Source organism: Stenella coeruleoalba (assembly GCF_951394435.1).
Source record: "Stenella coeruleoalba genome assembly, chromosome: 14".
NCBI classification, from domain to species: Eukaryota; Metazoa; Chordata; class Mammalia; order Artiodactyla; family Delphinidae; genus Stenella; species Stenella coeruleoalba.
Genome location: NC_137160.1, coordinates 32,254,384 through 32,326,472, shown reverse-complemented (window position 1 = coordinate 32,326,472; position 72,089 = coordinate 32,254,384). Strand labels below are relative to the sequence as shown.

At 37.5% G+C, this 72,089-nt stretch overlaps 1 pseudogene across 1 annotated transcript; it reads right to left on the bottom strand.

The window, feature by feature from the left end:
• Positions 1 to 47,922: 47,922 nt before the first annotated feature.
• On the bottom strand, positions 47,923 to 48,883 carry LOC307197305 (protein FAM136A-like; annotated as a pseudogene). The gene has a single exon. The product of its transcript is annotated as a protein FAM136A-like (transcript).
• Positions 48,884 to 72,089: the final 23,206 nt, after the last annotated feature.

The window sequence follows — 72,089 nt, the reverse complement described above, 5'->3', positions numbered from 1 at the left end:
CTGGGACCAGTATTGTAGCAGTGGAGTTAGAAAGAAGTGGACAGATTTGGGATATGTATTGGAGATACTCAATAGAATGTGCCGAATGATTGTGATATAGGAAAAAGGGAACAAAAAGATTCACTAGAATGCATAGATTTTTGGTTTGAGCAATTGAATGTATAGTGTTGCCATCTATTATGATGTGAAAGGCTAGGGGACTGGCAGGTAAGAGCAGAGGATAGATGAGGAAATCAAGATTTCTGTTTTGGCATGTTAAGTTTGAGATACAAAATAGATTATTCAATTAGATTTTTCATGAGGGCAGATAGATACATAAGTCTGGGTATTCAGTAACAGTTAAAGACTGAATGTGAAATTAAAGTGTCAAGTAATTTGGAACATATCTAAAATCTTGATTTTAAATCTCAATTTTCTCATTAGCTGGTTTTTACAGATATTTTCAAAATTAAATAATTTAAAATGTGAAAATGTTTTGGGAATAACAAGTGTAACATAAGAACATTATTATTAGTGGGAAAAAAAATGTACTAGGATTAGAAGAAAGGCATTTTAGGCCTAACTCTTTCACTGGCTAATGCTACAACTTTAAACAAGTTATATAATTCATTGATTTGTGTTTCTTTAGCTTTAAAATGATGGAATTAAAATCAATATTTATTGAGTAGTTTCCTGTCTAACTTTCAAAAAGACATTGACATATTGACATTAATTGTTCACTGGGAAGAATATGGTTATTATTATTTAGGTGCAAATTACTTAAATGTATAAACTTTGTAATCACTTTATTTGAAAAACATTAAGCATCTAAATGTGACATTACAAGAAAATCTTAAGTTTGAGCCAGAGGAAGGATTCAAGAACCAGACTGAATTCTTCAGTGTCTGTGCAATTTTGTACTAGAAATAAACTTGTTTTTTTTATTTGGATTTGCAGTGACATTTATATTTAGGCAGAATGGATCTGGAGATGAGGGCAAATAATGGTAAACAACAACAAAAATGTCTTGGATAGAATATTTTTATGATGGACCATCAAACAGAAACCTTAATTTCCATTACTAAGCAAAGTCATAGATGGAGCAAAAACTTTAGGAAGAATAATTTTAACTGCATCCATATTTTTCTGTAATCTTGACCTTTTTGTAATATGCATGTAAATTTGTAATTAGCTAAATACTTAGAGGATGGGTGAGAATAAACTAGCTACTGAGTCAGCATTTAGAGACCTAACAAGAATATCACTAATCTCTAAATCTTATATGCCACACGTGGACTCATAAATTTCCAAAGACTAGAGAATTTAGAGTTCAACTTTTTTTCTTATTTAAGACCACTTGAAAGTGGCCTTGAATACTTCCAGTGCAGTAAACTGATATTTCACGGGATAGCCTATACTATTATTGTACAATTCTAAATGAAAGACCATCCTTTGCAATGTAAAACCAAAGTCAACTGCCTTGTAATTCCCATCCTTTGATTCTATTTTTTTTTTTCCACTTTGGAGAAACAAGTAGAAAAATAAACAAGCAAACATGTAAACTTTGAATATATTTGAATATATTGTATTTGAGGTAGGAAAAAGTGGGCTTCAGGCCATACACTTACAACTAGCCTCCTGTTTTCATTTCCTGAGAAAGGAGATAGGTGGGATCCAGGTTAGGCATTTACAATCAGCATCCTGTTTGCTCTCTGAAATGGAAGTAACAACAGAAACATGGTAAACAGCCAGGCTTTGTCTCCTGGGTACACTTTAAGATAACAGTCATGGCAGGAACAGAGAGGCACTAAACCTTGTTTGAGTAAAGGATCAAGAGGTCACATATTTCTCATCCTTGGAGCAAGGGAGACATTGCACATGCGCAGAAAGGTTCCTTGGGGGTTAAAAAGGAGGGGACACTACCCCATAATATGTGATGCTAAGGCCGTCCCAGAGGCCTCTGGGCTGGAGTCCATCTTAGAAAAAAGTTGTTCATGCATATTGGGGAGGGTCCTAGGGCAGGTCAGGTGTGGAAAAAGAAAACAGCTAATTGGCCAAAGGTAAACAACGACCCGTAAGAACTGCCCTATATAAATAACTTAACCGCCTCTTTACTGCACTCCTTTTCATTAGCGAGAACGCCCACACCCTTTCTCTCTGGGTGTGCACCTCTGTCTTGCTAAACAAACGTTTCTCTGTGTGCTCTCCCACTAGTTGTTGTGCTATGTCTCTAATAATAAATTTTTACCTGTTTTTCACAGTTTTTGCCTCCGTGAGAAATGCATTTTTTCACTGGAGGCAAGAGCCAGGGAGTCTGGTGGCTAGGATTCCTGGTATTCACCCAGGCCAACCAGGTTCAATTCCTGCGCAGGGAGTAAAGATCTCACTTTATGCCACCACTCACTGCTACCTTTCTGAGATCAGTATCTTCTCAGATCTTTCTATTCATTCTCATGTTCCTCAAGCATTTGTTATTCTATTTTCTGGACTACTTCATCCATAGTTTGTCCTTTTATGTAAGAATTCATTTTACAGTTTTAATCTTTAAATGTGGTGACCAGAATGGACCATGATTATTTAGATATGATATGACAATTACAGAAATTAGTGAGATCCATCACCTTCAAGATTGACCTGCATTGAACTTGTAGGATTAGGAAGCCCTTAGTCTTTCTTAAAATGTGTCAAGCCAGGCATTACCAATTGTACAATTTTGTAATTTATTAAACTTCTTCAGATTTCCATGTAAAAAGTTCAATAAACATTTCCTTCAACCTGAATTTTCTCTTAAAAGCACTCTGTTAATTTGGCTCCCATGGCCACTAGAATATAAATCTGTTATTTCTATTCTTTATGTTAACGAGAATAGATAAAAGATTTTTTTTCATCTCAGGGCTTTTTATCAAATACCACTGTGATATATGAGACAAGGTCTTTTATTTTTGACCAAAGCAAGATCAAGATTTTAGGTTTATTATTTAATGTCTGCAAAAGACTAAATTTGAAAACCTCTGACACACAGCCCCAACAAATATATTAAATTCCTACTTTTGTAATGTTATAATTCTTGTCCTGTAGGGTTGCTCCCCACAGGCTTGCAAGCACTGTAATTGCCCAGCCTCAAGACCGACAAAGAACCCAGAGTCAGTGACAGAGACATCAATGGTTTAATAGATGGGAGATCTCAAACATCTGAAGGAAAATGGTCATAAAGTGACAGCCCACCATGAAGGGACAAGCAGATGGCAGGCAGGACACTGCAGCAGTAGTCTTCACTGGTTGCGGGGTGCGGGGGTGGGGGGGCGGGGGGGCGGGGAGGGGACTACCAGTTATAGGGGGAATTAATGTCAGAATGGCTCACTTGTTACTAAGGAAACCAGCAGAGAGGCTTGGCCCTATTAGTCCCTCTGGCTAAGTACTTCATAGGGCAGAGGTCTTCCCTTTGTTAAACTATCAAAGGAGAGCCATTCTGACCATTAGACTAATCACTAGCTGGGGCCCAGAGTCAGTATCAGTAGGTATTTACTGATTAGGTTCTGCAATTAAGGGAGAAGGTCAGTCGTGTGAGTAAGATGTAGGTGAAGCTGGGACTATTCAAGTAGTGGATCTACAGAAAGCCAGCAAACAGCCATCTTGGGTAGCCTGATCATATATGTCTTGAATAAAAAGTACTCATAGATATCATTTAAAAAAAACTGTAACATTTATACTTTTTTATGTTGTATTTATTCTTGTTTATTTTGGCTCAGATTTCCACCTCTGCATATCATTTTGATATGCGATCTGACCTCTATCTTGTTAGCTAGGTGTAAAGTGTACTAGAATGTCTTCTGTCAATTCTTGATAAATATATTGTAAACACAAGGCCAAAGGGTCAATTCCTTGGCTGCTGGGAGACTTATATTAGACTTATTCCTCTTCAAATATAGACCATTCCTGAACTTAATGTTACTTCCCAGACAGATGAAGACTAATGTCTGGTTTAATAAATTTAAATTCTATCTCTGTCTCTCCCTCCCTCTCTCTATCCCTCTTTTCCTCCCTCTCTTTCTTGTCCATTAATCTTTCAGTCAAATTCTTTAACAAGACTCTATCCTTTCTCACTTAGAACATTTGCTTATATCCTTAATTCTAAATCCAGGTCTTAGGGCATAAGGTGCTCAATTCTATGCTACTTTTTCTAGTGTCATGACCTATTCTGCAAATATTCTGTCTGGGTCTGGGTAAATTTATCTGCATATCCCATAGTATGACATCTCTGAAATGAACTCATTCCTTTATTCCAGTCATCAAAGACTGCCTATCTGTAGATCTTACTGCCTATCTGTAGATCTTCTGACACCCCCCACCTTTTTTTTTTCCTCTTCCTGTTGCTACAATTTTGCCTCTCTACACCAGTGCTGGATTAAATCTCAGAGACAGAGTTTTGGGTGAAGTAGAAAAAAATGGGTTTATTGCAGGGCACCAAGACAGGCATACAGGACAGCTAGTTCTTAAAAGTCCCGAACACACTAAAGGCTTTCAGGGAAAGGTTTATAAAGACATGGTGAGGGAGGGGGTTTGTGGGGTGTGTGATCAGCTCATGGACATTCTTCTGATTGGTTGGTGGTGAGGTAATTGGGAGTCAGCATCATCAACTTTCAGGTTCCAACAGGTCTGAGGTCTACATGCTTGTGGGCAACATACAGTTAACTTCTTCCACCTAGGGGGGTTTCAGTATCTTCAAAACAGCTCAAATGACATGGCTCAGAATATTATCTATAGTCCTTGAGGAAGAAGTAAAGGTCCTTGAATTTGTTTAATGGTTAAAGTATTATTATTTTATCTTGCTTGACTGTTTTCCTTTCTTTCTGCATTTTCTCAGTTCTCTGATTAAATTTATTTTTTGACTAAAGTTTTTCTACAGACAAAAGGCAGGCAGAGGACAAGGGTGTGGGGGAGTCTATTCTGGAAAGGCCTCACAGGGTCCTGCTCAGTTACATTCCCAGTTGGCTACTTTATGTTTAAAACCTCCTCTATAACCAGTGTGCCTAGGTTGTCCTCTCACACAGTCCATTTTCTAATATTGTGTTTCTCTGCTGAAACATAGATAATGTGGAAACATAATATGGACACAATTAAAACATTTATCACTAAAAGAGCCAGTCATTATTAACATTATCTTCATAATAACATAATTACCAACATCAGCTTGGTAGAAGTCAAAGCGTTTAATTAGAGCTATGAAGTTTACTGTGGTAATGACATGATAAGGGAGTGAACATCACAAATACCAAGTTATTATTATCCCATCTTCTTCAACGTCAAATGAGCCTTTCTCAAACCAACCCTGCTGCATCTTCTATTGATTCGTGTCACCTCTAAAATGGTACTTTATTTGAAATTGATCAGCCATTAATTTAAAACTTTTAAATGCCAAGATTTAAAGCTGAATATTAAAACAGGAGAACATAAGCTGTATTCATCTATATTGGCTTCTTAGATAAGATTTAGAGTTCACAGAAACTCTCATATCCCAAGTTAGTTTACCAAAAAAAGCTCACAGGACATTATGATTTTCCACTACAAAAAGTAAAATTAACATAAAAAAATCATTTTCATTTGTTTGGGTACTTTATCTGTGTTTAATTATCACTAAAAGTCTGTTATTGTCCTTACCTTGTAGATGTGAAGACCAAAGCTCAGAGAGATTAAATAGTGACTCAGAGAAATAAAATAAAGAGCCAAGGCATGGATAGAAATCCTACATACTTTCTATATTTTACTGCCTTCCAAGAAGGAAAATTGCTTAACACTTTACTAGTTATATTACCTTAGGAAAGTTGTTTAACTTTTCTAAGCTGTAGTTTGTCTCATCTCTAAATTAGTTATAAGAATAGTAATCATACCACAGGATTGACACAAAGATTAAATATCTTAGAACAGTTACTTTTTTTTTTTTAACATCTTTATTGGAGTATAATTCCTTTACAATGGTGTGTTAGTTTCTGCTTTATAACAAAGTGAATCAGTTATACATATACATATGTTCCCATATCTCTTCCCTCTAGGGTATCCCTCCCTCCCACCCTCCCTATCACAACCTGAAGGCGGTCACAAAGCACCGAGCTGATCTCCCTGTGCTATGTGGCTGCTTCCCACTAGCTATCTACCTTACGTTTGGTAGTGTAAATATATCCATGCCTCTCTCTGTCTTTGTCACAGCTTACCCTAACCCCTCCCCATATCCTCAAGTCCGTTCTCTAGTAGGTCTGTGTCTTTATTCCTGTCTTACCCCTGGTTCTTCATGACATTTATTTTTCTTAAATTCTTTATATATGTGTTAGCATATGGTATTTGTCTTTCTCTTTTTGACTTACTTCACTCTGTATGACAGACTCTAGGTCTATCCACTTCATTACAAATAGCTCAGTTTTGTTTCCTTTTATGGCTGAGTAATATTCCATTGTATATATGTGCCACATCTTCTTTATCCATTCATCCTATGATGGGCACTTAGGTTGTTTCCATCTCCAGGCTACTGTAAATAGAGATGCAATGAATATTTTGGTACATGACCCTTTTTGAATTATGGTTTTCTCAGGGTATATGCCCAGTAGTGGGATTCCTGGGTCATATGGTAGTTCTATTTGTAGTTTTTTAAGGAACCTCCATACTGTTCTAAATAGTGACCGTACCAATTCACATTCCCACCAGCAGTGCAAGAGTGTTCCCTTTTCTCCACACCCTCTCCAGCATTTATTGTTTCTAGATTTTTTGATGAGGGCCATTCTGACTGGTGTGAGATGATATCTCATTGTAGTTTTGATTTGCATTTCTCTAATGATTAATGATGTTGAGCATTCTTTTATGTGTTTGTTGGCAGTCTGAATATCTTCTTTGGAGAAATGTCTATTTAGGTTTTCTGCCCATTTTTGGATTAGGTTGTTTGTTTTTTTGTTATTGAGCTGCATGAGCTGCTTATAAATTTTGGAGATTAATCCTTTGTCAGTTGTTTCATTTGCAAATATTTTCACCCATTCTAAGGGTTGTATTTTGGTCTTGTTTATGGTTTCCTTAACTGTGCAAAAGCTTTGAAGTTTCATTAGGTCCCATTTGTGTTTTGTTTTTATTTTCATTTCTCTAGGAGGTGGGTCAAAAGGATCTTGCTGTGATTTATGTCATAGAGTGTTCTGTCTATGTTTTCCTCTAAGAGTTTGATAGTTTCTGGCCTTACATTTTGGTCTTTAATCCATTTTGAGCTTATTTTTGTGTATGGTGTTAGGGAGTGATCTAATCTCATAGTTTTACATGTACCTGTCCAGTTTTCCCAACACCACTTATTGAAGAGGCTGTCCTTTCTCCACTGTACATTCCTGCCTCCTTTATCAAAGATAAGTTGTCCATATGTGCATGGGTTTATCTCTGGGCTTTCTATCCTGTTCCATTGATCTATCTTTCTGTTTTTGTGCCAGGACCATACTTTCTTCTTTGTAGTATAGTCTGAAGTCAGGGAGCCTGATTCCTCCAGCTCCATTTTTTGTTCTCAAGATTGCTTTGGCTATTTGGGGTCTTTTGTGTTTCCATACAAATTGTGAAGTTTTTTGTTCTAGTTCTGTGAAAAATGCCAGTGGTAGTTTGATAGGGATTGCCTTGACTCTGTAGATTGTTTTGGGTAGTAGAGCCATTTTCACAAAGTTGATTTTCCAATCCAAGAACATGGTATATCTCTCCATCTATTTGTATCATCTTTAATTTCTTGCATCAGTGTCTTATAATTTTCTGCATACAGGTCTTTTGTCTCCTTAGGTAGGCTTATACCTAGATATTTTATTCTTTTTGTTGCAATGGTAAATGGGAGTGTTTTCTTGATTTCACTTTCAGATTTTTCATCATTAGTGTAGAGGAATGCCAGAGATTTCTGTGCATTAATTTTGTATCCTGCCACTTTACCAAATTCATTGATTAGCTCTAGTAGTTTTCTGGTGGCATCTTTAGGATTCTCTATGTATAGTATCATATCAGGTGCAAACAGTGACAGCTTTACTTCTTCTTTTCTGATTTGGCTTTCTTTTATTTCTTTTTCTTCTCTGATTGCTGAGGCTAAAACTTCCAAAACTATGTTGAAGAAGAGTGGTGAGAGTGGGCAACCTTGTCTTGTTCCTGATCTTAGTGGAAATGCTTTCAGTTTTTCACCATTTAGGATGATGCTGGCTGTGGGTTTGTCATATATAGCCTTTAATATGTTGAGGAAAGTTCCCTCTATGCATACTTTCTGCAGGGTTTTTATCATAAATGGGTGTTGAATTTTGTCAAAAGTTTTGTCTGCATCTATTGAGATGATCATATGGTTTTTCTCCTTCAATTTGTTAATATGGTTTATCACATTGATAGATTTGCGTATATTGAAGAATCCTTGCATTCCTGGAATAAACCCCACTTGATCATGGTGTATGATCCTTTTAATGTGCTGTTGGATTCTCTTTGCTAGTATTTTGTTGAGGATTTTTGCATTTATGTTCATCAGTGATATTGGCCTGTAGTTTTCTTTCTTTGTGACATCCTTGTCTGGTTTTGGTATCAAGGTGATGGTGGCCTTGTAGAATGAATTTGGGAATTTCCTCCCTCTGCTATATTTTGGAAGAGTGAGAAGGATAGGTGTTATCTCTTCTCTAAATGTTTGATAGAATTCGCCTATGAAACCATCTGGTCCTGGACTTTTGTTTGTTGGAAGATTTTTAATCACAGTTTCAATTTCAGTGCTTGTGATTGTTCTGTTCATATTTTCTATTTCTTCCTGATTCAGTCTTGGCAGCTTGTGCATTTCTAAGAATTTGTCCATTACTTCCAGGTTGTCTATTTTATTGGCATAGAGATGCTTGTAGTCATCTCATGATCTTTTGTATTTCTGCAGTGTTAGTTGTTACTTCTCCTTTTTCATTTCTAATTTTATTGATTTGAGTCTTCTCCCTTTTTTTCTTGATGAGTCTGGCTAATTGTTTATCACTTTTGTTTATCTTCTCAAAGAACCAAATTTTCATTTTATTGATATTTGCTATCATTTCCTTCATTTATTTTTCATTTATTTCTGATCTGATTTTTATGATTTCTTTCCTTCTGCTAACTTTGTTTTTTTGTTGTTGTTGTTGTTCTTTTTTCTCTAATTGCTTTAGGTGCAAGGTTAGGTTGTTTATTCGAGATGATTCCTGTTTCTTAACGTGGGCTTGTATTGCTATAAACTTCCCTCTTAGAACTGCTTTTTCTGCATCCCATAGGTTTTGGGTTGTCGTGTCTCCATTGTCATTTGTTTCTAGGTATTTTTTGATTTCATCTTTGATTTCTTCAGTGATCACTTCGTTATTAAGTAGTGTATTCTTTAGCCTCCATGTGTTTGTATTTTTTACAGATCTTTTCTTGTAATTGATATCTAGTCTCATAGCACTGTGGTCGGAAAAGATACTTGATACAATTTCAATTTTCTTAAATTTACCAAGGCTTGATTTGTGACCCAAGATATGATCTACCCTGGAGAATGTTCCATGAGCACTTGAGAAAAATGTGTATACTGTTGTTTTGGGATGGAGTGTCTTATAAATATCAATTAAGTCCATCTTGTTTAATGTATCATTTAAAGCTTGTGTTTCCTTATTCATTTTTGTTTCGGATGATCTGTCCATTGGTGAAAGTGGGGTGTTAAAGTCTCCTACTATGAATGTGTTACTGTCGATTTCCCCTTTTATGGCTGTTAGTATATGCCTTATGTATTGAGGTGCTTCTATGTTGTGTGCATAAATATTTACAATTGTTATATCTTCTTCTTGGATCAATCCCTTGATCATTATGTAGTGTCCTTCTTTGCCTCTTCTAATAGTCTTTATTTTAAAGTCTATTTTGTCTGATATGAGAATTGCTACTCCAGCTTTCTTTGTTTTCCATTTGCATGGAATATCTTTTTCTATCCTTTTACTTTCAGTCTGTATGCGTGTCTAGGTCTGTAGTGGTTCTCTTTTAGACAGCATGTATATGGGTCTCGTTTTTGTATCCATTCAGCCAATCTGTGTCTTTTGGTGGGAGCATTTAGTCCATTTACATTTAAGGTAATTATTGATATGTATGTTCCTATTCCCATTTTCTAAATTGTTTTGGGTTAATTTTGTATGTCTTTTCCTTCTCTTGTGTTTCTTTTTTTTTTTTTTATATAATTTTTTTTTAACATCTTTATTGGGGTATAATTGCTTTACAATGGTGTGTTAGTTTCTGCCGTATAACAAAGTGAATCAGTTATACATATACATATGTTCCCATATCTCTTCCATCTTGCATCTCCCTCCCTCCCACCCTCCCTATCCCACCCCTCCAGGCTGTCACAAAGCACCAAGCCAATATCCCTGTGCCATGCGGCTGCTTCCAACTATCTATCTACCTTACTACGTTTGTTAGTGTGTATATGTCCATGATTCTCTCGCCCTGTCACAGCTCACCCTTCCCCCTCCCCATAACCTCAAGTCCGTTCTCTAGGAGGTCTGCATCTTTATTCCTGCATTACCCCTAAGTGCTTCATGACATTTTTTTTCTTAAATTCCATATATATGTGTTAGCATACGGTATTTGTCTTTTTCATTTTGACTTGCTTCACTCTGTATGACAGACTCTAGGTCTACTCACCTCATTACAAATAGCTCAATTTCGTTTCTTTTTATGGCTGAGTAATAGTCCATTGTATATATGTGCCACATCTTCTTTATCCATTCATCCGATGATGGGCACTTAGGTTGTTTCCATCTCCGGGCTATTGTAAATAGAGCTGCAATGAACATTTTGGTACATGACTCTTTTTGAATTTCGGTTTTCTCAGGGTATATGCCCAGTAGTGGGATTGCTGGGTCATATGGTAGTTCTATTTGTAGCTTTTCAAGGAACCTCCATACTGTTCTCCATAGTGGCTGAACCAATTCACATTCCTACCAGCAGTGCAAGAGTGTTCCCTTTTCTCCACACCCTCTCCAGCATTTATTGTTTCTAGATTTTTTGATGATGGCCATTCTGACTGGTGTGAGATGATATCTCATTGTAGTTTTGATTTGCATTTCTCTAATGATTAATGATGTTGAGCATTCTTTTATGTGTTTGTTGGCAGTCTGTATATCTTCTTTGGAGAAATGTCTATTTAGGTCTTCTGCCCATTTTTGGATTGGGTTGTTTGTTTTTTTGTTATTGAGCTGCATGAGCTGCTTGTAAATTTTGGAGATTAATCCTTTGTCGGTTACTTCATTTGCAAATATTTTCTCCCATTCTGAGGGTTGTCTTTTGGTCTTGTTTATGGTTTCCTTTGCTGTGCAAAAACTTTGAAGTTTCATAAGGTCCCATTTGTTTATTTTTGTTTTTATTTCCATTACTCTAGGAGGTGGGTCAGAAAGGATCTTGCTGTGATTTATGTCATAGAGTGTTCTGCCTATGTTTTCCTCTAAGAGTTTGATAGTTTCTGGCCTTACATTTTGGTCTTTAATGCATTTTGAGCTTATTTTTGTGTATGGTGTTAGGGAGTGATCTAATCTCATAGTTTTACATGTACCTGTCCAGTTTTCCCAACACCACTTATTGAAGAGGCTGTCCTTTCTCCACTGTACATTCTTGCCACCTTTATCAAAGATAAGGTGTCCATATGTGCATAGGTTTATCTCTGGGCTTTCTATCCTGTTCCATTGATCTATCTTTCTGTTTTTGTGCCAGTACAATACCGTCTTGATAACTGTAGCTTTGTAGTATAGTCTGAAGTCAGGGAGCCTGATTCCTCCAGTTCCTTTTTTCGTTCTCAAGATTGCTTTGGCTATTTGGGGTCTTTTGTGTTTCCATACAAATTGCAAATTTTTTTGTTCTAGTTCTGTGAAAAATGCCAGTGGTAGTTTGATAGGGATTGCCTTGAACCTATAGATTGCTTTGGTTAGTAGAGTCATTTTTACAATGTTGATTCTTCCAATCCAAGAACATGGTATATCTCTCCATCTATTTGTATCATCTTTAATTTCTTGCATCAGTGTCTTATAATTTTCTGCCTACAGGTCTTTTGTCTCCTTAGGTAGGTTTATTCCTAGATATTTTATTCTTTTTGTTGCAATGGTAAATGGGAGTGTTTTCTTGATTTCACTTTCAGATTTTTCATCATTAGTATATAGGAATGCCAGAGATTTCTGTGCATTAATTTTGTATCCTGCCACTTTACCAAATTCATTGATTAGCTCTAGTAGTTTTCTGGTAGCATCTTTAGGGTTCTCTATGTATAGGATCATGTCATCTGCAAACAGTGACAGCTTTACTTCTTCTTTTCCGATTTGGATTCCTTTTATTTCCTTTTCTTCTCTGATTTCTGTGGCTAAAACTTCCAAAACTATGTTGAATAAGAGTGGTGAGAGTGGGCAACCTTGTCTTGTTCCTGATCTTAGTGGAAATGCTTTCAGTTTTTCACCATTGAGGATGATGTTTGCTATGGGCTTGTCATATATGGCCTTTATTATGTTGAGGAAAGTTCCCTCTATGCCTACATTCTGCAGGGTTTTTATCATAAATAGGTGTTGAATTTTGTCAAAAGCTTTCTCTGCATCTATTGAGATGATCATGTGGTTTTTCTCCTTCAATTTGTTAATATGGTTTATCACATTGATAGATGTGCATATATTGAAGAATCCTTGCATTCCTGGAATAAACCCCACTTGATCATAATGTATGATCCTTTTAATGTGCTGTTGGATTCTCTTTGCTAGTATTTTGTTGAGGATTTTTGCATTTATGTTCATCAGTGATATTGGCCTGTAGTTTTCTTTCTTTGTGACATCCTTGTCTGGTTTTGGTATCAAGGTGATGGTGGCCCCGTAGAAGGAGTTTGGGAGTGTTCCTCCCTCTGCTATAGTTTGGAAGAGTTTGAGAAGGATAGGTGTTAGCTCTTCTCTAAATGTTTGATAGAATTCGCCTGTGAAGCCATCTGGTCTTGGGCTTTTCTTTGTTGGAAGATTTTTAATCACAGTTTCAATTTCAGTGCTTGTGATTGTTCTGTTCATATTTTCTATTTCTTCCTGATTCAGTCTTGGCAGCTTGTGCATTTCTAAGAATTTGTCCATTTCTTCCAGATTGTCCATTTTATTGGCATAGAGTTGCTTGTAGTAATCTCTCATGATCTCTTTTATTTCTGCAGTGTCAGTTGTTACCTCTCCTTTTTCATTTCTAATTCTATTGATTTGAGTCTTCTCCCTTTTTTTCTTGATGAGTCTGGCTAGTGGTTTATCTATTTTGTTTATCTTCTCAAAGAACCAAATTTTCATTTTATTGATATTTGCTATTGTTTCCTTCATTTCTTTTTCATTTATTTCTGATCTGATTTTTATGATTTCTTTCCTTCTGCCAGCTTTGGGGTTTTTTTGTTCTTCTTTCTCTAATTGCTTGAGGTGCAAGGTTAGGTTGTTTATTCAAGATGTTTCCTGCTTCTTAAGGTGGGCTTGTATTGCTATAAACTTCCCCCTTAGAACTGCTTTTGCTGCATCCCACAAGTTTTGGGTCGTTGTGTCTCCATTGTCATTTGTTTCTAGGTATTTTTTGATTTCCTCTTTGATTTCTTCAGTGATCACTTCATTATTAAGTAGTGTATTGTTTAGCCTCCATGTGTTTGTATTTTTTTACAGATCTTTTCCTGTAATTGATATCTAGTCTCATAGCACTGTGGTCAGAGAAGATACTTGATACAATTTCAATTTTCTTAAATTTACCAAGGCTTGATTTGTGACCCAAGATATGATCTATCCTGGAGAATGTTCCATGAGCACTTGAGAAAAATGTGTATTCTGTTGTTTTTGGATGGAGTGTCCTATAAATATCAATTAAGTCCATCTTGTTTAATGTATCATTTAAAGCTTGTGTTTCCTTATTTATTTTCATTTTTGATGATCTGTCCATTGGTGAAAGTGGGGTGTTAAAGTACACTACTATGAATGTGTTACTGTCGATTTCCCCTTTTATGGCTGTTAGTATTTGCCTTATGTATTGAGGTGTTCCTATGTTGGGTGCATAAATATTTACAATTGTTATATCTTCTTCTTGGATCGATCCCTTGATCATTATGTAGTGTCCTTCTTTGTCTCTTTTTATAGTCCTTATTTAAAGTCTATTTTGTCTGATATGAGAATTGCTACTCCAGCTTTCTTTTGGTTTCCATTTGCATGGAATGTCTTTTTCCATCCCCTTACTTTCAGTCTGTATGTGTCTCTAGGTCTGAAGTTGGTCTCTTGTAGACAGCATATATATGGGTCTTGTTTTTGTATCCATTCAGCTAATCTGTGTCTTTTGGTGGGAGCATTTAGTCCATTTACATTTAAGGTAATTATTGATATGTATGTTCCTATTCCCATTTTCTAAATTGTTTTGGGTTCGTTATTATAGGTCTTTTCCTTCTCTTGTGTTTCTTGCTTAGAGAAGATCCTTTAGCATTTGTTGTAAAGCTGGCTTGGTGGTGCTGAACTCTCTCAGCTTTTGCTTGTCTGTAAAGGTTTTATTTTCTCCATCAAATCTGAATGAGATCCTTGCTGGGTAGAGTAGTCTTGGCTGCAGGTTTTTCTCCTTCATCACTTTCAGTATGTCCTGCCACTCCCTTCTGGCTTGTAGGGTTTCTGCTGAGAGATCAGCTGTTAACCTTATGGGGATTCCCTTATGTGTTATTTGTTGTTTTTCCCTTGCTGCTTTTAATATGCTTTCTTTGTATTTAATTTTTGACATTTTGATTAATATGTGTCTTGGCGTATTTCTCCTTGTATTTATCCTGTATGGGACTCTCTGTGCTTCCTGGACTTGATTAACTATTTCCTTTCCCATATTAGGGAAGTTTTTAACTATAATCTCTTCAAATATCTTCTCAGTCCCTTTCTTTTTCTCTTCTTCTTCTGGAACCCCTATAATTCGAATGTTGGTGCGTTTAATGTTGTCCCAGAGGTCTCTGAGACTGTCCTCAGTTCTTTTCATTCTTTTTTCTTTATTCTGCTCTGCAGTAGTTATTTCCACTATTTTATCTTCCAGGTCACTTATCCGTTCTTCTGCCTCCGTTATTCTGCTATTGATCCCATCTAGAGTACTTTTAATTTCATTTATTGTGTTGTTCATCATTGCTTGTTTCATCTTTAGTTCTTCTAGGTCCTTGTTAACTGATTCTTGCATTTTGTCTATTCTATTGTCTATTCTATCTCCAAGATTTCGGATCATCCTTACTATCATTATTCTGAATTCTTTTTCAGGTAAGCTGCCTATTTCCTCTTCATTTGTTAGGTCTGGTGCATTTTTATCTTGCTCGTTTATCTGCTGTGTGTTTTTCTGTCTTCTCATTTTGCTTATCTTACTGTGTTTGGGGTCTCCTTTTTGCAGGCTGCAGGTTCCTAGTTCCCTTTGTTTTTGACGTCTGTTCCCAGTGGCTAAGGTTGGTTCAGTGGGTTGTGTAGGTTTCCTGGTGGAGGGGACTAGTGCCTGTGTTGTGGTGGATGAGGCTGGATCTTGTCTCTCTAGTGGGCAGGTTCACGTCTGATGGTGTGTTTGGGGTGTCTGTGGCCTTATTATTATTTTAGGCAGCCTCTGCTAGTGGGTGGGGTTGTGTTCCTGTCTTGGTAGTTGTTTGGCATAGGTTGTCCAGCACTGTGGCTTGCTGGTCGTTTAGTGAAGCTGGGTGCTGGTATTAAGATGGAGGTCTCTGGGAGATTTTCGCCATTTGATATTATGTGGAGCTGGGAGGTCTCTTGTTGATCAGTGTCCTGAAGTTCGCTCTCCTACCTCAGAGGCAGAGCCCTGACTCCTGGCTGGAGCACCAAGAGCTTTTCATCCACACGGCTCAGAATAAAAGGGAGAAAAAGTAGAGGGAATTAGTAGAAGTATGAGGAAAGAAAGAAGGAAAGGAGGGAAGGAAGGAAGGAAGAAAGAAAGAAAGAAGCAAAAAAGGAAAGAAGGAAAGAAAGGAGAGAGGGAGGGAGGGAGGAAGGAAGGAAGGAGGGAAAGAAGGAAAAAAGACAGAAAGAAAGAAGATACAGTAAAAATAAGATAAAGTATAATAAAATTATTGAATTAAAAAATTCTTATTTAGAAAAAAACAAAAAAAAGGGACGGATAGAACCTTAGGACAAATGTTGGAAGCAAAGCTATACAGACAAAATCTTACACAGAAGCATACACATACACCCTCACTAAAAGAGGTAAAGGGGGAAAAATCAGAAATCTTGCTCTCAAAGTCCACCTCCTCAATTTGGGATGATTCGTTGTCTAAAGGAGGGAAGGAAGGAAGGAAAGAAAGAAAGAAAGAAAGAACGAAGGTAAAGTATAATAACGTTATTAAAATTAAAATTGATTATTAAGAAAATAAATTTTTGAAAAAAACCATGGACGGATAGAACCCTCGGACAAATGGTGGAAGCAAGACTATACAGACAAGATCTCACACAGAAGTATACACATATACATTCACAAAAAGAGGAAAAGGGAAAAAAATCATAGATCTTGCTCCTAAAGTCCACTTCCTTAATTTGGGATGATTGGTTGTCTATTCAGGTATTCCACAGATGCAGGGTATATCAAGTTGATTGTGGAGCTTTAATCCGCTGCTTCTGAGGCTGCTGGGAGAGATTTCCCTTTCTCTTCTTTGTTCTCACAGCTTCCAGGGGCTCAGCTTTGGATTTGGCCCTGCCACTGCGTGTAGGTCGCTGGAGGGCGTCTGTTTTTTGCTCAGACAGGGCGGGGTTAAAAGAGCCGCTGATTCGGGGGCTCTGGTGCACTCAGGCCGGCGGGGCGGGAGGGGCACGGCGTGCGGGGCGGGCCTGCAGCGGCAAAGTCTAACGTGACTTTGCACCAGCAAAGTCTGGTGAGGCCCGCTGTGCGTTCTCCCGGGGAAGTTGTCCCTGGATCCCGGGAATCTGGCAGTGGCGGGCTGCACAGGCTCCGCGGAAGAGGGGTGTGGAGAGTGACCTGTGCTCGCACACAGGCCCCTCGGTGGCGGCAGCAGCAGCCTTATCGTCTCCCGCCCATCTCTGGGGTCCGCGCTTTTAGCCGCGGCTCGCGCCGGTCTCTGGAGCTCCTTTAAGCAGCGTTCTTAAACCCCTCTCCTCACGCACCAGGAAACAAAGAGGGAAGAAAAAGTCTCTTGCCTCTTCGGCAGGTGCAGACTTTGCCCCGGACTCCCTCCCAGCTAGCCGTGGTGCACTAACCCCTTCAGGCTATGTTCAAGCCGCCAACCCCAGTCCTCTCCCTGCGCTCCGGCCTCAGCTCGCAGCCCCGCCCGCCCCAGCGGGTGAGCAGAGAAGCCTCTCGGGCTGGTGAGTGCAGGTCGGCACCGATCCTCCGTGCGGGAATCTCCCCGCTTTGCCCTCCGCATCCGTTGCTGTGCACTCCTCCGCGGCTCCGAAGCTCCCCCCTCTGCTCCCTGCAGTCTCCGCCCGCAAAGGGGCTTCCTAGTGTGTGGAAACTTTTCCTCCTTCACAGCTCCCTCCCACTGGGCCAGGTGCTGTCCCTATTCTTTTGTCTCTGTTTTTTCTTTTTTTTTCTTTTGCCCTACCCAGGTACGTGGGGAGTTTCTTGCCTTTTGGGAGGTCTGAGGTCTTCTGTCAGCGTTCAGTAGGTGTTCTGTAGGAGTTGTTCCACGTGTAGATGTATTTCTGGTGTATCTGTGGGGAGGAAGGTGATCTCCGCGTCTTACTCTTCCGCCATCTTCAAGGTCCCCCTCTCTTGTGTTTCTTGCCTAGAGAAGTTCCTTTAGCATTTGTTGTAAAGCTGGTTTGGTGGTGCTGAACTCTCTCAGCTTTTGCTTGTCTGTAAAGGTTTTAATTTCTCCAAATCTGAATGAGATCCTTGCTGGGTAGAGTAATCTTGGTTGCCGAATTTTCTCCTTCATCACTTTAAGCATGTCCTGCCACTCCCTTCTGGCTTGCAGAGTTTTTGGTGAAAGATGAGCTGTTAACTTTATGGGGATTCCCTTGTGTGTTATTTGTTGTTTTTCCCTTGCTGCTTTTGATATGCTTTCTTTGTATTTAATTTTTGACAGCTTGATTAATATGTGTCTTGGAGTAGTTCTCCTTGGATTAATCCTGTATGGTACTCTCTATGCTTCCTGGACTTGATTAACTATTTCCTTTCCCATATTAGGGAAGTTTTCAACTATAATCTCTTCAAATATTTTCTCAGTCCCTTTCTTTTTCTCTTCTTCTTCTGGAACTCCTATAATTCGAATGCTGGTGTGTTTAATGTTGTCCCAGAGGTCTCTGAGACTGTCCTCAGTTCTTTTCATTCTTTTTTCTTTATTCTGCTCTGAAGTAGTTATTTCCACTATTTTATCTTCCAGGTCAGTTATCTGTTCTTCTGCCTCAGTTATTCTGCTATTGATCCCATCTAGAGTATTTTTAATTTCATTTATTGTGTTTTTCATTGTTGTTTGTTTCATCTTTAGTTCTTCTACATCCTTGTTAAATGTTTCTTGCATTTTGTCTATTCTAGTTCCAAGATTTTGGATCATCTTTACTATCATTATTATGAATTTTTTTTCAGGTAGACTGCCTATTTCTTCTACTTTTGTTAGGTCTGTGGGTTTTTATCTTGCTCCTTTATTTGCGGTCTGTTTTTCTGTCTTTTCATTTTGCTTACCTTACTGTGTTTGGGGTCTCCTTTGTGCAGGCTGCAGGTTCATAGTTCCCATGGTTTTTGGTGTCTGTGTCCAGTGGCTAAGGTTGGTTCAGTGGGTTGTGTAGGTTTCCTGGTGGAGGGAACTAGTGCCTGTGTTCTGGTGGATGAGGCTGGATCTTCTCTGCCTGGTGGGCATTTCCACATCTGGTGGTGTGTTTTGGGGTGTCTGCTGACTTATTATTATTTTAGGTAGACTCTCTGCTAAAGGGTGGGGTTGTGTTCCTGTTTTGCTAGTTGTTTGGCATAGGGTGTCCAGCACTGTAGCTTGCTGGTTGTTGAGTGAAGCTGGGTACTGGCATTGAGATGGAGATCTCTGGGAGTTTTTCGCCGTTTGATATTATGTTGAGCTTGGAGGTCTCTTGTTGACCAGTGTCCTGAAGTTGGCTCTCCCACCTCAGATGCACGCACTGACTCCTGGCTGCAGCACCAAGAGCCTTTCATCAACACGGCCCATAATAAAGGGAGAAAAAGTAGAGAGAAATTATTATTAGAAGCAGCAAGAAAGAAAGAAAGAAAGAAAGAAAGGAGGGAAGTAAATAAGTAAGGAAAGAAGGAAGAAAGAAAGAAAGAAAGAAGAAAAGAAGGAAAGAAAGAAAGGAGGGAGGGAGGGAGGGAGGGACAGTGAGATGAAGGAAGGAAGAAGGAAGGAGGGAAGGTAGGAAAAAAGAGGATAAAGTAAAATAAACTAAATTATAATGAAGTTATTAAATTAAAAATAATTATTAAGAAAAAAAATGGGTGGATAGAACCTTAGGACAAATGGTGGAAGCACAGCTATACAGACACAATCTCATACAGAAGCATACACATACACACTCACAAAAAGAGGAAAAGGGAAAAAAACATAAATCTTGCTCTCAGAGTGCACCTCCTCAATTTGGGATGATTCGTTGTCTAAAGGAAGGAGGGGAAGAAAGAAAGAAAGAAAGAAAGAAAGAAAGAAAGAAAGAAAGAAAGAAAGAAAGAAAGAAAGAAAGAAAGAAAGAAAGAAAGAAAGAAAGAAAGAAAGAAAGAAAGAAAGAAAGAAAGAAAGAAAGAAAGAAAGAAAGAAAGAAAGAAAGAAAGAAAGAAAGAAAGAAAGAAAAAATAAAGTTATTAAAATTAAAATTATTTATTAAGAAAAAAATTTTTAAAAGAAAACAAAAATGGACGGATAGAACCCTAGGACAAATGGTGGAAGCAAAGCTATATAGACAAAATCTCACACAGAAGCATACACATACACACTCACAAAAAGAGGCAAAGGGGAAAAAATCACAAATCTTGCTCTCAAAGTCCACCTCCTCAATTTGGGTGTATTTGTTGTCTATTCATGTATTCCACAGATGCAGGGTACATCAAGTTGATTGTGGAGCTTTAATCCGCTGCTTCTGAGGCTGCTGGGAGAGATTTCCTTTTTTCTTCTTTGTTCTCACAGCTCCCAGGGGCTCAGCTTTGGATTTGGCCCCACCTATGCGTGTAGGTCGCCAGAGGGCATCTGTTCTTTGCTCAGACAGGACAGGGTTAAAGGAGCCGCTGACTGGGGGGCTCTGGCTCACTCAGACGGGGGGGGAGGGAGGGGCATGGAGTGCGGGGTGGGCCTGCAGCAGCAGAGGCCAGTGTGATGTTGCACCAGCCTGAGGCTCGCCATGCATTCTCCCGGGGAAGTTGTCCCTGGATCCCAGGAACCTGGTAGTGACTGGCTGCACAGGCTCCCCAGAAGAGGGGTGTGGATAGTGACCTGTGCTCGCACACAGGCTTCTTGGTGGCAGCCGCAACAGCCTGAGCATCTCATGCCTGTCTCTGGGGTCCCCGTTTTTAGCCGCAGCTCGTGCCCATCTCTGGAGCTCCTTTAAGCAGTGCTCTTAATCCCCTCTCCTCGCGCACCAGGAAACAAAGAGGGAAGAAAAAGTCTCTTGCCTCTTCGTCAGCTCCAGACCTTTTCCCGGACTCCCTCCCGGCTAGTCATGGTGCACTAACCCCTTCAGCCTGTGTTTATCCGGCTAACTCCAGTCCTCTCCCTGTGCTCCAACTGAAGCCCGAGCCTCGGCTTGCAGCCCCGCCCGCCCCGGTGGGTGAACAGACAAGCCTCTCGGGCTGGTGAGTGCCGGTCGGCACCGATTCTCTGTGCGGGAATCTCCCTGCTTTGCCCTCCACACCCCTGTTGCTGCGCTCTCCTCCGCGGCTCCAAAGCTCCCCCCCACTCCGCCAACGGCAGTCTTCGCCCACGAAGGGGCTTCCTAGTGTGTGGAAACCTTTCCTCCTTCACAGCTCCCTCCCACTGGTGCAGGTCCCATCCCTATTCTTTTGTCTCTGTTCTTTCTTTTCTTCTTTTGCCCTACCCAGGCACGTGGGGAGTTTCTTGCCTTTTGGGAGGTCTGAGGTCTTCTGCCAGCGTTCACTAGGTGTTCTGTTAGAGTTGTTCCACATGTAGATGTATTTCTGGTGTATCTGTGTGGACGAAGGTGATCTCCACATCTTACTCTTCCGCCATCTTCCCCTCATCCCTAGAACAGTTTCTGTCATATAGGGGCTTCTATACATGTTATATGATAATAATGAGTATAATGAAGATTATGGTTACTATAGATTAAACTATTCAGAAAAAAAAAATCTCGAGGAAGTGATGTGGTGTTTTGGAAAAAAAAAAACACTGTATTGGAAATGTACTCAGGAAGAGGAAGCACAGGAAGGTCCTTCTAAGATTTCAAGCTTGACTGATGGAAAAGATTAGGATCTCACCATATAAAAGGGTCATGATAAGAGTAGTAATCTCTTTGGAATCAAAGAAGCTGGACTTTGTTGTTACATGTGAAGTTTTTGAGTCTTTTTGACTGGCAAGATGAGGATGTCTAACATGGAGTTGTATATGTAGGGATGGTGATCAGGAGAGTAGAGAGGCTAAAGAGCTATGTCTGTGAGGTCTCTGCATACAACTCCGGTTAAAGCTAGTGGAATCAATGACGTAGATCAGAATGAGAATTTAACGTGTGTAAAAGAAAGTAATGGGAATGAAAACTTCATAATATCTACATTAAGAATAGAAATAGAGAACACATTTACCAGCCAAAAAGACAGAGACCAGTATTCAACCTATTGCCTGCAACCTGTCAACTGAAGTTTTGGGGGAAAATACTTGACTTCCTGCTCATATTTTAGATTAAAATCAAAACAGCTCTGCTAATTTGAAAGCTGTAAAGACATTTTGGCCTCCCCAACTTTCTGTCCAAAAGACCAAAGATGGGTAACCTGAAGAAAAGTGAACTATTGTGTTCTATTTTCTTCTTTTTTGTGATATCTGAGTAATGGTTGCTCATCACTTTTTGATTTTTCTTCCATTCAGACACTGCAGTTTTCAAATAATATTAGGGCAGAAAGATCAGGGTTGGAAGGCTGAAGCAGATGGTAGAGCTTTTCAACTAGAGATACTTCCCTAGAATGATATTAGATTGTAACTTCATCTACCTGACTTCACATCTTGAGGGCAGAGAACAATTTTTCATAGAGTAGCACTCAAATATTGTTAAGAAAGTCAATGAGTAAATAATAAACAAATGAGCAGATAAGATATGGTATGGGCCCAGGTAAAATGCTATGCTTGAATTTATAGTTTTTCATGTATTTTAACCATTTAGAGAAACAGATAAGCAAGCAGTGGGGAGAGGAAAGAATATTGTTTCAGACTATCAAAACTCACTAGATACATGGGTACAAGACAGTGGGATTTGGGCAGAAGCTTTCAAATCTAGCTACCCTGTAGCTGTCTGAGAAGTAGATTCCTCCATCATCCAAGTAAACACTGAAGGGAGGCAAGGCACATCTATATACGCTCTTTCTATTGACAATATCGAGGGTGAGTAGATTTGCTTTATCCATGAGCATGTGACATGTAAACATAAAAATATACTGTAGAATATGAGAAAGGAAATAAATATTATGAAGATCTATGAGACAAACACACACACATCTGGAAATGTTTTCCTAAAAATTTAGAAAACTGCTTGCTATATTCAAAAGGATGCAAGCTTTAATGGTCTATGTCTATGAAAGAGAATAAAAAATACACAAGGAATGAAAACAAGTAAAATGAAAGATGATACTAATGTGTGTGAAGAAAACAAATTTTAATGTAAAAAGAACTGCCTGAGAAAAGGAACAATTGTGTCATTTAAAATTGCAAGGGTAATAATTGGAAATACAAATGATCAGAATTCAGAATGCAGAAAGTTGCATCAACAAGGTAGGTTATAAAATTGAGATACACTTCAGTGTAAAGGAATAGAACTACTACATGAAAACAGTAAGAAAAAAGATATAAAAATGGTAATAATTCAAACTGAGATTTATGGTTATTTTCAAAAAAAAAAAGTTAAGGGCTTCCCTGGTGGTGCAGTGGTTGAGAGTCTGCCTACCGATGCAGGGGACATGGGTTTGTGCCCCGGTCCTGGAAGATCCCACATGCTGCAGAGCAGCTAGGCCCGTGAGCCATGGACGCTGAGCCTGCGCATCCAGAGCCTGTGCTCCGCAACGGGAGAGGCCACAGCGGTGAGAGGCCCGCATACCACAAAAAAAAAAAAAAAAAGAAAAAAAAAAAGAAAAGTTAGAGGGAAGCAATAATCTAAAACGTAAGGAAAATATTCCCAGAATTGAAGAAAGGCATAGGTATTTACATTGAAAGGTTCTGTGTGTCCCAAGGAGATAAATTAAGTAGGGCAACAGTTAGTAAAGAACATGAGAAAAATCTCATGCAAGTATCAGTCAAAAAAGAACAACTTAATGTCAAATAATCAAAAATCAGGTTGGCATAAGCATTTTTCTTAGCAGTACTAAATGTTAGAAGAAAACAAAATTTTACATGAGTATAGAGTTTACAGCAAAAGTATTGAGGACTAAGAATCACTAGAAGATGTAGAAAAAAAATAATTTCTTAGGTAAAAAAAGGTTCAGAGAATATGCCTCTCACTTTATTTTTTCTCAGTGTGGCCCTGCCATCTCAGAAATTTCTGCTGTCTATCATATGGATTGGTAAATGCGAACACATTGGGAATCTTGCAGGTATTTTTATGGACAGACCTGAATGTGATCATCATCCTTTTGCCCACACTCTATTGTCAAATACTCAATCATGCAGTCTTAATTCAAGAAGTTCAGAAATTCAGTGCTCCTATGTATTTAGCAAGATCAAATGGAATTGGTGAACATCTCCCTACTAATGTTATGTTTTCCAACATTTCCCTTGGAGCTATAAGCTCAGTAAGCACATGATCTGCCTTCTAAGTTACAGTAAGTGGAAGTTTTAGTGAATATTTTGCCACTGTATAACAAGAATCTCTAGCAGCCCAGTCTACTATATCCCTTTCTTCACCAGTTGATGCCTAACATTTAAGCCAATACCATATGCTTTAGGATTTTATTTCAGTGGCATCTCAATTTTGGTATCAGTCTGGATTGCTTGAGGCTACTCTGCAGCATCACTCGTCCCCCACACCAAATCTTGTGGTTTAACTCAGTGGAAGTATGTCTTTATCACAATTCTAAGTGGGATATAGGGGATGTGGAGAATCTCCTAGCTGATGCTCTTCGAAGCAAAGGTGCAAGGACCTTGGCTTCTTTTCTAGAGTGGCTCCATTACCTCATGCATGCAGAAGAAAACTGAGTATATGTAAAATCACAAAATATAGTTTATGACCAGTTTTTTTTGGCTACTGTATGGACAATAGACTGTAGGAGCAAGGTAGAGAAGGAGGAGACAAGATAGGAGATGATTGCAACAATCCAAGTGGGTGAGAGGTGATGATGGTTGGAGAAAAGTGTTAGAGATGGTAGTGAGAAGAGACAGGATAATAGAGAAATTTAAGAAACAACCAATAAGTTTTGGTGAGTAATAAAGAGTCAAGACTGACTCCAAGGTTTCTGGCATAAGTAACTAGAAGGACAGAATGTCCATCAATTGAGATAGAGAAGCCAGTGGGAAGCAGGTATTTAGGGAAAGGTCAGAAGATGAATTTTGAGTATATGATGTTTGACATGTTTAACAGCTATCCATTTGGGATTTTGAGTAGCCAGCTGGATAGATGAGTCTGAAGATGATGGGGAGTCTCTTCTCTATCAAGTTCATGGCTTTATATATTACAAAAAAGAGATGCACAAGAATAAAGAGTAAGAAAGACTAAGACTAAGGAATGGTAATAGGGGTAGTAAAAGACTCAAACACTCTTATTGGGTGATAAAAGGTATCTGGTGATACCACTGCACTTTTAATTTTAATAATTAGAAAAACATAAGTACAAAAATATTTTGAAAAACTTAGAGATAAATTTTAGTAGAATTAAAACGTATTCTGTACCTTATAAATTCCTGAAGAAGAAAGCAAAGGAAATAAAATTTATATAATGAAAAAATGAAAGAATGCAAAAAGCAAAAACATATTAAAATAGATATTTTTAAAAAGAATATAAAAATTAAGATAGGTGATTGAACATGTAAATATATCAGTGATCACTTAATTTAAGCAGATTAAAATATGAAGAATCAGAAGGAGGCTTTTTTAACTTTATTCTGCTTATTAAAAAATACATTAAGAATAAAGTGACATACAACAGTTAAAAAATGAAATGTGAAATATACAACAAGAAGAAATGTTGACAATATTAATTTCAAGAATATTCTAGTATTCAAGGCAACATGGATAAAAGAGGATTATTTTATAAGGATAAAAGGTAGACCCACAAGGAAGATACAAAAACCAAAAACTTCAGGTACCAAATATAACTGCAATTACACATATAAAATAATATTTCAGAAATCAACACAGAAAATTATTATGTGAGAGTACTTGTTGCAGCCTATGCTGAACCAAATAAAGAAATAAATAAACTTTGGAGTACATCAATAATACAATCCCAAATTTAAGTGAATAGATGGATATCAAATTTTGTTTCATACAGATTATTCTCCTTGTGTTTAAGAATGCATTATATACTAGGCCCAGAAAAGAGAAAGCAGTTAATAGTCACCAAACCTCTGCTATGTGTCAGCAACTGTGTTGGACATTTATTTTCATTATCTCTTTCAAATTTTTAACTTTCATACAAATACATGAGATTGGTGTTTCTATTCCCATTTTACATACAGAGGTTTCAGGAACACAAGTCCAAATTATATAACAAATATGTGGCACAACTCAGGTTCAAATCTAGATCTGCTTGTTCTAAGGTCTGAGCTTATTGATTTCCTCCATGTGGCATTAATTTTACTCTTCCTTTTATGTGTGGGATAAGCAAATACTTAAAGCCTTGGAAGATAAAATCCACTTGCTCCCCCCACCCCACCACCCCAGCCCTGGCGAGTCCTGGTCAACAGGTTCACAATCTAGTCATCTGTGGTGGTGGGGAAAGGCTTACACCCATTGATACTGCTCATGCTTCTTGTTAGAGAATAAGTCCCATCATTCAATTGCTCAGTCAAGTGTTCTTCCCATAATCCTCACTGTTTGGTTGTCTCTTCCATTTTCTTGTTTCCCAAGAGGTAGTTCAGGCAGTCTGTTATGCTGACTCTCCTCTAACTGGGCCCAAGATGAGATGACTAAATTCAACTACATTGCTGAGACAATGTACAACTTTTGTTCTTTAATTACTCCAGTTACTTTCACCACATATTGTGATTCATTTGCTTAAAACCACAGCAGTAGTTGCTGCCATAATAAGTGATTTCCTGAGAGTCAGCTTAATGTTCCCATTTGTTTCCAGTTTATCTCCAGCATGTCTGCAATAATGCAGTCAACCAAAACAAGCTTATTTTTCACTCACAGCCTGCCTTTTATGAGTCCCACTGACAGTTTCTTAATAAATAATGCATTTCTAAATGTTCCTAAGCTTCTCTCCTTATTAATAATTTCAGTAGATTTCCCAGGGCTGAAGTGTTTTATTTGGTCAATGGCTATATTTTATTCTTGCTGTTTTTCTACATTTTACTTTCTTAGACTACTGTCTGGACAAGCAGAATGTTGTGACAACATTTCCCCAATCAGAGGAGGTGTTCAATAATTATGAGTTAGTATAAACGAAACATTCAAATCTATAGCACAGACTATATTGGGTGTTTTTTGCTAGTTTATTTTTGTAGTTCTGACTCTTTTGTCATGGGAACCAAGGCCAATCCTTGGGTTCCACTGAGAGAAACTTTAGGGCTGTTATTCTGGACACATCATGTTTGCAAAATGCTTTCTGAGGTCTGAATATCATGTTTGGACATGAGAACTTTATTTCTGGTGTTTGTACCAAACTATCTATAAGTATGAGAAATTGTAACTAATGTCTGAAGATAGGCCTTTTTAATCAAAAGAACATTGGCTCAATTAATTCAGAAAAACACAATTCAAGGGGGAAGAAAAAGAGCAGATCCACACAATTTCTCATTCTCCACAATGTATTCCTCTTTTCTCTTGATAATGCACTGTGGTGACATGGATGGAAAGGAAGTCCTAAAGGGAGGGATACATGTATATGTATGGCTGATTCGTTTTGCTGTACAGTAGAAACTAACACAACATTGTAAAGCAACTATACTCCAATAAAAATTAATTAAAAAATATTAATCTGGAATGTTCTCTCTGATATTCCTCCATGAAGCATTTTCTGGATATCCCATTTCATGGCTCCCCATTCTGAAATTACTTGACTATATGCTACCCAGTGTATGAACTGAATATATGCTTTCTTGTAGGATTCTCTTATTATTTCAGCGTTATGAGGTCTTCCAAGTAACTTGTAAATTTGGGGGAGGATAAGGCTTTGGCTTAGTCACATAACATTTAATATACGATGTAGTAGAGTAAGAGCTCAATAAATGTGCTCTGATTAATTGATTTGTTTACATCTACTTATGTTTCATCTTCTGTGTTTTGTATCTTTCTTTTGTGCTTGTCAAGAATTTTCTGTATGGAAATTCCACAAGCCAACAACTATGTTTTCAGGTTCTTTTGTATCTATGCTGACAATCAGATTATTCTGCATATAGTCAGTGTTAATATTGATAAATGATATTGTACTGCAGAAAGAGAGAGGGGAAATTTCACCATGATGAAGAAGTGGTTTAAGTAAATTCTTCTTTCTATAAAAATTAAGTAAGTCTTTACTGACTACAGTACAATATATAATCTATATCATGAGATTTCTTGAACTGATGTAACACTTGTTTAGCACCTAAACTGACTGCATATGCTCAGCTTATAAAAAACAAAACAAAACAAACAAAAACAAGTACATTTGGATTCTAGGAAGTTTTGGCTTGGAAATTCTTATAATTCTATTTCTGATAATTTATGACATATATAATCTCAGCAAAGCATTCAGTCTTTGGGGGTAAATCATATCAATTTGTACCTATATGCTCTAACCTTACCTCTTCAGTACACACCAATTAACTTCTAACTGCCAGCACTTGCCTTTCTGTTTGTTACTTTTTTCGTTGCATTGGGTCTTTGTTGCTGTATGTGAGTTTTCTCTAGTTGTGGAGAACAGGGGCTACTCTTGGTTGTGGTGCATGGGCTTCTCATTGCAGTGGCTTCTCTTGTTGTGGAGCACGAGCTCTAGGCACACAGGCTTCAGTAGTTGTGGCATGTGGGCTCAGTAACTGTGGCTTGTGGGCTCTAGAGCACAGGCTCAGTAGTTGTGGCACACAGGGTTTGTTGCTCTGCAGCATGTGAGATCTTCCCAGACCAGGGATCAAACCCATGCCCCCTGTATTGGCAGGAAGATTCTTAACCACTGCACCACCAGGGACGTTCCGGGTTTCTTTACTTAAATATTTTCCTTGCCATGGGAAACCTCAGCCTTGCACCCTTTGGGTGGAATAATTCTGAGGTATGGGTACTACGTTAACTCCTAGAATAATCCTGTGTGCTTAAGCTCCAGTGCTCTATGGTGGTAGTTGGCTTGAAAAACTTCCCTTTGTTGTTTCCCTTCCTTTATTGTGCTTCTATTCCCTGTCTCAGCTCTCCACTTCCAAACCAGCATTTTCTTCACTATCCAAATAAAATATTTAACACTTGAATTTTTGAATCACCTATTTCTGGGGAATCCAAATTTGGACACTTATATACTACTCATTTCAACAGAAATGTACATTTTAATTATTTTAATTTATTCATTTCTATTAATCATTTATTTTATAGAAATCCATTCTTGACAAATATAGAGTTCATATGGGGGTTCTTAAATATTTATTTATTTTTGTTAATTTCACTTGAGAAACAGGAATAAGCATCCTCATGAGGAAGGTGTGTGGAACAAGCTCAACTTGTATCCTTTTTGATATCTGTGGTCTCCTGTATGCAGGACTGTTGAAGAAGTCAAGTAAAGACATTGGCAACTAGCTATGACTTTGAAAGAAGCACTTGCCTTCAGAGACCAGGGACATTTTCAGTTTTTCTGTTTATCCTTGTGTTACTAAGAGGATAGAAGCAAACCAAAGTGCTGATATGGTGGGCATAACATCGCTGAAGCAAAATGCAATCCTAAGTGATGCATTCAGAGTCCAGATCTTGTGTAACCCTCTAAATTGCCTTAATTTCCATTTCAGAGCTGATTCAGACACACACTTTCCTAGGAATAGCTGCAAAAATTTGTCCCTGAAACTGCAGTAGGGATGTGAGGCACTGGCTCAGTAAAATACAGAGATGGCACGACATACTCGAGCTGATTTTCTCTCCTGACTATATATATCAGAGCTTGGTTTACCAGTCATTCAATTATAATTAGAGTGTTGAACACAACCCATTCACTAAGGATGTGAAGTTAACTTACATCTCAGATTAAAGATTGCTACATCTTGTATTTTGGAGTCCAATGATTTTAATTATGATATTGTGTGTACTATATATATGACATTATGTGTTTATTATATATAGATATACACACACATAAATGAATATACATACATATGCAAAATTCCATATTTACATGAGCCTTCCTAAAGTCAGCTATTCTCTTCCTCAACCTTCTTTCCTAATTCTCAATCCCCAAATGAGCACTCTGCCTCTTGCCCCTTCCTTAACACAGTCTGTACCAACTATACATTATAGATGTGTGTATATATACCACCTCTGGATGTGTTTTAAGAAGTTATCTTCAAAGACACTAACTTTCAAATTCAGGAGGCATTTTAGATTCTTATATTACTGGACATCTCTGCTACATTGATTTTGTTCATCATTTTTCACTTCTTCAATATTTCTTTTTTATTTTCTTCTATTAAATAGCACCATTGTATAATTGTGATATCTTCTTTCTCTGTGATGATCCTTTCTCTTCCAAGTTGATGCCCCTCAGGGTTTTGCCCTCAGCTCATTCTTCTTCTCTATTTGGACTCTCTCCATGTTTGATCTCCTCTCCTTATGGTATCAATTAACATTCATGTGCTGAATCCTAATCATTCAATATCTCTAGTACAGAGCATAACTTTATTCCAATGCAGGGGACGTGTGTTCAATACCTGGTTGGGGAACTAAGATCCCACATACCATGGGGCAACTAAGCCCATGTGCCACAACTACTGAGCTCGTGTGCCTCAACAAGAGAGCCAACGTGCTGCAAAGTACAGAGCCCATGCACCCTGGAGCCCGTGCCACAACCTAGAGAGAAGCCCATGCACCACACTAGAGAGAAACCTGTGCACTGCAATGACAGATGCCACATGCCTCAACCAAAATCCCGTGTGCCGCAACTAATACCCGATGCAGCCAAAAAAAAATAAATTAAATAAATAAATATTAAAAAAATAATAAATGAAAAGCAAACCAAAACTTCAGTTTCACATATCTGATTGCATGATGGGTACATTCAGCAGGTATGCCAAACACAGTAAGGCCAAAATAAACTAACTATTTTTCTCTTTAACTAATTTGGCTTTTTATCAATCACCAAATGTAACAGTTTTCCTCCCAAATATCTCTCTAGTTCACCCTTTCTTCTCCATCCATATTATATCATTCACCTCTCACTTGGACTGCTGCAGCAGCCTCTCAAATTGGCTACCTATCTATAGGGCTGGATCTTCAAATCCAATCTCCACTCTGTCACTAAAACAAACTTTCTAAAACATAAATTAGACCATATCATTCTGCTGAAAATCAATTGATCCCTTTCATCAAGTATAGCTTACTTAATGCAGCATGTAATGCTACCTATAGTCTGCTGCCAGTCAATTTCTATAGACTTATTTTTCTCTAATTGTTGTGCCAAACTTCTGTTTTAGCAACATAGAACTTATGTAGTTGCTTGCATTTTTGTTTTTTACCCTCACTCTGTACCTTTGCTCATTTCTCTACTCTGTTGTGAATAAATAACATCTTCACTTCCCCAATTCCAACTGAGCACACTCACTATTTAAGACTTGATGTCAGGTATATGAATAGACCACTTCACTGAAAAGCCTTATTACCTTCAGGACTTTAACATACAATGAAGCTTGCAAATGAAATCAGTAGGGAAAAGATGAATTAAATAAGAAGTAATGTTGAGAGAAACTATTTGCCATTAAAATAAAATTGGTCCCTACATCTTATACCAAAAGAAGTTTTGGTGGATTAATTATTTAAATATCAAACAAAGAAATTATAAAAAGATAAAAATGGTGGAGGAAGCTTTTCTAGTACTCTTGAGAGTGGGAGAGGCCATTCCTAGCATACTGCTAAACAAAGAATCCCTATAAGAACAAAGTCAACAAACAAATAAAACCCCGACGCATAAACAGAAAAATACCTATCTGTATGGCAACACAGGTACAGAAACACATGTGCACACACAATCCATATATTCCAGAAAGATAAAATAAAAATGTCAAGGTATTTGCAGCTCATATAACATGCAAGTGGCTGATTTTCTGAAACTTTCAGTTTTATGATTCAATTACTCAACAGAATGACAAAGACAATGAACAGACAGTTCACTGAAAACAAAATACTAATAATTTTTCAGTTTAGGAAAACATAATTGGCTTCACTCTTTAAAAAAAGTACATTTAAAAGTATTAACTTTGCTAAACAGCAGAAACGAATACAACATTATTATACTCCTATATATATATATATATATATATATATATATATATATATAGTATATTGTGGAACCATTTTTTCACTTTTCTGAATGGCAAAGGTAAGAAGTTTGATAATGAGTTATGGAAGATTATAAGTAAATAGGCAATCTTTATATTTTTGCCTGGTAATTTAGAAATATGTTTCAAGAATAAGAAATGTAAAAGCACTGTGACCCAACAATTTCTCTTCTAAGGATTTATTCTAAAGATAAACATAATCAAATGTGTGAAATGACCTATGTACAAAAACATATTCACTGCAGCATGTCAGCATTTTAGTAAAGATTTGGAAAATAAGTTAAATGTTCATCAACAGGGACAACTTAAATACATTATAGCACATTCCAACAAGGGAATTTTATGTAGCCTTTAGAAAAATGAGATTAATTTATGTACAAATATGAACAAAATTTCTTAGACACATTGTTAAAAGAAGATATAGAGCAATATGTAACCTCAGCTATTCCATATGTTGTCATTAGCCACATATGGCTATAGAGCACTCGAAATGTGGATAGTGTGAATAAGGAAATTAATTTTAGTTAATTAAAATTTGCCTGATACTTGATTTAGTTATTGGAAAAAACTTAAGTATGTTTGGAATAATTTGTATATGAGAATCTACTTTTGAAACTGTTAGTTTTATGAAACCTAAACACAAAGCAAATATTTTACATGAAAATTCATTATCTGAAATGACATTTTCTGTAAGTATAAAACACACTACAGGGCTTCCCTGGTGGCGCAGTGGTTGAGAGTCTGCCTGCCGATGCAGGGGACACGGGTTCGTGCCCCGGTCCGGGAAAATCCCACATGCCACGGAGCGGCTGGACCTGTGAGCCATGGCTGCTGAGCCTGTGCATCCGGAGCCTGTGCTCCACAACGGGAGAGGCCACAACAGTGAGAGGCCTGTGTACCACAAAAACAAAACAAACAAACAAAAAAAACACTACATTTTGAAGACTTGGTACAAAAAATGTAAAATATCTTCATAATAATACTTTAAATATATTACACACTGAAATGATATTCAAATATACTGGATTAAATATAATATATTAAAATTAATTTTACTTTTTTCTCTTTGGTTTCTAGAAATATTAGAATTAAAATGTAGCTAGAAGTTTTATTTCTATTATACAATATTGGTATCCAGTGTGCTTTTCATGATAGAAAAAATTTATATTTATATATATATATATTTATTGGAGTGTAATTGTTTTACAAAGTTGTGTTAGTTTCTGCTGTACAATGAAGTGAGTCAGCTATATGAATACATTTATCCCCTCCTTCTTGGACTTCCCTCCCATCCCCCTCCCCATCCCGCCCATCTAAGTCATCACAGAGCACTGAGCTGAGCAGCCTCTGCTATACCAGATGCTTCCACTAGCTAGATGTTTTACACATGGTAGTGTATTTATGTCAAACCTAATCTCCCAGGGCATCCCAACCTCCCCTTCCCCACCTGTGTCCACATGTCCGGTCTCTACAACTGTGTCTCTATTCCTGCCCTGGATATAGGTTCATCTGTACTATTTTTCTAGATTCCACATATATGCATTAATATACGATATTTGTTTTTCTCTTTCTGGCTTACTTCACACTGTATGACAGACTCTAGGTCCATCCACATCTCTACAAATTACCCAATTTTATTCTCTTTTAAGGCTGAGTAATATTCCATTGTATAATTGTATATGTGTACCACATCTTCTTTATCTCTTCATCTGTTGTTTCCACATCCTGGCTATTGTAAATAGTGCTGCAATGAACATCATGGTACATGACTATTTTTGAATTATGGTTTTCTCTGGGTATATGCACAGTAGTGGGATTGATGGATCATATGGTAGTTCTATTTTTAGCTTTTTAAGTAACTTCTGTACTGTTCTCCATAGCGGCTGTATCAATTTACATTCCCACCAAGAGTGCAAGAGGGTTCCCTTTTCTCCACACGCTTTCCAGCATTTATTGTTTGTAGATTTTTTTTTTTTTTTTTTATGGTACGCGGGCCTCTCACTGTTATGGCCTCTCCCGTTGCGGAGCACAGGCTCCGGAAGCGCAGGCTCAGTGGCCATGGCTCACGGGTCCAGCTGCTCCGCGGCATGTGGGATCTTCCCAGAATGGGGCATGAACCCACATCCCCTGCATCGGCAGGTGGACTCTCAACCACTGCGCCACCAGGGAAACCCTGTTTGTAGATTTTTTGATGATGGTCTTTATGACAGGTGTGAGGTGATACCTCACTGTAGTTTTGATTTGCATTTCTTTAATAATTAGTGACCTTGAGCATCTTTCCATGTGCCTCTTGTCTTCTTTGGAGAAATGCTTATTTAGGTCTTCCACCTATTTTTGATTGGGTTGTTTGTTTTCTTGATATTGAGCTGCATGAGTTGTTTGTATATTTTGGAGATTAATTCCTTGTCAGTTGCTTGTTTGCAAATATTTTCTCCCATTCTGAGGGATGTCTTTTTCTCTTGTTTATGGTTTCCTTTGTTGTGCAAAAGCTTTTAAGTTTAATTAGGTCCCATTTGCTTATTTTTGTTATTATTTTCATTACTCTGGGAGGAAGGTCAAAAAAGATCTTGCTGTGATTTATGTCAAAGAGTGTTCTTCCTATGGTTTTCTCTAAGAGTTTTATAGTGTCCAGTCTTACATATAGGTCTTTAATCCATTTTGAGTTTATTTTTGTGTAAGGTATTAGCCAGTGTTCTAATTTCATTCTTTTACATGAAGCTGTCCAGTTTTCCCAGCATCCCTTAGTAAAGAGGCTTTCTTTTCTCTATTGTATATTGCCTCCTTTATCAAAGATAAGGTGACCATATGTACATGGGCTTATCTCCAGGCTTTCTATACTGTACCATTGATCTATCTTTCTGTTTTTGTGCCAGTACCACACTGTCTTGACTACTGTAACTTTGTCATATAGTCTGAAGTCAGGAAGCCTGATTTCTCCAGCTCTGTTTTTCTTTCTCAAGATTGCTTTGGCTAGTCGGGATCTTTTGTCCTTCCATAAAAAGTGTAAATTTTTTTGTTCTAATTCTGTGAATAATGCCATTGATAACTTGCTAGGGATTGCATTGAGTCTGTAGGTTGCTTTGGGTAGTAGAGTCATTTTCACAATATTGATTCTTCTAATCAAAGAACGTGATATATCTCTCCATCTGTTTGTGTCATCTTTAATTCTTTCAACAGTACTTTATAGTTTTCTGTGTACAGTTCTTTAACCTCCTTAGGTAGGTTTATTCCTAGGTATATTATTATTATTGTTGCAATGGTAAATAGGATCATTTCCTTAATTTCTCTCTCTGACATTTTGTTGCTAATGTATAGGAATCCAAGTGATTTCTCTGTATTAATTTTGTATACTTCAACTTTACCAAATTCACTGATTAGCTCTAGTAGTTTTCTGGTGGCATCTTTAGGATTTTCTATGTATAGTGTCATGTCACCTGGAAATAATGACAGTTTTACTTCTTTTCCATTTGGATTTCTTTTATTTCTTTTTCTTCTCTGATTGTCATGGTTAGGACTTCCAAAACTATGTTGCATAACAGTAGTGAGAGTGGGCATCCTTGTTTTCTTCCTGATCTTAGAGGAAGTGCTTTCAGTTTTTCCACCATTGAGAATGATGTTTGCTGTGGGTTTGTCATATATGGCCTTTATTATGTTGAGGTAGGTTCTCTCTATGCCCACTTTTGGGAGAGTTTTTATCATAATGGGTGTTGAAATTTGTCAAAAGTTTTTTCTTCATCGATTGAGATGATCATGTGGTTTTATTCTTTAATTTGTTAATATGGTGTATCACATTGATTAATTTACATATATTGAAGAATCCTTGCCTACTTGGGATAAATCCCACTTGATCATGGTGTAGAATACTTTTCATATGTAGTTAGATTCTGTTTACTAGTATTTTGTTGAGGATTTTTGCATCTATGTTCATCAGTGATATTGGCCTGTAATTTTTGTGTGTGTGTGTGATATCTTTGTCTGGTTTTGGTATCAGGGTGCTGGTGGCCTCATAGAACGAGTTTGGATGTGTTCCTCCCTCAGCACTTTTTTTTGAAGACTTTGAGAAGGATAGGTGTTTACTCTTCTCTAAATTTTTGATAGAATTTGCCTGTGATGCCATCTGGTCCCAGGCTACCGTTTTTTGGAAGATCTTTAATAACAGTTTCAACTTCTTTACTTGTGATTGGTCTGTTTATATTTTCTACTTTTTCCTGGTTCAGTCTTTGAAGGCTGTATCTTTCCAAGAATTTTTCCATTTCTTCCAGGTTGTCCATTTTATTGGCATATAGTTTCTTGTACTAGTTTCTTATGATCCTTTGTATTTCTGTGGTGTCAGTTGTAATTTCTCCTTTTTCATTTTTAATTTTATTAATTTGAATCCTCTCCCTTTTTTTATTGGTGTGTCTGGCTAAAGGCTTATCAATTTTGTTCATCTTCTCAAAGAACAAACTTTTAGTTTTATTTCTCTCTATTATTGTTTTCTTTGTTTCTATTTCATTTATTTCTGCTCTGATCCTTATGATTTCTTTCCTTCTACTAACTTTGGGTTTTCTTTGTTCTTATTTCTCTATTTGTATTTGGTGTATGGTTAGATTGTTCATTTGAGACTTTTCTTATTTCTTGACCTGAGATAGAATTGCTATAAACTTCCCTCTTAAAACTGCTTTTGCTTCATCCCATAGGTTTTGGGTCATCATGTTTTTGTTGCCATTTGTTTCTATGTATTTTTTTTTTTTTTGCTTCCTCTTTGATTTCTTCAGTGATCTCTTGTTTATTTAACACTGCACTGTTTAGCCTTCCTGTACTTGTGTTTTCTACATTTTTTCCAGTGTGATTGATTTCTAATCTCATAGCATTGTGGTTGGAAAAGATGTTTGACATGATTTCAATTTTCTTATTTACCAAGGCTTGATTTGTGACCCAAGATGTGATCTATCTTGGAAAATGTTCTGTGTGCACTTGAGAAGAAAGTGTATTCTGTTGTTTTTTGGGTGGAATGTCCTATAAATATTAATTAAATCTATCTGGTCTATTGTGTTATTCATAACTCACATTTCCTTATTTATTTTCTGTCTGGATGATCTGTCCAGTTGTGTAAGTGAGGTGTTAAAGTCCCCCACTATTATCGTGTTACTGTTGATTTCCCCTTTTATGACTGTTAGCATTTGCCTTATGTATTGAGGTGCTCCTATGTTGGGTGCATAAATATTTACAATTGTTATATCTTCTTGGATTGATCCCTTGATTATTATGTAGTGTCCTTCCTTATCTCTTATAACAGTCTTTATTTTAAAGTCTATTTTATCTCATATGAGTATTGTTACTCCAGCTTTCTTTTTTTTTTTGAATTTTTGTATTTTATTTTATTTTTTATACAGCAGGTTTTTATTAGTCATCAATTTTATTCACATCAGTGTATACATGTTAATCCCAATCGCCCAATTCTTCACACCACCACCCCCACCACCCTGCCGCTTTCCCCCTTGGTGTCCATACATTTGTTCTCTACATCTGAGTCTCAATTTCTGCCCTGCAAACCAGTTTATCTGTACCATTTTTTGTAGGTTTCACATATATGCGTTAATATACGATATTTGTTTTTTTCTTTCTGACTTACTTCCCTCTGTATGACAGTCTCTAGATCCATCCACATCTCAACAAATGATCCAATTTTGTTCCTTTTTATGGCTGAGTAGTATTCCATTGTATATATGTACCACATATTCTTTATCCATTCGTCTGTCTCACCTTTCTTTTGATTTCCATTTGCATGGAATACCTTTTTCCATCACCTCACTTTCAGTCTATATGTGTCCCTAACTCTGACGTGGGTCTCTGTAGACATCATCTATGTGGGTCTTTTTTCTGTATTCATTCAGCCAGACGTGTGTTTTGGGTGTTACATTTAATCTATTTACATTCAAGGCAATTATCAATATGTATGTTTCTATTGCTACTTTCTTGTTTTGGGTTTGTTTTTGTGGGTCTTTTTCTTGTCTTGTTTCCTGCCTAGAGAAGATCCTTTAGTATTTGTTTTAAAACTAGTTTGGTGGTGTTGAATTCTCTCAGCGTTTGCTTGTTTGTCAAACTTTTGATTTCTCCATCTAACCTGAATGACATCCTTGCTAGTTAGACTAATCTTGGTTGTAGGTTTTTCCCTTTCATCACTTTAGATATATCCAGCTACTCCCTTCTGGCCTGCAGTGTTTCTGCTGAAAATCAGCTGTTAACCTAATGGGTGTTCCCTTATATGTTATTTGTTGCTTTTCCCTTGCTGCTTTTAATATGATTTTCTTTGAGTTTAATTTTTGTTGGTTAACGTGTCTTGTTGAGTTTCTCCTATGGTTTATCCTGTATTAGACTCTCTGTGCTTCCTGGACTTGGGTGGCTATTTCCTTTCCCATGTTAGGGATGTTTTCGACTATAATCTTTTCAAATATTTTTTCAGATCCTTTCTTTTTCTCTTCTCCTTCTGAGACCCCTATAATTTGAATGTTGGTGCATTTAATGTTGTCCCAGAGCCCTGTGAGACTATCTTCAATTCTTTTTATTTATTTATATTTTTGTTCTGCTTCTTGGCCGTCATTTCCACCATTCTGTCTTCCAGCTAACTTGTTCATCTTCTGCCTCACTTATTCTGCTATTGATTCCTTCTAGAGTGTTTTTCATTTCATTTATTGTGTTGTTCATTGCTCTTTGTTCTTTAATTCTTTTAGATCTTTGTTAAACATTTCTTGTATTTTCTCAATCTGCACCTCCATTCTGTTTCTGAGATGTTGGATTATCTTTACTATTATTACTCTGAATTCTTTTTCAGGTAGGTTGCTTATTTCCTTTTCCTTTATTTGGGCTTGTAGGTTTTAACCTTGCTCTTTCATCTATAACATATTTTTTTGTCATCTCATTTTTTTTTTTTCTGATGTGTGGCACTGTGTTCCTGTCTTACTGGTTGCTAGCTCCGAGGCATCCATCACTGGAGTTTGCAGGCTGTAAGGTAGAGTTGGGTCTTGGTGCCTAGATGGGACCTTCTGGGAAACCTAACTCTGATGAATATTCCCTGGAATCTCAATTTCTCTGTTAGTCCAGTGGTTGGCACTTGGTGCTCCCCACCCCCAAGAGCTCATGCCAAACCCCTGGCCTGGGAGTCAAGATCCTGCAAGCCATGCAGCACAGCAAAAAAGAAAAAAAAAATTATAAAGAAAAAAAAAGGAAGAAAAAGAAAAAAGCAAAAAGCAGGCAGAACAATAACAAATAATAAAAATAAAATGAAATTAGAAAAATAAAAAAAATTAGAAAAATAAAAATACAAATGATAAAACAAAAAGGTAAAGTAAAATGACAACAGCAAAAAAAAAAAAAAAAAAAAAAAAGCCTGAAAAATGTGTTGGCTGTAGGGGCTGGGGCTTAGGCTGGGTGCATGACCTAGGCTCCATGCAGCCAGAAGGGGCTTTGGAGTGCAGAGGATCAGGCTGAGGACTTCAGCAGGCTCTCTGGGGCCCAAGTGTGTGGGGGAAACATTGGCCCATTCCCTTCCTATGCTCCTAACCCCCAAGGTTCTCCCTCCTTTCTTGCTGATCTCCTCACCATGGATGGGCTCCTCTTAAGGGTGGGAACCCCTCCCCACCCCCAGCTGTCCCTCAGTATCACTGGTCTCATCTGGCCTCCAGTTCTCCTTCCCCTTTCCTCCCCCTGTGACCTACCCAGTCACTTAAGGTTTTCTCCCATTCCGTTAAGTGTCCAAGGTCCCCTAACAGCACTGGTTGCTGCCCTAGTTGTGAGGAGACATGAACTCCAAGTCCTCCTACTCCACCATCTTGACTGTGTCCAAAAATTATATATTTTTAAATGTATGTAGTATATCTGGAAGGACTTGCAAAAATTTGATTATGTCCTGAGAAGGAAACTGGGTGACTATAAGTCAAAAGTAGGAGGGAGGCTTAACCTTCATTCTCTTCTCGTTGTACCATTTGAATTTGTTTTCTATGGGCTTGCCAGTTATTTAAAATAAAAATAATAAACATAAATAAAAAATAAGATTTAGTGCTTGTGAAGGTTTCCAGGGGTCCTTCTTTGAGTCCCTTCACTAGTCAGGGTGAGGAACCTTTATTCCTTCCATAATTCCCAGATATGACTAACTTTATCCTCACTGAATTGTTTCATAATTGTCCACTTACACCACTATGCCACACACACTCTGAGCTCTTTGAAGACAGGAATAAATCATTACCTAACTTAACCGTATATATAATTCTTAGCTAGAAATAATTCCTTGGGAAAGAAAAGGAAAAAAATTCTTATTTTTCTCTACCGTTGACCTTAACCCTGATATTCCATGCTGTGAAACTAAAGGAGAGAGAAAACAGAATTTTAAAAGTGAGAGAAATTTAAAGAGGAGGAGGAACTAAGGAAGCAGAGTGGATGGGCTTTCACTTTCTCATCATCCTCTTTGCTCTATAGTTACCTATGTTGCTATATTCTTGACCTAATTCATGTACAAGATGACTGAGACCATGGGTGGGCTCAACCATTCTGCCCTGCTGGGTACAAGGCTATGGGAGATCCAGAACAGATGCTAGAGAAGGACCAATCTACCCACCTCTCAGTCAGCTATTTCACTTGTTCTCTTGTCTGTGGTTTCTACCCATTGATCTTAGCGCTATACTTTTTAGCTAGGAAGAGCAATGTGATCTCCTTTCACAAGATGACCCCTTGTACCTTGAGAAGGTTACTTTAGTTGAAACTGAGAGTTGGATTGGCTTCCTGAAAATCTTATCCTCCTTTCACTGTCAAACAGAAAACAAAGTGTCTTTCATTTCACTTCGTATAGATAATTGACCAGAAATGAAGAATTTGGTTTTGCCTGGAAGCATTTATTTTAGATAAAATTGAAACATCTTATAAAAATATATTGACCTGTGGTAGCTAGAACCTGAATTGCTAAAAATACAATATTATTGACAAAATGAATCACATTTCGTAATAGGACTGGGGCAGTTAAAATACTGAGAGAGGTGCCAATGCTTTAAATGCAGAGAATTTGTGGGTTTTCTCTTGTTGTTCTTTGGAAACAAACTGGCCCCAAGTGCAGAGCCTATTAACCACCTTTAGAAGCTGAAACCATGCTAGAAATGTGTCTTCTCTGTTGTTCATGTAGGGAACTATATAATGGCTGGAGTTATGGGTGCATAATGATCTTCAAGAAGGATTATATTCTCACGCTAGACCAGGATTAAAGATAGTTAGAAAGAGGTCAGGGTTGGGTCTCTATTTTGCCATTGGATACTGTGCCTTTTAACATTATTGTAACATAACCCAGCATGTATGATTGTATCTCCTTTCTCTCCATCAAACTTAGAAAAGTTCAACAGGATATCCATTGTACTGAAGTCAAAAACCACATTTTGTTCAATAGATTGATTCATATTGTATCAAAATGCTAGTGATTTTCTTATACTAGCAGAAAACTTGCATGTGGACAGTAATTAGGGAACTGCTAGGTCTGTAGCAGATGCAAACATTCCTTTTATAATGTCCTTTTTGAACAACCTCACAGAGAAGCACATTATGCTTTAGACAGATCTGAATTGCAAAACTCTTTTCCTTTAATATATCTACATTCTGTCTCCCTGCAAATTTTACCCTTAGTCTTTGCACTACTCTTTTTAACCAAGTAGAACAACTTCAATCTTTCTTTTTCATGGTGGTCCTTTGTACCATGAGAAAGTTACTTTATCTCTCTTTTCTTTAGTTTTCTCTTCTGAAAAATGTAGATTAATGATAGTAACAAGTTCTAGGGTTATGGCTACTGATTTTTTTCATAGTAGTAGGTTGTTAATGCTACTACTAAATGAGATGATACATATAAACATTTTATAACAGAGTGTCTGGCACAGGTGAACATTCAGTAAATGTTGGTTATTTTTACTATTATTTGAAGATAAGAATATGGTCTAATCAAATCTTCTCTTCTCTAGAATAAACATTATTGCCACCCTCATCTCTGGATGGTTTCCATGAAGTGTAAATATCTTCTTCAGTGCAGCAACCAAAACTGAACATTCCATCTTGGTTGGGGCTGAATGACAACACAGAGTGGACTGTTTCTGTGAGTGCCCTCTGAGTACTATAATTCTAGAAAGCTGCTTCAAGCAACTTTACTTTTGCCAACAGCCACTAACTTATATAAAGTTTCCTATGCCTTGAAACTAACTTCACATGATCCAGTTCTAGTCTGTGCCTTTTTCTGGTTTGTCTTTTAACTTAAGAGCAAAAATTTGCATTTATCCCTAATAAAGTTTATATTGTTGGGTTTCATTTTAACCCATTTTAAACATTCCATTTCTTAAATAGTTAGGTATTTATCTTCAACTGTATTTTTTAAAAAGGTCATATAAGTATCCTACTTATTTCAAACATGTATTTCAAGTGATTTTCAATAGAAACAGAACGTAGAACAAAAGGATTTGATTTGTTCTTTGACTGTACTCTCAGTGACTGTCCAGTCATTCCTGTGTTGATAAAAAGATCTGTTCAAATATCCAGAGATCTAATGTTTTGCTTCCTTATGGGAAATATTCAAGTGAAAAGAATATTAGTTATAACAAATAAACCTAAATTTTGTAACATTGGTCAATCCACACTAAAAGCTGAAGAAATAGGAATCTGGAACAAATTACTAAGGGGTCCTAGAATGGGCCCAACCCTACTATATCAGGGTTCTTACCTTTCTGCGTAAGATGACTTGGCCCAACATTGGGAATTAAGAACATAGATCTGTAGGTAACAGTTTGCTTTATCTTTCTACCATAGGAAAGTTTGCTTTATCTTTACACCTACTTTGCATTGTTTTTTAGCAAATGAATGTCTATTGGCACTCTAGTCTCTAGGCTGTCAATTTAGCACTTAAATTGATTTGCCTTTTTCTTTTTTTTTAAAGAAAAATATCACTGGAAACAAAGAAATTAATCAATTTCACATCAGTGAAAGAGCTAAGATTTCATCTTCTAGTTCAATTATTCCTGCACATGATTTCTGAAAAGGTAATTGGAAAATTGTGCACTTAGGTGGTTAAAGACTTTATCAACCAAAAATAAATATTTAATACTCTGTCTGTTAGGTAAAGCATTTGCCAGGAATTCAGAGAGAGTTTGTCATTGACCATAGAGGTTTAGAAGAAATGGCTTCTGAAGGAACTAGGAGAGAAGATAAGTCAAATATACGTCAAGGATTTTCTTACTGGGCCTGAGGTATCCTCTATAACTAAATTTACTCCATGTCTGTAATACAAATAAGAGCATTATGGTTTTAAAGATAAAATTTTCTTTTCACTTTGATCCTTCCCTGCTATGAACAATCAGACAGTTGTAGAGATATTGCACTTAGTTTTACATTCACACAGGCTCCTCCTGTTGTACTGAATTTTGTAATATATTATTTCAGCAAAGAATTTATAAATTAAAAATTCTTTAGGGCTTCCCTGTTGGCACAGTGGTTGAGAGTCTGCCTGCCGATGCAGGGGACACGGGTTCGTGCCCCGTCCGGGAAGATCCCACATGCCGCAGAGCGGCTGGGCCCGTGAGCCATGGCCGCTGGGCCTGTGCGTCCAGAGCCTGTGCTCAGCAATGGGAGAGGCCACAACAGTGAGAGGCCCATGTACTGCAAAAAAAAAAAAAAAAAATTCTTTAAAAAATAATGTAATTAGTTTAACTCACTAAGCAATTTTATTTGTCTAATATTCTCCCATCACTGGTATAAATGTAATAAAATATGAAATAAATATAATATGGCATTTGTAGAATCTCAAGATAGAAAATACTTTTAACTGAGGTTTTGGTTGACTGCGTCTTGACCAAAGAAGCAATGACACTCAGCAATTTGGTAGACTCAGAAATTCTTCACATTCTACTCCTAGAATCTACTTCCATTAGAGACATTAGTGAAATACATAATTTTATTAAGCAGTTGGCAGGAGAAATGACAGAGTATTTTGCATACCAAGCTCCTCAGTGTAGTCTCTGATGAATTCCCATAAGCATATTTTTCTTTCCAGTTGTCTCCTCTCTCTCTCAAGCCACCAGCCTTTAGGTGCCTCTTCCCCCCTCTCCTTATAACACTTAATCATCAATCAATTTCATTCCAATATATTTTTTTTTATTCAGAGCACTCAAATTCAGAAAGCAAACTTTAATGACCATATTCCTCAGAAAGATGATGAAAATTATGAATTAAATACATATAAAATGTGTTTTCTTACATACCAGAGTGGAATTCAAGGACTGGCTAAATATCAAGTTAAGGTTATGTAGATAGAGAGCATTTTGACTGTATCTCTGAATTAGAATATAGACAGTACTATAGAGAAAAATAAAATAGCTCTCACTAGGTAAAATATATCATTGCTCATATTTGAATTTCAAAAAAGATATCTTAGATTTCCAAATAAAATAATAGTCTTGAAGGCAGGCTAGTTTTACTTGGAAATCCAAGACTTGGCCTTTATCAATAACTATTTGATTTATAAAACAGCCAGAAAACAATTAACAAAATGGAAATAGTAAGTCCTTACCTATCAATAATTGCTTTAAATGTAAATGAATTAAATTTCCCAATAAAAAGACATAAAACAGCTGAATGGATTAAAAAATAAGATCCAGTGATACACTATCTACAAAAGACTCACTTAAGACTTAATGACACACATAGATTGATAGTGAAGGAATGGAAATATGTATTTTAAGGAAATGGTAACTAAAAAAGTCAGAGATGGCTACATTTATTATCAGATAAAATAGACTTTAAACTAAACATGGTAAAAAGAAACAGATAAGGTCATTATGTGACAATGATAAAATTGTGAATCTACTGAGATGATACAATAGTTGTAAACAGTTATGCATCCAATATCAGAGCACCTAAATATATTAAACAAAAACTAACAGAGCTAAAAGGAGAAATAAACAGGAATATAATAATAGCTGGGGACTTTAATGCCCCACTCTCAATAATTGGTACATCTTTCAAACAGACAATCAATAAAAAAAACAGCTTTATTGATGCTCAAACAGATTTGAACAGCACTATAGACCAAACAGACCTAACAGACATACAGAAAATCCTATCCAACAACAAAAGAACACACATTCTTCTCAAGTGCGCATGGAATATTTTCTAGGATAGACCATATATTAGACCACAAACCAAGCCTTAGCAAATTCAAGAAGATTTAAACCATACCAAGAATCTTCTCTGACCACAATGGTATACAACCAGAAACAAATAACAGGAAGGAAACTGGAAAACTCATGAATATATGAAAGTTAATGCTCTCTTGAACAATTAATGAATTGAAGTAGAAATTAGAAGTGAAATTAAAAATATCTTAAGACAAATGAAAATAGAAACACAAAATACAATAACTTATGAATATAACAAAAACAGTTCTGAGAGGGAAGTTTATAGCAATAAACACATATATTAAGAAACAACAGATTTTTTTTAATAAATCAAGATGGCAGAGTAAGAGAACGTGGAGTTCCTACCTCCATGAACACATCAAAAATACATCTAAGTGTGGAAAAATTCTCACTGAAAACTAACTGGAAGTTGGCAGAAGGAATACTGTACAACCAAGGCTGTAAGAAAGATACACATGTAATCAAGTAGAAAGGGAAGAAAAGAAATCAGGCCAGGACCTGTGCCTCTGTGAGGGAACCCAGAGGAAGAGATTACACAGGTAGACATCCAAACTAGGTAGTGAGTGGTTTGAGCCACAGGTTGGGCACCTCAGTCCTGGAATCCTACATGAAGGAGATAAACACCCTTGGCTGGTTAGAGGACTGCTGGGACAAACAGCAGGGTTGAGGGAATCCTGGAGTCCATTCATGAGAAGGATGCTCATACTAGCTAGCCTTTGAGGCAGGGTAGAGAGAGGTCTGCTCTAGTAGCTTACTAAAGCAGCACCCCAGAAGCTGCCTAGATATCTTAGAGTGGCCACTTCATCACAGTTCACCCCGTGATACACAGAGAAACCATGCAGGTCTCCATGCCCTGTGAGGTGGTTCTATAACAAGGTGGGAGCAACAGAGGCTGTGGACAATGATCAGCTGTGAGAGACAAAGAGAACTCGCCACTGAGGCAGGATGGGGAGAGAACTGCTATTGCAGTTTCTGGGTTTCTCACTACTGCCTCACTGGGCATTCTAGCCCAAGCTAAGCAAATACTCCAACCTCACTCACTTCATGCCACAGCTTGGCACTGGATCTGGGGTGCCCATGACCAGGGATAAGACTTTACTGTGGGATTCAGAGGTAAACTGATTCCAGGGCAGAACCTGGGTGGGGTGGTGGCACCCATTGTTGGTGCTTACTCAAATATTCTTCAGAAGTCACCCAGATCTCTGAGAGCAGTTGTTCCATCATAACTTACCTTCCAATACGAGCTGAAAATCCATGTGGACATTGCCAGCCCTGCAGACTGATTCCAGGAAAGGGTGGAAGACTGGAGGTAGTGATCAGCTATGAGGAACAAAGGAAACTTGCATATAAGGCTGCATCTGAGAAGAGATGCATGCCCCTACACAGGCAGTGCACCAGACTTCTGTATGCATACAAGTCCCACTTGCCTCAGCACTCCTCTCTTCTGGGGCAAGGGTCCTTGTGTGGGGAGAGAGAAAAACACACACTTAAAAGGAGTAGAGTCAGCTTGGGCCCAACACTCAGGGTTTTTCCTCCAGCAACTTGGGATCAGACCCCACCCTCAATAGGGTGGTGATAGCCACTGAGCGGAGAGAAAGTTCTGCCTTACACCCAGTGCTGGCTCTAGGCTGTTTATCTCCAGAGCCACTCCCTATCAAGGTGATAGCTGCCAGCACACCCTGAGGAAAGATATGACTTGCATCATGTCAAATCCAATTCTCCCACCAAAGGCACTGGACACACATAGTCTACTGTTTCACCTAAATTGATAGAAGCAGAGAAAGTTAAACAAAATGAAAAGGGAGAGAAACTGCTCTCAATTGAAAGAGTAAGAGAAAAACCCCTGGAGAAATAAATAATGAAACAGAAATTTTAAAAACTACCAGATAGAGAATTCAAAACATTGGTAATAAAAATATTAACTGAACTAGGGAAAATAATTGATGTAAAGAGTGAACATTTTAACAAGGAACTAGAAAATAAAAAAAAAAAAGACCCAATCAGAAGTGAATAATTCAATAGCTGAAATAAAAAGCATGCTAGAAGGAATGAATAGCTTACTAAGTGATACAGAAGAATGCATAAGTGACTTGGAAGATAGAATAATGGGATTCACCCAATCAGAACAGCAGGAAGGAAAACGAAACACATTTTTAAAAAATGAAAACAATTTTTTTTTGGAAGAAAAATTAAGTCTTATGTATTTTTAAAACCAAACCACTAGGAAAATATATCACAGTCTTGAAACAGCAAACAGACAGGCTATATTATCATTTCAAGTAATAAGTTGGTAAAAACACAAGGTCCTTAATAAAACGATAAGGTGCCAGAACTGGGGCAAGAACAACGCATGTTGCAAAAGTAGTATTTGGTAACGGAGGGCTGTCCCTTTTTTTGCTCTAAAGGAGTCACAGCTTGCCCGAGTTGCTTACTTTTTCTCCTTTGACCTTCGTGTTGCCAAGGGATTGTTTCAACAGAGCTCTGTTATCACAGGGGGCAAAGTAAGCAATACTGGGTGTAGGCTTTCATTCTATTTTGTTTTATGAAAACCAGATTTTTCCAAAGCCAGTACTTCATAACTCTCTTAATTAAGCAGCTAACAATTCCTCTTTCACTGTTCATTCTTGAATACTAGCATATAGCACAATCAAAATCCCCTTTCCCTTCAAGGGTGAGTGTCACTGCAAGATTGTCTTGTCACTCGGCTGACTCTGCTGCTGACAGCCTCAGGGCTCATCATGGCTGCCAGTCAGAGGGAAGGTTTGCTTCCCCTACCAGTGTGATAGCGCTTCTTATATTTTTGCAGGGTCTCCAGGCTGAAAGATGTCATGTGTGAGAATTTTAAGAAATGTGCATCCACGTCCTGACGGCCAGAAATGAATATCCGCAAGGACCCTTTCAAAGTTTTTATTGAAACTACCTCTCCCAACTCTACATCTTAAAGTAGCTTCATGCCCTTGTATATAAAACAAAACCACACAAAACAAATCCCCAGAAGCCCCCTTTCCCCTTCTAAATTAGTGACCTCATGGATTTTGTTTTATTTCCAGTTTGTGGGAAACGTTGTAGTGATCCTTCTGGTAAACAGGAGGTTGGCAACAAACAGAAACACCTCTCCTCACACTCCACCAGCTCATAAGCAGGTCAGATGAACCTGCCAGCCTGTTGGTATCCGTGTACTAAGAGAATCTGGTACCTTGGAGGGCTGTGGTTTGGTACAAGGGAGACTCCCTGTTGCCAGGATAAGCACTTGCCATGTGAAATTCAGGATCACAAAAACTCTCCTGTGCTATCTCTGACCCCAATTTTAGCACCAGGTTTTTTCACTTTCTAGGTTTCAAACACAAAGGAACCAGTGTCCAGAGGCAAGTGATATAGGCCTTAAACTTGCTGCCATCCTTAATTTCCTCATTCATAAACCTTCCTTAGAAAACCCAAATCCCCATTTCTCTTCTTAAATAGACTCCTGCCTTAAGCCCCGATGGCCAATAGCAGACATCTACTTCCCAATGGATGAGAGAGACTCCTTCATCTTCTTGGTCATGGTTGGGATGAGGTTCATGTGGTCATCCACACACGTGGTCATGCAACTCTCCAGCTGCCGCTTCACCTGAAGCTCTTTACTCCCTGCATCAATTGAATCTTTGGCTTTGTCGTTGCAATGCATAGTGCACCGGGCCAGGCGGTCCTGGAACTTCTCCAACTCGCTGGTCACCAGAGCCTGGGCTTGAGCCAGAGGTGCATGGCAGCGCTCAATGCACTGGTGCACTTGCTGCATGGATGCCTGGCTGTCCTCACAACAGCCGGCGCTGCACCGGAACATGAGGCCCTGCATCTTCCGGATGTTCTCTCTCTCCAGACACTTCACCATAGAGTCCACCGCCTCCTGCACCCGGAGCTGCTGAAGCTCCGCCATGGCAACACGGCGCTGCTCCGTGCCGCGCCGGCGCCCACATGGACCGAAAACAATCTAAGAGATGTCTGGGATAACATTAAGTGTTCCAATATTCACATTATAAGCATTCTAGAAAGAAAGTGAGAGAGAAAGGGTTCAAAAATGATGTCGAGGAAATTATGGCTGAAAACTTCCCAAATCTGAAGAAGGAAACTGGTATCCAGGTACAGGAAGGAGAGAGGGTTCCAAATAAGATGAACCCAAATAGATCCACACCAAGATGTATCATAATTAAAATGACAAAAGTTAAAGAGAGAATTCTAAAGGCAGCAAGAGATAAACAAAAAGTCATATACAAAGGAATCCCCATAGGTCTACTAGATGATTTCTCTGAAGAAACTTTTCAGGCCAGAAGGGAGTGGAATGAAATATTCTAAGTGCTAAAAGGAAAAAACCTGTAACTTAGGATACTCTACTCAACAAGAATATCATTTAGAATAGAAGGAGGATTAAAGAACTTCTCAGACAAGCAAAAACTAAAAGAGTTCATCAATACTAAGCTGAACATAAAAGAAATGTTTCATTGTCTTCTCTAAGTGGAAAGGAAGTAAGACTCCATAAGAAAGTGAAAACCCCACTAGGAAAGGCAAATATATAGTAAGGACTGAGGGTCAGCCACTTAAATAAGCCAGTATGTGGATTAAAAGACAAAAAAAATGTAAAAGGAAGATGTAAAATATGACATTAAAATCACAAAATGTAAGAGTATGGAGAAATAAATGTAAATCTTTGTAATGTGTTAGAAGTTAAATGACTACCAGTTTAATAGAAGTAGATAAAATTACAAGTCAACATATACGAACTCCATGGTAAACACAAAACAAAAACCTACAATAGATGTACAAAAACTAAAAAGATGGGAACACAAGCATACTGCTAAAGAAAATAATCAAACCACAAGGGAAGGAAGAACAACAAAAAAGAAATGAACAGAGAACTACAAAAACAACCAGAAAACAAGTAACAAAATGGCAACAAGTACATACCTATCAATAATTACTTTAAATGTCAATGTACTATATGCTTTGATCAAAAGACATAGGGGTGGCTGATTGGATATAAAAAAATACCCTTCAATATGCCGCCTACAAGAGACTCACTTCATGGCTAAAGACACACAACAGACTGAAAGTGAGGAAATGGAAAAAGATATTTCATGCAAATGAAAACAAGGAACTGTGGATAGCAATAGTCATATCAGACAAAATAGACTTTAAAACAAAGTCTAAAACAAAAGACAAAGAAAACATTATATAATGACAAAGGGATCACTACAAGAAAAGGATACTATACTCATTAATATATATGCACCCAATATAGGAGCACCTAATATATAAAGCAAATATTAGCAGACATAAAGGGAGAAATAGACAATAGTTTAATAATTGTAGGGATTTTAACATTCTACTTACATCAATGGGCAGACATCCAGATAGAAAAATCAATAAGACAACAATGGTCCTACATGATACAATAGAGCATTTGGACTTAACAGATTTCTACAGAATATTCCATTCACAAACATCAGAATACACATTCTTTTCAAGTGCACATGGAACATTCTCCAGGAAAAATCACACACTACACCACAAAATAAGTCTCAACAAGTTTAAGATAGAAATTATATCAAACATTTTTCCAATCACTACTGTATGAAACTAGAAATTCATTACAAAAAGAAAACTGGGAAAATAACAAACAGTTGAAGACTAAAAACATGTTACTACAAAACAAGTCAGTCAATGATGAAATCAAACAGGAAATCAGAATATACCTCAAGACAAATGGAAATGTAAACACAATACTCCAAAATCTATGGGATGCAACAAAAGCAGTTCTAAGAAGGAAGTTTATAGCAATACAGGCCTTCCTCAAGAAATAACAAAAATCTCAAATAAACAACGTAACCTACCATCTAAAAAAAATATAGAAAGAATAAAAAACAAAGCTCAAAGTCAGCAGAAGGTAGGAAATAATGAAGATCAGGCAGGAAATAAATAAAATAGAGGTTAAAAAATAGAAAATATCAATAAAACAAAGAGCTGAGTTCTTGAAAATATAAACAAAATTGATAATCCTTCAGCCAGCTTCACCAAGAAGAAAAAAGAAAGGATGCAAATAAATGAAATAATCAATGAAAGAGGTAAAAAAACAACAACCAATACTACAGAGATGTAAAAAATCATAAGATAATACTATATACAGTTATATGTCAACAAATTGGACAGCCAGGAAGAAATGGACAAATTTTTAAAAGATACAACCTGTCAAGATGGAATCAGGAAGAAACAGACTAGTTGAACAGACCTATCACTGGTAATTGAATTTGTAATAAAAATCTCCCACCAAACAAAAATCCAGGACCAAATGATGTCCCAGGGGAATTATATCAAGCATATGAAAAGAGCTAATACCTTCCCTTCTCAAACTACTGCAAAATACTGAAGAAGAGAGAACACTCTCAAATACATACTGAGAGACCACCATTGCCTTGATACAAAAACCAGACAAAGATAACACAAAAAATTACAGACGAGTATCATTGATGAATATAGATGCAAAAATCCTCAAAATATATTACAAAAATGAATCCAACAATACATAAAGAAGATCATACACCATAATCAAGTTGAATTTATTCCAGGAATGCAAGGATGATTCAACATTCACAAACCAATTAATGTCGCACCCAACATTAACAAAAGGAGAGCTAAAAATCACAATGTTCATCTCAATTGACACAGAAAAAGCATTTGACGAAATTCAACATCCATTCCTGATAAAAAACCTCAACAAAGTGATTATAGAGAAAACATATCTCAACATAATAAAGGTCATTTATGAAAAACACACAACTAACATCATACTCAATGATGAAAAGCTGAAAGCCTTTCCTCTTAATTCAGGAACAAGACAAGGATACCCACTCTGTTACTTCTATTTAACATAGGATTTGAAGGCCTAGCCATGGCAATCAGGCAAGTGAAAGAAATAAAAGGCATCCAAATTGGAAGGGAAAATGTAAAACCGTCAGTATTTTCAGATGACATGATTCTTTACATGGGAAACCCTAAAGTCTCCACTCAAAATTATTATAACTAATAAATGAACTCAGCAAAGTGACAGGATATAAGATTAATATATATATTAGGGCTTCCCTGGTGGCACAGTGGTTGAGAGTTTGCCTGCTGATGCAGGGGACACGGGTTTGTGCCCTGGTCTGGGAAAATCCCACATGCTGCGGAGCAGCTGGGCCCGTGAAACATGGCTGCGGAGCCTGTGTGTCTGGAGCCTGTGCTCCGCAACGGGAGAGGCCACAACAGTGAGACGCCCACATACTGAAAAAAAAAAAAAATATATATATATATTAATATATGCTTTTCTCTATACTAATAATGAACTATCAAAATAAAATTTCAAAAAAAATCCCATTTGCAATTGCATCAAAAAGAATAAAATACATAGGAATAAACTTAACCAATGGGCTGAAAGTCCTATACTCTGAAAACCATAAAATATCAATGAAGAAAATTGAAGATTATACAAATAAACGGAAAGATAGTCCATGTTCTTGGATTGGAAGAATTAATATTGTTAAAATGGCCATACTACCCAAAACAATATACAGGTTTAAGGCAATCCCTATTAAAATAACCATGTTGTTTTTCACAGAACTAGAACAAATAACCCTAAAATTTATATGGAACCACAAAAAGCTTCAAAATTACAAGGCAATCTTGACAAAAATGAACAAAGCTGGAGATATGACCCCCCCCCCCCAAACTTCAAATTGTACTACAAAGCTATAGTAATCAAAACAGCAATGTACTGGCACAAAACATACAAGTAGATCAATGAAACAGAATAGACAGTCTAGATGTAAATCCGTGCACCTATGGTCAATTAATCTACAACAAAGGAGGCAAGGATATATGATGGAGAAAAGATAGTCTCTTTATAATTGGTGCTGGGAAAACTGGACAGCTACATGTAAAAAAAAATGAGATTAGAACATTCCCTCATACTATATACAAAAATGAAATAAAATGGATTAAAGACCTACATGTAAGACCTGAAACCATAAAACACCTGGGAGATAACACAGGCAGAACACTCTTTGAAATAAATCATAGCAATATTTTTTTGAATTTGTTTCCTAAGGCAATAGAAATAAAATAAAAATAAACAAATTGGATCTAATTCAACTTAAAAACTTTTGCACAGCAAAGAAAACCATCAGCAAAAGAAAAAGACATTCTTTGGAATGGGAGAAAATATTTGCAAATGATATAACCTACAAGGGGGTAACATCCAAAATACATAAACAGTTCAGTTCATACAACTCAATATCAAAAAGAAACGCAAACAACCCAGTCAAAAACTGGTCAGAAGACCTGAGAGATATTTTTCTGAAGAAGACATACAGATGGCTAACAGGTATGTGAAAAGATGCTCAATATTGCTAATATTAGAAAAATGTAAATCAAAACAATGAGATATCACCTCATACCTGTAGAATGGCTTTCATTAAGAAATATTCAAGTAACAAATGTTCAAGACAAAGTGGAGAAAAGGTAACCCCTGTACATTGTTGGTAGGAATGTACATTATGTAAATTGGTGCAGTAACTATGGAACACAGTATGGAGGTACCTCAAAGAACTAAATATAGAACTACCCTATGATCCAGCAATTCCACTCCTGGGTACATAACCAGGAAAAAATGAAAATATTAATTCAAAAAGATACATGTACCCCAATATTCATAGCAGCATTATTTACAATAGTCAAGTTATGGAAGCAACCCAAGTGTCCAACAACAGACGAATGTATAAAGAAGCTATGGGGTGTGTGTGTGTGTGTGTGTGTGTGTGTGTGTGTGTGTATGTGTGTGTGTATAGGGAGAGAGAGAGAGAAATATTACTCAGCCATAAAAAAGAATTAAATATTGCTGCTTGCAGCAGCATGGATGGATGAAGAGAATATTATGCTTAGTGAAATAAGTCAGAGAACAACAAATACTGTATGATATGACTTATATGTGGAATCTAAAAAATAATACAAATGAATGTATATAGCAAAACAATAGCAGAATCACAGATATAGGAAACAAACTTGTGGCTACCAGAGGGCAGAGCAAAGGGGTAGGGGCTTGTCAGGGGTATGGGATTAAGAGACACAAACTACTATGTATAAAATAGATAAACAATAAGGATATATTGTACAGCACAGGGAATAATAGCCATTATCTTTTACTAACTTTTAATGGAGTATAATCTTTAAAAATATTGTATGACTATGCTGTCCATCTGAAACTAATATAATATTATAAATGAAATATACTTCAATTTTAAAAATGTAGAAAGATTTCAAACAATGTAACTCAAGGAACTTATATAACAAAGAAGAACAAACAAAGCCTAAAGTTACCAGAAAACAGGAAATAATAAAGAATAGAGCAGAAATAAATAAAATAGAGTGAAGAAAAGAATAACTATTTGCAGCCTTGACCATACTGTAGCCAATGTATAGGAAAAGCAAAAGAGTATATCATAAAAAAGGAGAGTTTGTTTCATACAGGGGAAGGTAAATCTTTCTTGTCAGTGGGAGGTGGTACCAGGAGAGAATAGTGATAGGCAAGAGGTCAGAGGCAAACGTGAGTGAGTATGAGGAACAGAAAATTCTGATGGTTTGGGAAGATTCAGATGTCATGTCTGATTTTTAATTTCTCAGGCACAGGAATGGGAGGTTGCATACATTATCCATATTTAGTAATTCAGGTATGTACAAGGCTATATGCTGAGTCAATTATCAAGTCAGGAAGGAAGGAATGGCATTGACTTCAGCAGCATCCAGTATCATGTCTCAAAGACCAGGTAGGACCAGGCAAATCTCACTGAAATCAGTTCAGTGTAATATGGATGAGGTGACCAGATGGTACCACCACGAACACAGCAAGAACCTGAAGGAGATGCCAGGATCATACAGCTCTTCTCCAACTCCTGAGCTATGAAAGTTTCCGCTTGTCAGGAGATGGCCTTATTCTTTCTTAGAAGGCAGAGAAGGATGGAATGAGGAAAATCTCAAAAAGCTAAATAATTACACACACACACACCCCAATAGGCTATGAATCATAAGAGCCTGAGATAACTTTAGTTGAGAATGGGGATGAAAGAGATGAGCTTTAACAAAAAATTAAATTAGAAATTTGGCCATCGGTTTAATATTTTGTAAATTTTGATCCCTTTACAATATTTACAGTTAAATCAACTCAAAAGGAGTTGAGCTGGGAGAAGACACATTCTGTGACAAAAAGAGAAGAAGGAGAGACAAAACAAAGGGGATGATTGTGAGCTTGAGTTGTCCATCAGCTAGAACTAAAAACTCAAAATATCATACAAGGTAGGAAGTCAAAGAAGAACAAAGCTTGGAATCAAACTAAAGATTGGATTTTTGTCTGCTGGCAATGGTCATATAGTCATGATGGACTGAAATTGAATAGGGATATGACTTGTTTTGCTTACTGTGTAAGTTTTTTGAAAGAGTAATTTCTCTTGATTCTAAGAAAAATGCTCTCTTTTAACTGAGATGTTTTGTTATATTCTTCATGTGAAAAATGTTTCTAAGTTTCTGTTGATTTAGCTTACTGTTCAAGCATAATTGACTCTCCAAACATAACTGGTTTGGCTAGGAGAACTATTGCTGAGCGGCTCTCTGTCACCAATGGTCACAGTTATTTCACTCTCATTCTTCAAAACCACCCCTGAGGACCACTCCCCAAAAGGTTCTGATTCCACATCACTGAATTTGGAGGCTGTGTGTGTGTGTATGCCTGCCTGCCTTTTTGGCACTGATTACTCTTTTGATTGCTCCTAAAGTTGGCTAAACAAGGCCTTCTTCCTCACTGTAAATGAGGACTAATTCATTTATTTTAACCACGTCATGGTTAGTTCGGTCCAATGCTTCTTTAGAATAGTTAATCAATCAATCATTGAGTGACTCAACAAATATTTATTAAACACCCTCATATGCAGCAATCCGCAGTAGGCATTCTGAGGGAAACAAATCAAAAGCAAAGCACGATATCTTCCTTCAAGTATGGAGGGCCCAAGACTTGCAGTATTCCTATTGAAGGAGGAAACTTATATACTTGAAATGCATGTAGAATGTAGATATGCAGAATAGAAGTGCCATTACAAACTAGGTGACTGACAAGAATAGAAGGTTAACTGAGCCTGATGGAGGTTGAGAGTGATGTGGGTAACCCACAAAGAATCAACCATCGAAAGCATTATCTGTTTAGTTTTCTGATATTAGAAGTAATTATTTGCTCCCTAATAGATCAAATTTCCTAATTATTTAGACTTTGTATTATTTTTATATTGCTCTTGTAACTAATTACCATAAGGTTGGTGACTTAAAATAGCACACACCTATTCTCTTATTTAAAGATCAGTTTAAAGATCAGTAATACAAAATTAGTTACAATGGGCCAAAATCAATGTGTCAGCAGAGCTGTGCTCCTTCCAGAGGCTGTAGGGGAGAATTGTTCTCTTCCCCTTTTTCAGCGTGTAGAATGGCAATGGCACTGCTTGACTCATGGTGCCTTTTTTCTGTTTATAAAGCTAGCAGCATAGTATTTGGCTTCAGTGCTTACATTGCCTTCTTTTTCAGCATCAAATCTTATCTTCCTCTTAGAATACTTGTGGTTCAAGATAATCTCCTGATCTCAAAATCCTTAATTTACTCACATCTGCAAAGTCACTTTTGCTGTATAAAGTAACACATACACGTTCAAGGAATTAGGATATCTTTGGTGGGGGGGTGGGCGTATCTCTGGGGCCATTATTCAGTCTATCACAGACTTTTATTGTACTGACGTCATATTCTAGGAGAAAATATCAATTGAGGAAGAAAGCTGATTGTCTCTGCTGGAAAGATGAGCAAGGCAATAAGCAATGTATATCCATAAATGGAAATAGAGAATTGAATAATTCAGAATGTATTTTGAGCATGTATTGATATTTGGACTCATATTTGTCTTACAGATGTTATTTGTTGATACTACTGAGATTCTATAATGTTGATCTGTTAGGACTCCTATTCCTTACAACCTGGGGATAGAGCTGCCTATAAAAAAATCAGTGCCAGAGACTTAATGATAGTTACTGGATGTTAAAGGGACGATGGTCTCCTGAAGGCTGGGAAACTCAGGGACATTTGGTTTTATCTACATAACCAGAAGAAATAGAGATAAAACTCTGGGAACATATGTCCTCTTCTCTTAAATTGTCAGTTCATAAGTAGGAAATCTGAGACCAGCCAAGGAAAACTTATGCAGTTGACCCTTGAAATACATGGGCTTAAACTGTGCAGGTTCACTCACATGCAGATTTTTTAAATAGTAAATACTATAATACTACATTATCCATAGTTGGTTGGATCCAGAGGAACTGTGTATATATGGAAGATGACTATAACTTATACACGGATTTTTGACTGAGAGGAGGGTGGGCACCCTTAGCCTCCAAATTGTTCAAGGCTAACTGTACTATAATAATATAATTGGTCAACTTCACAAAAGCAGATGACATCTAAGAGTGGATCACTATGAGACTGACATTGAAATATATTGGAGAATGAAGAGAAGTGGAAATTTAAGAGTTATTTTATTTTTGATCTATGAGGAGAACACTGATGAACAGACCTCCAGTGAAGGTGTTTTCACTCCTTGTATCATTAAAACATGATGTGGGGGAGAAAAAGACAACTAAACTTGAAATATTTAGGCAAAATGTAATAAGAAGGTAATCTTCTTCCTTATCCCCCTGTTTTGGATGATCATATTATTTTTAATAGTTTGACCTAAAGCAGTTGGCTTTGCTCAATTAGATGGGAAAATCTCTGAGAACAGAATTCCTCCTGCCTCCAATTGTGGCAGTGATAGGTCATGTGTGACCTCTGGTGTGGTATTGTAGGGTTTCAGTATAGGCTCTGGCTAGGTCAGACAGGCACAGATGCTCTTCACTAAAAGTGCTCAGATAGGTCAAATTGAGAGGCTCCTGGCTCTGCACATGTTAGCCAGATGAAAGTAGAATTTAGACATAATTGGATCCATGTCATACAAACTAAATGACATTTTAAAACTCTGCGTTATGGATTTTGTTTCCCTTTTTGATTGTTAGAGTTTTCAGGGACATCTGTGAGCACTTGTGGATATTCAAATCAAAGTGCCATTGTGCAGTTTTGTAAAGGTTTTGTCTTCTAGAAGAGAGAGCACTGAGTTTGGAGTCAGATTGTCCTGGGTTTGAGTGACATTTTTGCTTAGTAAGCGTGTTACTACTGGCAAGTTTCCATAATTCTGAACGTCAGATTCCAATGTGTAAAATAAAATAGTAAGGATAGTAATGTATTTTTACAAACAAACCAACCCTCACATTCCCTTTAATCAAAACACTTCAAAATCTTAAGACATCTTCCGGACTGTAGGACAAGGTTGAACACACAACATCCATCCAGAGAGTCCTGATTTTCTCTCCACCTCCCTAATTTTATTTTTCACTCCCCTTCTACCTCTGCCCCTCACAATACTCCTCTCTCTCTGGCCATTTTCACTGCTTGTATCTGCTACCATCATGCTGTCCTGTTTCCTGCCTTCTTACTTTTGTTCCCAGTGCTCTCTGTGACTAAAACAGACTCCCCTCCCTCATCCCTGGCCAACTGGATAACACTAGGTTCTTTTTGGAGCTTCAAATAACATTTATTTTATTTAACCAGCCTCCTCATCTTTTTCTTTTTTTTTTAAATTCCCAAGTGAAAAAAACAAACAAACAAAAATTTCCTTTGAGTTCCTCCTGACTTAAGAGTTTTTGTGCCCCCAACATGTAATACAGAACTAAGCACAAAAAAGACACTTAATGCTTTTGTTGAATGAATGGATCATTGACTGGGGAGTTAGAAGTCCCTAGATTGTGTATTCATTATTCTGAACAAGCCATACTGTTTGCTGGTTTGAACACCATTCTTATGTCCCAGGCTTTAACACTCACTTCAGTGTCTGCAGCAAGATTAGTGAGCTGAGAGAATAAGGAGCTCACCTTTTCAGAAAGCCCCCATCCACTCATCCTCATTGTGGAGATGTAATATCTTTTCCCAGCTAACTCCTCCAATACCTCATCCAACAACCCCAGTGTATGGGTCTAAACTTTAAGAAACATGGAAATCTTTTCTTCTGCATAGGCTATGGAAACAACAAAATTACTCTCTTCTCCCAAGATGAAAGATAACAAGTCAGGCCAGAGGTAAGCACAATAGTGGGTAAGGTTGAATGCTGTCTGCTTCCTCCTCCCATCCCTCCACTCCCCAATGTATAAGTATGCATCCATGTCCTGCTCACTTCAGCCATACATATTACCTGCCCAGCCCCAGAAAGACTTGGAGATTTGATTAAGAGCTTAAAGGTTTGGATATTGTTCTTCCAGGAAAGAAGAAAGGGTCAGAATAGAATAGGTGATATTTGGAAGAATAAATTTTCATGAGAACAAAACAGTGTTTATTTTTGCTACCATTTAAAAATGTTCAAATATATGTTAATTGCAATTTAAATAAAAATTTAATGAAACTCCTGGTGCATTTCTGTGGAACTCCAGATTTTAGATATCAAAGTATAAAATCTAGTTATTTGCATCTTTCCACCAAATTGAACTCTCCAGAGCATCAGAAATAGACCATAGACAGTGTAAAATCCTTTGTCAGTTGACAAGTCTATTTTCTAGGATTTGTAGCCAATCCCTATTCATATTAAGGCTGTATTTTCACAATGCCAAAAAGCTAGTCAAGTTAATTCCAAAAGCAGCCACTCAAGGTATTTTCCTCATGAGTTAAAAGAGCAATTTTTGATGGACACATTAGAATCTCTCAATGAGTGCTTTGTGATGTATGGACGCTCTTAGAAAAAGCTATATGTGTGAGTTAAGGGGGGAAAATATCCCTGTAGCAACAATTTGTCATATCATAATATCAGTGTTTAGATTCTTGATAAAATGTTTAGCTATACCAGGGAAACATATGATGCATGAAGCATAGTGAATTCTCCAGGTGTCTAAAGTATTTGGAAGTATGACTTTGTGTGACCCACATCACACTGAACATCTACTGCAACAATGCACACCTCTTAGTTTTATTTCTGATGTCTAGAAATGAAAAGCACAAATCCAACTCGCAAAATCTACAGCAAAATCTATGTGAATAAAACAAGATGCTTCCATCATCAAAGTCTGATTGAACAAGTGTTCAATATGTTCAATGAAATCTTGGCTGTATTTTAAATTGTATCTACTCTTCCAAAGTAAGGAGTAGTATATCCATGTAGACTTGAGTTTGCTTTCACTTGGTGAGAATAGATTTTTGTTTTGTTTTGCTTTTGCTTTTCTTCTTTTTAAAATGTGAGCTTCACTGAATGTACATAGTACTTTATTTTGGTCAGCTCCAATTGCTTGTCACTCTATTTCTTCTGAAATGAATGAGGCTGGGGTTTCAGGTAACATATTTCAAGCTGTAACCAGATTCTACAATATGGCTTTCAGGGGCCTAACATAGACTATGTACATACTTTAGTTTTAAGTAGCTTGTTTCCAAAATAGAGTGCTAACTCAAACATTGTAGGTTTCATTGATGCCCATTCACACAATGGCTATAGAGAACAAATATATTTTTTTAATTTAATTTTAAAGAGTGATAAATACTGTTTTGAGTATTTGATTAAATACTGAAACCTAAGTCCACAAACATGCTTTGTTAGTTTATTACTAGCAAGGCAGGTAAGTGGCAGAGGTCCCCAGTCATCATTTTGGGAAAAAGTAATTTAGCAGGGGAAGGGTGTTCCATAATTCTCTAAAGCTATATGCTCCACAAAGAATGAAAATCACTTAAAGGACTAATGAAAATATTCATGTCAGAGTCAAAAAAGTCTTAAGAACTATTGTTTGATGAAAGAAACTCTGTGCTTGCTGCATATCATTCTACTCATCTCAGCTGCCACGTGGAGTTGGAACTCTTACCTCTGAGTGCCCTCTGTGTTCCATTTTCTTGCATTCCTGACTCATGTGTTCCAAACTCTAAAATTGAACCTGATTGCCCAAAGCAGCTCTGTGAGTTGTTTCTGTTGTACTTCTGTGTGCAATAGAAAAGGTACAAGGCTTGGAATCAGGATTGCAAGGAATCAGGGCCATCCCTTGATGGTTGTGTAGTCCTGAGATGTTGTTCAATTTTCATGAGAGTAGGGTTGTTGTTAGAGTCAAATGCACTAATACAAATCAAAGTGTAGCCAACAAAGAAGTTAGAAAACAGTTAAATATCAATGTTTAGGATTGCTATACCTTGGGTAGGGAATGAGGGAAATGCAATAAGGTGACTTCTGCAAAGTGGTATAGTCTTTTTTCAGGTAACATTTGCTGACTGAATAAAAAACAGTGCAGCCTAAAAGTTGAGAACTATATTTTACTTGGCAGACAAAACTGAGGATTTAAACCTGGGAAGCATGCTCTCAGATAGCTCTGAGAAACTGCTCCAAAGAGGGAAAGGAGCAGGCAGGATATACAGGAATTTTTTCAACAAAGACCAGGTAATCAAAAATTTAAATGAATACTGTTAATTAAAGAAAATCAGAGACCTTCAAGATGGCAGAGGAGTAAGACGTGGCGATCACCTTCCTCCCCACAAATACATCAGAAATATATCTGCATGTGGAACAACTACTACAGAACACTTAATGAACACTGGTAGAAGACCTCAGACTTCCCAAAAGGCAAGAAACTCCCCCACGTACTTGGGTAGGGCAAAAGAAAAAACAGAGACAAAAGAATAGGTATGGGACTTGTACCTCTGGGAGGGAGCTGTGAAGGAGAAAAGATTCCACACACTAGGAAGCCCCCTCAATGGCAGAGACGGGGTAGAGGGGGGAAGATTCAGAGCCATGGAAAAGAGCACAGCAATAGTGGTGCAGAGGGCAAAGCAGAGAGATTCCCGCACAGAAGATTGGTGCTGACCAAGCACTCACCAGCCTGAGAGGCTTGTCTGCTCAGCCGCCGGAGTGGGTAGGGACTGGGAGCGGAGGCTCAGGCTTTGGAGGTCAGATCCCAGGGAGAGAAATGGGGCTGGCTGCATGAACACAGCCTGAAGGGGGCCAGTGCACCACAGATAGCCGGGAGGGAGTCCAAGAAAAAGTCTGGACCTGGCTAAGAGGCAAGAGAAAATAGTTTCTGGGTGCGCGAGGAGAGGGGATTCAGAGCACCGCCTAAACAAGCTCCAGAGATGGGCGCAAGCCGCGGCTATCAGCCTGGACACCAGAGACAGGCATGAAATGCTAAAGCTACTGCTGCAGCCACCAAGAAGCCTGTGTGCAATCACAGGTCACTATCCACACCTCCCCTCCCAGGAGACTGTGCAGCCTGCCAGGGTCCAGTGATCCAGGAACAACTTCCCTGGGAGAACACACGGCATGCCTCAGGCTATTGCAACATCAAGCCCGCCTCTGCTGCTGCAGGCTAGCCCCGCATTCCGTACCCCTCCCTCCCCGGGCCTGAGTGAGCCAGAGCACACTAATCAGCTGCTGGTTTAACCCCATCCTCTCTGAGAGAAGAACAGACGCCCTCAGGTGACCTACACACAGAGGTGGGGCCAGATCCAAAGCTCAACCGCAGAAGCTGTGCAAACAAAGAAGAGAAAGGGAAATTTCTCCAAGCAGCCTCAGGAACAGCGGATTAAATCTCCACAATCAACTTGATGTACCCAGCAACTCTGGAATACCTGAATAGACAATGAATCATCCCAAAATTGAGGTGGTAGACTTCGGCAGCAACAGTAGACTTGGGGTTTGTTTCTGCAACTAATTTGTTTCAGTTTTATGTTTCTCTTAGTTTAGAATTTATTATCATTGGTAGATTTATTTATTTATTTGGTTGCTCTTTTCCTCCTTTTTTTTACATATAGATATATGTATTTTTTTTTTTTACTTTTTCTCTTTTTATGAGTGTGTATGTGTATGCTTCTTTGTGTGATTTTGTCTGTACACTTTGCTTTTACCATTTGTCTTAGGGTTCTGTCTGTACATTTTATTTTATTTATTTATTTATTTATTTTTATAGTATAGTTTTTAGCACTTGTTATCATTGTGGATTTCTTTTTTAGTTTGGTTTCTCTCTTCTTTCTTTCTTTTTATATTACTTTTTGTTTTATTTTTAATAATTATGCTTTATTCTTTACTTTTTTATTTTATTTTATTTTATTCTTTCTTTCTTTTTTCTCCCTTATCTTCTGACAGGGAAGCTGGCTGACAGGGTATTGGTGCTCTGGCTGGGTATCAGGCCTGTGCCTCAAAGGTGGGAGAGCCGAGTTCAAGACATTGGTCCACAAGAGACCTCCTGGCTCCATGTATTATCAAATGGTGAAAACTCTCTCAGAGATCTCTATCTCAATGCTAAGACCAAGCTCCACTCAACAACCAGCAAGCTACTGTGCTGGACACCCTGTGCCAAACAAATAGCAGGACAAGAACACAACCCCATCCATTAGCAGAGAGTCTGCCTAAAATCATAATAAGGTCACAGACACCCCAAAACATACGACTGGACACAGTCCTGTCCACCAGAAAGACAAGATCCAGCCACATCCACCAGAACACCGTCACTAGTCCCCTCCACCTGGAAGTCTACTCAACCCACTAAACCAACCTTAGCCACTGGGGGCAGACACCAAAAACAATGGGAACTATGAACCTGCAGACTGCAAAAAGGAGACCCCAAACACAGTAAGTTAAACAAAATAAGAAGACAGAGAAACACACAGCGGATGAAGGAGCAAGTTAAAAACCCACCAGACCAAATGAAGAGGGAAGAGGCAGTCAATCTGAAAAATAATTCAAAGTAATGATAGTAAAGATGATATAAAATCTTGGAAATAGAATGGAGAAAAAAAGAAAAGTTTAACAAGGAACTAGAAGAACTAAAGAACAAACAATGATGAAAAACACAATAAATGAAATTAAAAATTCTCTAGAAGGGATTGATAGCAGAATAACTGAGGCAGAAGAACAGATAAATGACCACGAATATAATTGTGGAAATAACTACTGCAGCGCAGAATAAAGAAAAAAAGAATGAAAAGAATTGAGGACAGTCTTAGAGACCTCTGGGACAACATTAGACTCACCAACATTCGAATTATAGGGGTCCCAGAAGAAGAATAGAAAAAGAAAGGGACTGAGAAAATACTTGAAGAGATTATAGTTGAAAATGTCCCTAACATGGAAAAGGAAATAGTCAAATAATTGCAGGAAGTGCAGAGAGTCCCATACAGGATAAATCCAAGGAGAAACATGCCAAGATACATATTAATCAAAAAATCACAAATTAAATACAGAGAAAAAATATTAAAAGCAGCAAGGGATAAACAACAAATAACATATAAGGGAATCCCCAGAGGTTAACAGCTGATCTTTCAGCAGAAACTCTGCAAGTCAGAAGGGAGTGGCAGGACATATTTAAAGTGATGAAAGGGGAAAACATACAACCAAGGTTACTGTAATCAGCAAGGATCTCATTCAGATTCGACAGAGAAATTAATACATTTAGAGACAAGCAAAAGCTAAGAGAATTCAGCATGACCTAACCAGATTTACAACAAATGCAAAAGGAAATTCTCTAGGCAGGAAACACAAGAGAAGGAAAAGACCAAAATAACAAACCCAAACAGTTAAGAAAATGGTAATAGGAACATACATATCGATAATTACCTTAAATGTAAATGGACTAAATGGTCTAACCAAAAAACACAGACTGGTTGAATGGATAGAAAAACAAGACCCATAAATATCCTGTCTATGAGAGATCCACTTCAGACCCAGGGAAACATATATACTGAAAGTGAGGGGATGGAAAAAGATATTCTATGCAAATGGAAATCAGAAGAAAGCTGGAGTAGCAATTCTTATATCAGACAAAATAGACTTTAAAATAAAAATAAAGACTATTACAAGAGACAAAAAAGGACACTACATAATGATCAAGGGATCAATCCAAGAAGAAGATATAATGATTGTAAATATTTATGCACCCAACATAGGAGCACCTCAATACATAAGGCAAATGCTAACAGCCATAAAAGGGGAAATCGAGAGTAACAAAATCATATTAGGGGACTTCAACACCCCACTATCACCAATGGACAGATCATCAAAAATGAAAATAAATAAACGCAATCTTTTTTTTTTTTTTTTTTGTGGTACACAGGCCTCTCACTGTTGTGGCCTCTCTCATTGCAGAGCACAGGCTCCAGACATGCAGGCTCAGTGGCCATGGCTCATGGGCCCAGCCACTCCACAGCATGTGGGATCTTCCCAGACCGGGGCACGAACCCATGTCCCCTGCATTGGCAGGCAGACTCTCAACCACTGTGACACTAGGGAAGCCCAGGAAACACAATCTTTAAATGATACATTAAACAAGATGGACTTATGATATTTATAGGATATTCCATCCAAAAACAATAGAATACCCTCTCTTCTCAAGTTCTCATGGAACATTATCTATGATAGATCATATATTGGGTTACAAATCAAGCCTTGGTAAATTCAAGAAGATTGAAATCATATCAAGTAGCATTTCCGACCACAACGTTATGAAACTAGATATCAGTTAGAGGAAAAAATCTGTAAAAAATACAAACACATGGAGGCTAAACAGTATACTTCTTAATAACCAAGAAATCACTGAAGAAATCAAAGAGGAAATCAAAAAATACCTAGAAACAAATGACAATGAAAACACGCCCACCCAAAACCTATTGGATGCATCGAAAGCAGTTCTAAGAGGGAAGTTTATAGCAAAAAATCCTACCTCAAGAAACAAGAAACATCTCAAATAAACAAACTATCCTTACAGCTAAAGCAATTAGAGAAAGAAAAACAAAAAAACAAAAAACCCAAAGTTAGCAGAAGGAAAGAAATCATAAAGATCAGATTAGAAATAAATGAAAAAGAAATGAAGGAAACGATAGCAAAGATCAGTAAAACTAAAACCTGGTTCTTTGAGAAGACAAACAAAATTCATAAACCATTAGCCAGACTCATCAAGAAAAAAAGAGAGAAGACTCAACTTAATGGAATTAGAAATGAAAAAGAAGTAACTGACACTGCAGAAATACAAAGGATCATGAGAGATTACTATAAGCACCTATATGCCAATAAAATGGACAACCTGGATAAAATGGGCAAATACTTTGAAAATCACAGCCTTCCAAGACTGAACAAGTAAGAAGTAGAAAATATAAAAAGACCAATAAAAGCACTGAAATTGAGACTGTGATTAAAAATCTTCCAGCAAACAAAAGCCCAGGACCAGATGACATCACAGGCAATTCTATCAAACAATTGGAGAACAGCTAACACCTATCTTTCTCAAACTCTTTCAAAATATACCAGAGGGAGGAACACTCCCAACCTCATTCTACAAGGCCACCATCACCCTGATACCAGAACCAGACAAAGATGTCACAAAGAAAGAAAACTACATGCTAATATCACCGATGAACATAGATGCAAAAATCCTCAACAAAATACAAGCAAACAGAATCCAACAGCACATTAAAAGGATCATACACCATGATCAAGTGGGGTTTATTCCAGGAATGCAAGGATTCTTCAATATACGCAAATCAATCAATGTGATAAACCATATTAACAAAGTAAAGGAGAAAAGCCGTATGATCATCTCAATAGATGCAGAAAACGCTTTTGACAAAATTTGACACCGATTTATGATAAAAACCCTCCAGAAAGTAGGCATAGAGGGAACTTACCTCAACATAATAAAGGTCATATATGACAACCCCACAATCAACATCATTCTCAATGGTGAAAAACTGAAAGCATTTCCACTAAGATCAGGAACAAGATAAAATTATCCACTCTCACCACTATTATGCAACATAGATTTGGAAGTTTTAGCCACAACAATCAGAGAAGAAAAAGAAATAAAAGGAATCCAAATTGGAAAAGAAGAAGTAAAGCTGTCACTGTTTGCAGATGACATGATACTATACATAGAGAATCCTAAAGATGCTACCAGAAAACTACTAGAGCTAATCAATGAATTTGGTAAAATAGCAGGATACAAAATTAATGCACAGAAATCTCTTCAATTTCTATACACTATTGATGAAAAATCTGAAAGAGAAATTAAGGAAACACTCCCATTTACCACTGCAACAAAAAGATTAAAATACTGAGGAATAAACCTACTTAAGGAAACAAAAGACCTCTATAGAGAAAACTATAAGACACTGATGAAAGAAATTAAAGATGACACAAACAGATGGAGAGATATGCCATGTTCTTCAACTGGAAGAATCAACATTGTGAAAATGACTATACTACCCAAAGCAATCTCCAGATTCAGTGCAATTCCTATCAAACTACCAATAGCTTTTTTCACAGAACAAGAACAAAAAATTTCACAATTTGTATGGAACCCCAAAGACCCTGAATAGCCAAAGCAATCTTGAGTAAGAAAAACAGAGCTTGAGGAATCAGGGTCCCTGACTTCAGACTCTACTACACAGCTACAGTAATCAAGACAGTATGGTACTGCCACAAAAACAGAAATATAAATCAATGGAACAGGGTAGAAAGCCCAGAGATAAACCCATGCACATATGGTCACCTTATTTTTGATAAAGGAGTCAAGAATATGCAATGGAGAAAAGACAGGCTCTTCAATGAGTGGTGCTAGGAAAACTGGACAGTTACATTGAAAGAATGAAATTAGAACACTCCCTAACACCATACACAAAAATAAACTCAAAATAGATTAAAAACCTAAATGTAAGGCCAGACACTATAAAACTCTTAGGAGAAAACATAGGCAGAACACTCTATGACAAAAATCACAGCAAGATCTTTTTTACCCACTTCCTAGAGGAATGGAAATAAAAACAAAAGAAACAAATAGAACCTAATAAAACTTAGAAGATTTTGTGCAGCAAATGAAATGATAAGATGAAAAGACAGCCCTCAGAATGGGAGAAAATTTTTGCAAATTAAGCCACTGACACAGGATTAATTCCAAAATTTACAAGCAGCTTGTGCAGCTCAATATCAAAAAAAACAAACAACCCAATACAAAAATGGTCAGAAAACCAAATTGACATTTCTCCAAAGAAGTTATACAGATTTTCAGCAAACACATGAAAGAATGCTCAGCATCACTAATCATGAGGGAAATGCAAATCAAAACTACAATGAGGTATCACCTCACACCAGTCAAAATGGCCATCATTAAAAATTTACAAACAATAAATGCTGGAGAGGGTGTGGAGAAAAACCCTCTTGCACAGTTGGTTGGAATGTAAATTGTTACAGCTATCATCGAGAACAGTATGGAAGTTCCTTAAAATTCTAAAAATAGAACTACCATATGACCCAGCAATCACAGTACTGGGCATATACACTGAGAAAACCATAATTCAAAGAGTCATGTACCACAATGTTCGTTGCAGCTCTATTTACGATAGCCAAGACATGGAAGCAACCTAAGTGTCCATTGAGAGATGAATGGATAAAGGAGATGTGGCAAATATATACAATGGAATATTACTCAGCCATAAAAAGAAACAAAATTGAGTTGTTTTTAGTGAGGTGGATGGACCTGTAGTCTGTCATACAGAGTGAAGTAAGTCAGAAAGAGAAAAACAAATACCATATGGTAACACATATATATGGAATTTAAAATAAAAATGGTTCCTAAGAACCTATATGCAGGATAGGAATAAAGACACAGACATACAGAATGGACTTGAGGACATGGGGAGGTGGAATGGTAAGCTCGGCCGAAGTGAGAGAGTGACATGTACTTATATGTACTACCAAATGCAAAATAGATACCAGTGAGAAGCAGCCACATAGCTCAGGGAGATCAGCTCAGTGCTTTGTGACCACCTAGAGAGGTGGGATACTGAGGATGGGAGGGAGACAGAAGAGGGAGGGGATATGGGGATATATGTATATGTATAGCTGAGTCACTTTGTTATAAAGCAGAAACTAACACACAATTGTAAAGCAATTATACTCCAATAAAATGTAAAAAAAAAAAAAAAAAAAAAGAGAAAACCAGTATATCAAGTTAATGAATTTAGTACTTTTCTATGATGGGAAGAAACAAGAGTCTGGGTTCATTGAAATTATTCCTTTGATGTTCACCTCAGCTATCTGGGGTCAGTATCCTTTGTTTTCCTATCCCAATTCTCCTAGGGTGCACTGTTGGCGGTGGCTGCAGTGGCTGATTGCTTGATGGTGGGCATTCTATTTTAATCCTGAGTTCCCTCAGGGCTCACTATTAGTTTGGCTGTAATGTGATGGCTTGATGGCTGCAATAAACTTTGTTCACTGATATGGCAGGCAACATTTTTTCATTGACACATTCAATCTAAAAGTTGTTATTTCAGTTCCAAAAGTCCAATTTATTTGTGACAGTGTTTCTCAAAATATGGTCTACAGTCCAGTAGTACTCAGAATGGGTAGATTAACAATCCTTACAACTGATTTCATAAGAAAAACTATTTCCACCAGGAGTGGCAACTTCTGCAAAAGGACGTCTAAAACTATATAGCTTCATAAAAAGCTATCAGTTTTACAATAAATATGAATTGTTTCTTGACTCTGACCTTGACTCAATGGTGTTAATTTGACCCCTCACCCTTCTCCAAGAAATATGTATTTTTGTTGTTGTTTTTGTTAAGTAGAAATTTATTATGAACATTGAGACACTGAATATCTAATTGCATTTTCCCACCATTTTTCATGATTCTTTTCAGGTATCAAACCCACTATCTTTTTATTTCCTCTGTTGACTTGGCTTTTCTGGGAGAGGATATTTGTATCTGCTTCTATATGGGTGGAACAATGTTCAGGTGGTCCTCCTTCAGAATGGACCATCTCTTAGACTTTGGTGGTGCCACTCTGCCCTGCCTTTGGGCTTACCTTTATGAGAGGAAATGGCTGGGCAGCTTCTCAGTGACAGTAGTACTCCATCATCTTCTCTAAGTCTAAGAATGTTAAATTTATGAGCTAAATACTATGAGAATGAGGCTCATCTACATCACTGAGCAGTGATGCAGTGCTGTTTTGTGCAGCACTTTGGCACAAAACAACAGGCTGGTTTTGTGCCAAAGTGGAACCAGAGTGGCCATATCACAGTCAAGGTTACTCCAGTTGTCTTAACAACTGGATTGTTGCCAACTGGCAAAGGTAAGATGAGTTGATAGGAGGCTGACTTGCAAATAGTCAAACCAGTCAGTCATACAGATATAAGCAGTATAAAATGGAGGTCAGCACAGCTGGCAAGCAGTGAAGGGTTGTGTGGCTCTGGGTTATTTACATGAAATGACCCACATGTGAAAGGGAGAAGGAAACTACTTTAGTCAAGAGCACTGAAATTGGGAATTCATAAAGATTCTGAAAAGAGGCTTGGAGAGTATCTAGTCCAACCTCTTTGTGTTATATATAAAAAGGGTGAGGTAAAGATAAATTAATAAATTAGCCAGCATCATTACAGTTAAGGAGAGAGCCAGGATTAGAACACAGGATTCTAACTTTCGATTCAGTCCTTTTACCATAACCAAGGGAAGGGTGCTCTGTACTTCCTTCCAATATTTCCTTTCCCTAACGTTGCAAATGAGAGAGTCATATATTCTACCTCACCCCAAGGCAGGTGTGAACTGATGAACAGGTACTTAAGAAGATGAGGGAAATATCAGCCTCACAAGGAGGTAACATTGATATCCATGGGATCTAGTAGTGGAAGTGGAACATGGGGAAGAGTGTCTTCCTCTTAAAGACTTAATGTTTAGTGCAGAGTTCAGAATCAGACTATTGTACATCTTACTACAATTATACATGTGAAGTTATTCTTAAAAATAGCTGCATGCATGTTTAGCACTAAAGAAAAAAGTTTCAAAAGTCTCATGGATGTTGTGCTTAATGACACCTAAGTAATTTAATTTAATGCCATCTAAGTAGTTTTTAAATGCTTAAGGTATTTCTAAACAGTGGATTGCTAGCTTTCTAGTAGGTAAAATTGGGAACTTGGTGGTTCTGTTGTTTTGCAAGAACTAATCAGATAAGAGAGACAGCCTCAACTGTTACAGATAAACTCTAGTCCATGATCTTATAACACATTTTTAAAAAATGCTCTTGCCTTTGTACATTTGTTCCTATAATATTAATAATCAGCAAACAAGAAACAAAAACAGACAAGTAAAAAGCCCTGACAAAGTAAATCCTATGTTTTATTGGCCATATGCCTTTTTATTTGGTGCTTAAGCAATGTGTAAAGTTCCTCACATTTTTTGAATTCTTTGAAAAAAGTATAAACCATGAAAATACTTAAAATTGTATTTATCTTCTTTATTTCTATTTTGTCAAATCATTTGGTGAAAGAAATATGTTTTTAACTCCTCAAAGCTTATGGCTTTTACTTCTTATCTATTCCTTAAGAAAGTAAGGTGCTCAATTATATTTATGTTTGTTATATTATCTAACACTTTAATTAGAAGTTCATAAAGGAATCAGAAAAATTGGTGAATACCTGTGAGAGAAAGGTGTATACATTTTCCCAATAACTACTACCATAAACTTGGGGGTTTTAAGAGGAAAAAGAAATACCAGGAATGACTTTTATAGCCATGCTCCTATGACTGCATTTATCATGTGTCAGAACATTAACAGTGATTATACCTTATTGAATAAGCAGATTGCTCACCCGATCTCCATATTGTGGACAGAAAGAGAAATCTCATTTTATGTTATTCTTGGTTACAGAAAAAGAGTTAGATTGTGTTGTTCTAAGGGACACGAGGATATATATCCGTTGTAATCATCTGTAAAAATTACATAAAGTTGAGCCACTAAGAGCTTGTTGGGCCTCTGCAAAATCTGGATAGCGTGCTTTGGCCCATTTCATGTAGACTTGAAAAAAATATATATCCTGGGCTTCCTTGGTGGCGCAGTGATTGAGAGTCCACCAGCTGATGCAGGGGACTTGGGTTCGTGCCCCAGTCCGGGAAGATCTCACATGCCATGGAGCAGCTGGGCTTGTGAGCCATGGCCGCTGAGCCTGCGCGTCCGGAGCTTGTGCTCCGCAACGGGAGAGGCCACAA